Source organism: Grus americana, chromosome 1, assembly GCF_028858705.1.
Source record: "Grus americana isolate bGruAme1 chromosome 1, bGruAme1.mat, whole genome shotgun sequence".
Lineage (NCBI taxonomy): Eukaryota > Metazoa > Chordata > Aves > Gruiformes > Gruidae > Grus > Grus americana.
Genome location: NC_072852.1, coordinates 119,782,029 through 119,853,955, shown reverse-complemented (window position 1 = coordinate 119,853,955; position 71,927 = coordinate 119,782,029). Strand labels below are relative to the sequence as shown.

At 45.6% G+C, this 71,927-nt stretch overlaps 1 long non-coding RNA gene across 1 annotated transcript; it reads left to right on the top strand.

Annotated features, from left to right (window-relative positions):
* The first annotated feature begins 13,851 nt into the window (after positions 1 to 13,851).
* Positions 13,852 to 70,014, top strand: LOC129213932 (uncharacterized). The gene is made up of 3 exons (XR_008579575.1): positions 13,852 to 13,987; positions 63,619 to 63,842; positions 67,903 to 70,014. It is a non-coding gene; the product is annotated as an uncharacterized LOC129213932 (long non-coding RNA).
* Positions 70,015 to 71,927: the final 1,913 nt, after the last annotated feature.

The window sequence follows — 71,927 nt, the reverse complement described above, 5'->3', positions numbered from 1 at the left end:
CTATTAATTTATGCATTTCATCTGCCTGCTGTAAATATACACAAAGCCCAGAGAATACTTCTGTTTCCCCAGAGGATTATTTTTTATTGAGTTTGGCTGTGCAGAGCTCTCTTTTGCAGATGAGTTATGAACAGCAGACTAATAAAAGCAGGAGGCTCCTCCAAGCCCTGCACAATGGCGCGTTGGGATGAAAGGTGGACCTACGGTCATGTTGCCCCCAGGAAACTGCATCTCGTTGCAAAGCATCAAAATTTAAAAAGTTCTACAGAATTAAGCCCCTTCCACAGCAGAGTTTTATAGAAATACTATCTCCCTCAGGAAGAAAGGGGGCTTTTTGAATGGAGTTTGAGGCTCCCATCTGCCTGTTGGGTAGCACCCTTGGGGAGAGTGGGGTACAGAGAGCCTCACGCTGCAAAACAAGGAGGTGAGAAATCCTGCTCCCACCACGCACGGTCCCTCGTGGTTCCACGAGGGCTCATGCTGCGTTGGATGCGAGGGTGAGAAACAAAGGCGAACATGCTTTCTGCTTCAAGCAGCTTTCAGTGTCGTAAATTAAAAGTCAGACATAAAAATGACTCAGGAAATGCCAAGGACGGTCCTAGCATAGCGCATAACAACAATTTGTTATGTGGCATTTTAGTGTCTTCTGCACAGACAGACAGGAGGATTTCTGAGCTTTGCAGGAAAAGTGGATGCTGTAAGAAGGATGAAACTACAAAAAGGGCCAGAAATTATCACAGCAGGCAAGCAGGCAGCAGTGGCAGGGCGCAGAACTGAGGCAGGATTTACTGACTGCTAAGTTCAATAATGATGTTGCAATAGGACATGCCAGGTCAGAACACTTATTCCAGCACCTTCCTCTGATAAGTGATCTCAGATGCTTTCAAGGACAGAGCGAGAAATCCCATAGTAAAATGGAGTGAAACTGGGGGAGAGGTGAATGTGTTCAGGAAGAGCTGGAACAGGGTAAGCAGCTTCAGGTGGCTACACAGGACAGAGGAAAACTGCATGTGCTGGGTAGGATGCAACTGTCTCCTCTCTCACCCCGTGCAGCCAGGCGGGCAGGCGACTCTGGGGGCAGAGGGCTCTTGCACCAAGGGTTGCACAATTAACCCGAGCCAGTGAGAGCTGGGCCGTATCAGTAACGCGCGTACTGCAAGGACCTAAGGAGATGGGCTGTTCACGTCTGCAGACAAGCAGGAGATACTCCTGCCGCGGTTGCTGAGGGAAGCTGACACCTGCGGCTGTTAGGAGAGCTGTGCCTATGCTCTCTGGCTACGTGTCAAGGGTATTGAGCAAGAAGAGCTGGGACAAGGATGTTCAGCTCTGCATCGCCGTGGCAGGTGGAGTTCATCAAGTGGCATAAAAGTGATGCTGCAAAAAAAACTGTACACGCAAATAAAGGCATTTGTGTAACCAGGATCTGTGCGACAAGTCAGGCTGCTTGGGCTTGGTCTAAGAGTGTTTTGGGGGCCTTTTGGGTCTTTCTGCACATCTCTCATTGGCATCCTGACTGCTCTGAATGCCGTCTGTGCTGCTGAAGGAAATTGGGTCTCATCACATTGATGCTCCATAACAAACTGCTCACTGATCTGTTGGCTTTTGAGATTTAAAGAGATTTCTAAGATAAATGGACTTTCCATATATTGTCTACTTAAATTACTGTGCAGCTATAATTAATTATTAAGCAGCCTATTACACAAACACCTATTATCATAAATTGGTGAAAAATGCAAGAAAAATCTTTCAACTAAAATTCTTCTAAAAAGAAACAAGGAATACAGTCCCTCAGTACAAAAGGGGAGCAAACGCCTAGAAATCATGGCACAAACAAGATGTAGCAAAAAAGCATGCAGGAGCCTCTCCTTTGAAAGGGCTATAGTGAGTGTCTGACACTTGGTACAATAAACCCTGAAGGCTAGACACTTCAGAAAAGATGAACCTGCTGCTTTCCACCTTTGCAAAAAAAAAAAAAAAGGGAAAAATCAAGCAGGAAAAATTACAGCGTTCAGCAGCGGAGTGCTGTTTGTCTTTTACACATGCTGCAGAAAAATATTGAGTATCCACTTGAAATTACTGAATTCAGTGGGGAAAAGAAGCCCTTGGTCTGCTCCTGTTTTCTGAAGCACCCACCCATGGAGTTCAGACGCGTGAGCTCTGTTGACTCCACCAAGTGATTATGGGAGCTGAGGGTTTGGGGCATGATTTAGATGTAAAAGTTCTTCCAGAGTAACTACCTTGGCCAGCCCTCTGGCTGCAGGCAGCGCACACAGGCAAACCTGCTTTGCCAATATATACTGCGGGCATGGTGAGCAATACAAGATATGCAAAAGCCAATCTTCTGTATGCTTGAAGCGTTGATTCTATATTAAGGCTTTTGCTGTCACAAAAATGTTGTAACAACAATAGCAACAAAATCACAGCAGCTATAACTGACCACAATTATTAGGCAAAAGTTTTATGTGACCGTTTAGCTGAAAAAAAACATGCCTCAGCCTCAGCATCAGTTTTTTGGGATGTGTTAACGAAAGAGTAGTGGCAGGTGAGTTGCAAGTCAGTAGAGCTCAAGGGTTAGGTGTGAGAAACATGAAAAAGAAGAAAGGCTGGAATGATGCCTTTTTAGTCAAATACTACTTTCACCACTGCTAGGCTTTAGGAGTGATTAATAGACACCTTACCTGCTAGCTTTCTTTAGGAGCTTGTTCCATTCGTTGTTTGGCATATCTTGTACGGAATCGGGAGGACACAGGCATGAGGAGCCCCTCTCCACCTCTGACTCAGCTGGGCTGGAATTGTTGGGGCATAATAGCAACTCCTGAAACTGCTCTTTCCATCAGCTTTCCTCTTCATCGGTAGCAGCCTTGAACAGTTGTTGACGTACTGCTACAGAGGAAGAAATGCTTTCGACCTGAGAGGCAGTTTAATCGGACATGGGGCACCTCTCTAATCAGTGCTGTTTGATCAGTGTTTGCAGAGAAAGGGAGAAGCACTGTAGCTTGTAAATTCTTTCAAAGATCAGGTGAAGTGTCTCCCAAGCAGCATGAAGAAGTGGCTCCAGCCTCAAAGAGATCGCCTGAGGAGAAGAAAAATAATTCCAGGGCTACTACAGAATACACCTTTAAATATTTTAAAGTAGATGTCAAAGTGAAAATATTTCAAAATGGATCTAAAGTCTGTTGCAGTCCTGTTCAGCTTCCACTAGGTTTTGGCCAAGCTTTTACTGCAGACCACAGCACCCAGCAGGCAGCTCTGAGGAACTCTTACAAGCAAGACGAAAGGTCGTGAACATTTGTTTCAGGGAAGAAGAAAGTCCAGCTAGAATACTGATGAAGCAAAATAGTCGCATGTAAATAGGACACCCCAGGGTATCACAAGCAATTAAACTTCTGCAATCTTGATTGTAAGCCATTTGCCAAAGGTAGTAAAAGAGAGAGCAGAATTATCCTTCCATGTGCACAGTGTCACTGATAATGCCCAGCTGGAGGAAGAACACCACGATGGAGCTGGGATGCCAAAGAGAAACCACAGCTCCATCCGTCTGACCCAGTAATTAGTGCAGGATTTGCCCTTCTCTAATGCCTGAGAAGTGTCAGCACAAGCTGAACCTGAAGCCTGAGTGATGTTTTTCTTGCCAACCGGTGTTAGCGTCTCCTTCAAGACGAGTTTAATCATGTTCCCAGGAAGGGTCGTGCAGAGACAGCGCTGAAAGCCTGAGGGAGATTTCTGTTGGAAGCTACCCTGGAACTGGGACTGTCCTTGTGATAAGGAACCAGGACTTTCTCAGAAGCTGATTTGAGGTGGGAGACCCTCACCTGCTCGCCCAGAGACCTTCAGAAAGCTAGAGCTAAGCCCCACCACAGTCTCAGTGTTCCCCTTATGACTTTCCTGGTTATTGCTGATTTGTTGCAAGAGTATTTGCATGTAAAGGCTCAGCTTGTTGTGCTGTGGCCAGCCCCCTCCTCTTACCAGCAGCTTTTGTGATGAAGTATCTTGATGGAGCAGATTGTGTAGCTTCTCTGAAAGAACTGAGCAGAGGGATAAATTTGGTTAAGAAAAGAGAGAATTTTTGTTTCCACACATATCCTTTGGGAAGCAGAGATGATGGATGGAAAAAACCATCAGTGGAACTTTAGGAAAATATGTATTTCAAAGTTTGCCAGTGTGTGGCAGTGGTCCTTTAGTAATGGCAGTCACATGAAGTGAAACGCAGTTAAGTTGCACGCTTTGCTGTGGAGGCCAACTTGGAAGAGGACCCAGACAGCCACTTACAGGGCACACACAGGATTCAAAACAATCTTTGAGACACCAATTAAATAAAAACATGTTTTTTAAAAAAATCACTGCAAGATCTACAGTAGCGTGACCTGAGGTGTGACAGGAACAAATTGCTAATAAAACCTGCCAAGGAGGAGCAGTTTAAAGGATGCCTTTAACAATTTTCAGAATAAAATAGTTTTCATAAACAGCTCATATATCTCCCAGGCTCCCTTGGATGTGTTGGTGCTGAGTGATTCTACAGTCATTAATGGATTGCAAACTCCCCCCACGCCCTGCAACCAATGTCACATAATTAACAAGTTAGTACCTTTCGAGGACAATAGCCTTCTTTGAAATATGCTTTGAAATGCACCACTTTTGAGTAATGGGCAGAGCTGAAAGCCGCCGAGGGTTGGGTATCTCACCGATTTTTGGACCTCTGGGAAACTCCCTTGGAAAATCTGCCTTGTTTGCAACTTGAGCTCTCAACTGCAGGGGTATTGCTTCGGCAGCAGCCTGTAAAGCTGAGAAACAAGTACGAGGACAAAGCACAGATCCATTTAAGGACTAAGTCTGAAGCTGTGGTCTTGAAAATGTCTGTTCAGCTTCTGCCTCAGCCTGGAGGCACCTGGTGTGCACCATTCATGGGGCCCAAGGACCAGGGCAGTGCCCTGCATGGGAGACACTGTGGCTTCTGCTGGCACATGGTCTGACCCCATATTTCCTCTCTATTTTATCCAGAGCCTGTTGCATGTAAAACAGAGACTCTGCTGAGCACTGGGTGTAGGTCTCCCTTTGTCTACGTGACCGTCCTAACCACTGCGAAATGGAGAAGGAAGGAGAAGTAGTGATATCAAGCTGTTTGCAAAAGTGGCTGGGAATCAAAGCGAGGTTTTGGCAGGAGAGTGAGACAGGAGAGTGGAGGGTGACTGATTCAGTTGTCCCTTATCTGCTCTTCTGAGAGGTGCCTGTGTTGGATGCCAACTGGTGAAGAGGCTGCATTGTAACAGTAAGCATGCTGAAGCTAATTTGGTTTACATTTTGTTATCCTTTTTGTTACTATTCTCCAAAAGGCAGTAGTGTCACTGCGAGGTGGTAGGGAGGGGGATGTGACTTCCATGGTCATAAGCAAGAGCTCCGTGCGCAGTCCTGAGAGGTGCTGTCACTGTGCGGGGGGTGCGCGAGGCGAAGGGTTGAGCGCTGAAGGCACAGCATCAGAGGCAAAGCAAAAGAATTGCTCAATTCAGAGCCGGGTTCACACTCAGCCTGCTAATTTGAAGGCAAAATGGTAGCTATGTGCGTGCCCGGTGCTTACAAGCACTTCTGGGTGTTTGCAGAACCCTTTGCTTGCCTGAGACAACGAGCTATTCTGCTGAGTGCAAATGCAGCAACTGTATTTGCCAATGGTTACCTTGGCATTTGGGTGGTATACGCCTGTAAGAGACTCTGTGCATGTTTAAAATGAGGCATTGACAGGTAGCATGACCTGAATTGCCTCTTGTTTAGAGTGAAAACACAGTGGAAAGCTTTCCGAAGAAGGAAATACCCAAATTGCTTCAGCTGAAACCCTTTTCCCCCTCCCCAGTCATCTGGTTGGAAGGACAGCATATACCTCTGCTGACAGCAGTGCTGTGGCCGTGATTCCTTTATCCTTGACACAGCTTTATTACAGTGATATTAGTTCATCTGTGAAGAGGCCAGTGCAGAGGGGGCAATAAGGAAAAGTGGACTTCTGAAATAATAGGGACACCTGACCGTGCAAAGACTAGCACTTCAGAAAAGGGAAAATGAAACCACACTACTTTAAAAAGCAAGTGGTGAGAAGGGTAGTGGGTTTGAGAAAAAAACACATTTGGACGGCTCTTGTTTTTGAGGAATGACTAGCTGAGCCTCCTGCCACCTACAGCCAGAGCTCCCTCGGTCTTTTATCATGAGCTTTACCTTCACTGACCGAGCTGTGCTGTTTCTCTCTTGCAGATGGCCGGCAGCAGAGCCTCAGGACCTTCCCTGATGTTGGTCCTGGCAACTGGAATGGAAATCACAGCGTCAATGAGACTCACCAGTTTGCCGACCCAAATGCGAACATGCTCGAAGCGCAGGGAAGGTGCCCCTCATGGGTGTCACCCCCCTCCCCGTGCTGCAGGGATGTGCTCGGTGCAGGGATGCCCATGGCCGAGAACTTGAACTGTGGTGGGAGGTGTCTCGCTGTGCCCTTTCAGGCATGACTGAGCACATTATTAACAGGGGACTTGTTTAAACATAGATGGCGCAACAGTTTAACTAATCATTAAACTGTTAATTGTAAAGCTGTGGCTCTATAGCTCTACAGGCTGCTCTCCTTAAACTCCGTGTCTGCATAGGCACAACCACCACGGTTTGAAAATAGTGGCAAGCAGCTGGGGGATAAGGTCACCTCTAAATCCACGGCAGCTCCAACCAAAACAGCGTGTCTGACCGTGCCCTGGAACAGGAGGCTCTGCCTGACCGCAAGCCTGTTGGTCTAACCTGCGCCTGCAGATGCAGTAGCGAAATCAGTGTTTAAAATCCAGCCAGAGGTTGCCAGAGCACTTAAAACTTCTCATTCCTTACAGTGATTAAGGGATTTTACCTTCATAATCACCCTCTGATAGGGAAAGCATGCATTCTCCTTCTACCAACTGTAAACAGATCTACAGGATTAATTAAGTGACTAGAGTAAGGTCATGCAGGAAGCTGTGGTTGAACTGGAAATTTCGGCGTGGGTCTGTGAGCCCTGGCCTGGCTCCCTGGTCGTCAGGGCTGACTGCCTGCCTGGAGGAGTAAAAGCCAAATTTGCATCTTCTCAGTGCCTATCATATTACTGAGATTGGGGATTTGCATTGCTGTCTCAAGTTCCTGATTTCTATTATTAGGTCTATTATATATTTCTCTGGGCTGAGTTTGCCATAATAAGAGATAATAAAAGATATAAAGAGATAATATTGTATCCCCAGACACCATTTCAACGTGACTGTGACAGTAGGGGTATGAAAACTGTGCTTAAACCAGACTATTATTTTAATACATTTACTTCACCAAGCTCTAAAATCCAGAAAGGAGCTGTAACTGGACCTGGTTACAGTGTATATATATGCATTGAGTTTCACTGTAGATGAATTGGTAGAAAACTGGGTAGGAGCATGGCTGAATGAACAGGGTGATAAATACTGTCGGGTAATTTAATTTTTATTTCCTTCCATTTGGTAGATGCGTGTTCCTTCAGCTGTGCGTCAACAATGAGTATTTCACAATGCCATTTTTTACTGGTGTGCGTGCAGATCTTTCTCCTTTGATAGCGCGACACCAGAGGTCTGCTTGCCTCAAAAAGTTTATTTTGAGTATGTCTCATTTGAATGAAGAAGGGTATGCCACAAGCTCTCACTTGTTGTATAGGCAGAAAATGTAATTCTGCTGAGGTGGGGCATGCCAGGAAGAAACGGCAGTGCACGTTGATAGCTCATCGCACTGGCGTTTATCTGAAGGGCATTCATTCTGCAAGTCACACCTCTTCCCCTAAGAAAAACAGACATTTCCTCTACAGTAATGTTTAACTCTTGAGATTCCCCTCCACATTTTTTTCTTGAAAATATCCAGGAAAACTTACCCATCTTATCTTTACAATTGTTCCCTGTGAGAAGGTCAAAACGATGACAGGTGTGGACACATCAGGCGAGCAGCTACTAGGCATCAAAAGAGCGGCATGACTGCTGCTGCTCCGCTGAGGGCAGACGTGGAGCCCCTCGCAAAGAGCCAGCCAGACTGTGCGGAGGTTAACCGGGCGGCAGCGCGGGTCATTTGGTCACACACCAGACATCCCTTCCTTCTGCCCTGCAAAAGCACTCTGGACAGTGTCCATTTGGTTTGCTGGGTTACTTATAATAACAGTTTTCTTCCTTAATTTCCATAAAATCTCTGATTTTAGTAATATGGCTGCTGTCTTATTTTAGAGAGAATTTTTTGTCCGAGGTCTTTCACAACTAGTTAAAATGTTTCGCTAAAAAGGTTGCAAAACGAATCCCAAGGGAAAAGCAAGACCCATCCCAAACAAACTTTGCCAAAGAGAAGATTAGATTGCAAGTAATAACAGAGTATATAATAGAGAAGATTTGCTTAAAGGGTGGCCAAGAATAAGTTGTTTCAGGAAGGAGAAAGGACCACTAGGTAGTGGAATGACCAGAGAAGGAGATCTTATGAATATGGGAAGAGAAGGAAATGGCCACGAAATGAAGCTGAAGAAAGAAAGAGAACGCAAATACAGGAAAACAGGCCAACAGTTGTAATGGAGATCTGGGTAAACAGTATTAAAACAAAAATCCACTCGTATTTGTGCATATAATCAAGGAAATTTGCTTAACTGTTCTTGCCATCCATTTGCATACCCCTGTCATGACCGTTAGGTCAACTGAACCATACTATATCATGGTGGTTCAAAGAATGATTATTTCAAAGCTGCAGGTACAAGTATTTGCAAAAGCAAACGGAAAAATCATGCTGTGTTAATATTAGCACTGAAATGACTTGCCTTGTCCTCCAGTCAGGAAATGGAAACAATGGCACACAACTTTATGTGACCAACAAAACTTAATTGCCAATAACAAATAGTCCTAGGGAACCGTTTGAGAACAATTGATGGATGCTAACTGGGAGATTGCATCACTTTGAATCATGAAAGTGTGTGTGGAAATAGACATGTTGTTGGTTATTCCAAAGATAGAAAATCATGGTGTCACTGGATAAGCTGTTTGATGTAAATATGCAAGCATCTTGAGTTAGGGGGAAGTGACCTTAATGGTGATGTGGAGGGAAGAAGATCCAGCATCTGAAGCACAGTGTGAAGGCAAAATGATTGATGGGGGAGGAAACAAAGGAATTCAGAAATCTGATAAGAAAACTGGCAGCAGAGTTTTGGCTGTGCTCTTTATGACCTTAGAGGTGCTCAGAAATTGAATAGCTTGTTATTTCGCCAATACTAGTGTCAAGCTAGCTGGCCTGCCCCTTCCTCCCCGATGGGTGAACTTTTTATGATGTTTACTCTTTTCCAGCTCTGCTGCATCGCTGCATCATTTTCTCTGCCTCCTCAGACGATGGGTAACTAAAGATAGCAACTCTTTCTTACGCAGTTCCTTGACAGCTGGCAATAAATGACCCGTGTCCCTGCAGATATATTTTTGGTTCAGTTATTCTGTCATTTGTGTTTTACTAATCCTAACTCTTATTATCTAGCAGGTGCATTTGTCTCCTGGGCTCCTACTCCTTTCACCTGCGCAGCAACTGTAGCTGCCCGGGGTTTCCCTCGTTCCCATAATTTACCAGGACCCAAACTCTTACAGGGGTCTTGTGCTTTTTTCTCTGCCCTCACTCCATTTCTTTCACTTCTGTGTATTTGTGTTGGTTTTCTAAGGCCTTTTAAAAACTCCTCTTTGTGATCTGCCCTGCAGCACTCCTTGCCAGCCCTGCTTTGGAGGCAATGGAGAGAAACACCACTCCTGGGGTGATTTTTTGGATTGGTTCTGCATGAAACCTTCAAGAACACCTGGTAAATGTAGCCAAAATGGTGCTGTTTATTGGCGGTGAGTGCATACCATCAAAACATGTGTGATACCTCCTGCTGGTGGCAGAAAAAAAGGAAAGCCACTTTGATGAAGGATTAAAAGATTGTTTTACTTTTACAGATTCCACAGAAAATTCAGTACAGCCAGAAACTAAAATGCGGCTCTGTATACAATGGCAGTATTGACGCTGTTTTACTTCAGGCATGTAACATAGGCACTTTGCTTCACACCCCCGTCTTTCTTGGTCTCTTTCTTGGCTATATAGGGAATTTGGTCAGCTAACTTTGGTCTTGAATCACACCCACAGCAGATGACTAATGCTGCCCTCAACAGAGATTTGTAGTATAAACCCTCATCATTTCCACTGAATGGATCTGGCGCTTTTCTCTTGGCGGACGTGGTGCCGGCGGTACCCGGAGGCATAACGCAGGTGACCTCGGCCAGGCGGGTGGCTCCCACCCATCCCTACCACTGCAGGAGAACGGCCGGATGAGGAAAGCTCTCCTGTCCTGCGACAGCACGGCTGGCCAGGCAGCCGCAATGCCAACTGCTCCTCTCCGTGGATGATTTACTGGTACCCTCCCTGCTCAGTGGCTCCCCAGGCAGCCAGTGCTTGTGGGAGCTGGCTACAGCTTGGCTTCCTCCCTCTGCCCCCAGGCTTTTTTTGGCTACCAAATGGTGCGGAGCAGGAGTGTCTCCCTGCTAGAGAGACTGGTAAGAGGGAGGGGAAGGGATGATGGGGCTCACCGGGGCTCCCCACGAGCTGCACACAGCCTATGGGCAACAGCTACTGCACAGCTCCTGCTGCTGGGGGAGGCCGATGCCCTTCCCCTCTGCCACCCAAGTTTTTTCAGCATCCACCTCGTAGTTTCAATTGTTCTTGCATCCAGATCTTTGTCTTTTGCTTATTTGTCCAGTTTTCCATAGCAAGCTCAATGCTTGCGGATTGACATCCTCGGTAGAAGAAGCCCCTCTCTTCAGCCTCCCCAGGATGGGCAGAGCCCTGCCCAAGCACTCACCACCTCTTTTCAAGCCCCAAGCACACTTCCTATAGAGGAACCAGGTGCAAAAAGAGTTTCTGCGTGGACAGCACAATCGATGTGCCCGTTCAGTGCTGAGGCTGCCCAGCTGCTGGCGGTACCAGTGGGGAGGTATTTGGGGGGGCTGCTGGGAGTGTGAGGTGCCCCTTCAGCAAAGATCTCCGAGCAGCTCTCCAACGAGGGTGTCTCCCAGCCGCTTCTGGCCCACTTCCCTGGCTGATCACTTTTCCAGCAGTGTTGTCACACCTTCCCATGCGCCTTTCGCCCAGCCGGCTAGGTTTTCAACCTCTTTGTGGCAAGGATGTAATTATTTAAATTGCTCGCTGTAGTTACAAGCAGGCTATAAAACTAATAACTTGAAACAGTGCCCTAGCCTAGATAATATGCCCTGGAATCTGAAACGCTAAACTCCAGTGCAGGTAAATTTGTAGCTGCAGTAGATATGCTACCAAATTTCTGCTGAACCACCAAAATGTCTGAAATGCTCCTGAAAAACTTTCTAATGGACTCGGGTCCATCCCCCTCTTTCTCCTGTTTTGTTTTAATGGACAGGGCTGTGGCAATGCTGCAGCGACACATCCCAAACTTGGGTCTGGCCCAGGGGTGAGTGCTGCAGTGGGGTGGTGTGAGGAAGGGCGCGATTGTTGCTCATTAAGCACTTTAAAATAAAAAAAAGTCCCTTGAACATACATCCAAACCAAGCTTTTGAATTGAAAATTAACTCAGTGTAAGTTAGTTTGTTGAGTCAAAACTCACGTGAAGAGAAAAAAACCCTAGAAAGTCATTGAAGTGCGGCCTATTCAAACTTTCCAGCTGTAAACCGCGTGGAGTTCAGAGCCTGACGGGACTCGAAAACCTTGGCAGTGCTGCTGTCGGAGCCGCCGGATGGCACACCCTGAGCCAGCCGGGCTCTGCTCACCTGCACCAGCCCAGCGGCAAGGGGCTTTGCCAGAAATAGAAGCCTGAGTCTTTTGTGAGCTTGTGTAAATGCTGACCTCGACAGAAAAAGAATAAAGTTGTGCTTTTCCCCCCCACCTGCGAGCCATTAGGGAAAGTCAGAGGCACTCCTTTTACAGCTGTTGAAGCCGTGCTTCCCTTTGATGGCTACCTTCCTTATCAGCACAGCTCTGCAAAGTGGCTGGCGATACCCAGTGTTTAGTGCTTGAGGCTCCGGCATTGAGATCACAGAGCTCAGAAATAAATGCAAACACGTAAGAATAGGCGGGACAGCAACTGCGGCTTTCTTCTTGTTTCATTGAGTCACCTGGTACCTGATCCTTATGGCAATAAGCATTAAAGATTTAAATGGGCGGGCAACTCAACGTGCAAAACCCCATCTATTCTGTGTAATAGCAATCAAAGACCTGGCTTTTTGGACTAGATCCACCTAATGCTTTGAAGGAGGGCTGGAGGGGCACAGGACTGGAGATGAGGAGGTTGTAAATCCCCTCTCCCACCCCCGTTGCTCAGCCTCCCTGTCTGCGCCTGCATGGCAGCTAAACCACCCACGAACTCTGGAAAGTGCTCTCACATTTTTCGCACTCGCTTTTTTAAAAAGCTGAGCTCCAGCACTTGCAGCCTGGCCAGCAGAGAAGGTCGGGGCTGCTCTCAAGAGCTGGGTGTTTCCACATCGTGCATCGTGGATATGAAAAAAAGCAGCCCTAACCCAAGTCCCCAGCAGGAAACGTTTCTTACTCATGCTCCGTTCACATGATGCTCTGCCCTGGCAGCCAAGCTCACGGAGAGCAAACACCTCTGCCAGCCATAGGGATGGGCTCCAGGTGTGAGAAAGTCCGTGGGCTGCGTGTAAACGCTGCGCTCTCGCAAAGGGAAAGGAGTCTCGGGAGCTACCTGGTATGTCTGGGAAGGCTTAGCCATGTCGTCTGAGACTAGCCGCTTTCACTTTGTTTCAGTCTTCCCACCCGAGAAAAGAGAATAATATTTGCTCGTCGACCTCGCAGGGGTGTTGGGAGATGGCAATGAATGTCTGCACAGTACTGCAAACATAGAAGGTGTTACAAAAATGTGAAGCTTCTAGGTGCCAAACAGTATATTTGAACATTGCAGGAAAGGGAAATATGGCGCTCAGACAGTTGTGGGGCAAGCAAGACAGGTTTATTGCAGACAGGAATGTTTAAACTCGCAAATTCAGGGATGCCAAAATGCGTTTATTAGGAGGTGATGGACTGCAGGCACTCCATAAAGTACGCCCCTGCTGACCAGTGGCACCGGGCGGCAGACCCCAGGAGGTGAATGGTTAACCTGTGCCGGCTGCCACCTCCGTAACCTGGCTGGCACGGTGAGCTGGGGCACCAAATGTTTGGGAGGGTGCAGGGCAGAGATGAAGGAGCACGGAAAGGAGGCTGATGTTTTCTGCAAGTCAGCTATGAATAGAGCCAGAGCGGTAAAAGCGGGTGCAGCAAGCCCTTGCCTGCAGGTACTTGTCACCGCTGTTATCAGGCATGCACGAGAAGCATTTGTGTTCCCGCAAGGCTGATGAGCGATGGAAGTGCCACCACTTCGTCACCGAAAGCCGTGCCCTATGGGGCGGGCATGTGGCTGCTCCCGCAGGCGTGCTGGCCACCGTGCTGCACCTCCAGCCTGCCCCGAGGGGTGCGGGGGGACAGGCGCCATTCCCCAGCCTTGCTTTGCCCTGGCAGAGCCGGCTCTGCGGGGTCGCAGTGTGATCACAGCCCAAAGCAGCAGAATTTGGCCAAGGGTTTTTTCCAGGGTGTGAGGTCGGTCATGGCCATGGGCATGTTCTCCTCCCATGGAGGGTAATGTGGTGTCGACAGCGACTTCGTGGGGTGGATGGTACTCGTTGCAGGGATGTTGTGTCCCTGCCTCCTCCCCAATCATCGCAGCTCTTTTAAAAGGGCATAAAATACTTTGTAAGGAGGGGAGATGCGGTGATGCTTTATTGCATCAATATACGCTAAGTCAGATGTTCAAATGGAGAGGGAGAAGGTCTGAATTAATGTTGTGACAGAGCCATTAGCCCTGGGTCGGTTCGTTAGCGGAACGGCTTTTCCCCAGCAGGGCTTGGCAGCGCCGCCTCCCCATAGCAACGGACATAAACAAACCCAGGGGCTGCAGGGAAGTGATGACTGAAAGGAAAGGGTAAGGGAACAGCCAAACTATTTTTATATTTCCGAACTACACGGCAGCTATTTTTTTACTTTTGTATGCTAAATTCCTATTGTGGTGCATTTGCTTGGTGGGTGATATCCCTTCGCTTTCCTCTGCTTTTTTTCTGAGCTGAAATCCCACCGATTTGACCGAGAGCTTCACACTTTTTGAGTGAATGCCTCTGTGCACACATGTAATGTTCGTTTCCCTACTGTGCATATTAATTAATAGTTTAATTGTGTACTATTGGTCCCTTAACTCAGCATCTGCCAGGTCCCTCCCAGCAGAGCTGGGATACGTGTTGGGTGAGAGTGGGCACCTTCCCTGGGCACAGCCTGCCGGCCCCCAGGCTGCAGGGGATCCCGCATGGCTCTGTGCCACCAGGTGCCATCTCGGACATCTCTGGTCCTTCTGCCTCTTGGAGGCCTTCTCCTCACCACCAAGCTTGGGCACAGGCAGTGGGGGTGGTGGAGGGGAGGAAGGAAGGCCATCTCCCTCCAAGCCATCTGGGCCAGAGGATGCTCAGCATCTGTGCCAGCTTATCTGGGGTACAAGGGTTGCTGTTAAGCATGATAGTGGTTGCAATAGCAATTAGGTGTAATAACTGATCAGTGAGACATTGACACTGAAAGCTGAGATGACCAAGGCCACGGACTCATGCGAGGGTACCAAACTGTCCATGGCTGAGTTGGAGAGTGTGCAGCCATGAGCACCCAAAATCCTGGTGGCAAGATCAGTGCGCCAGGGACCCAGAGCCTCATGCCAGCATGCAGGCACCGGAGAGCACCTTAGCAAACCCCCTGGTGAAATGGGTCTTCTTCAGTGATGAAAGATGATGGTGGCCTTGGTGTAGCAAGAGCTGGGTAGGAAACATCTCTCCTCTCCACGCAACTCCTGGAGGTGATGGAAATGTTCTCTTTGAGAAACAAAGACCCTCTGGCTGCTTTTTATGAAAAGTGAGAAGGGGAGAGATCGGTCTCCTCTTCACACCCAGCTCAGGGACAGCAGTTGGAGCAGGCACCTAAGGGCTTCCGTGCAGGGGTGGGATTTGACTCACCTACCTTTACACGTCTATGTGTGTCTGTCTCCATTGGCCCATCACCTAGGGCTCCCTTTACTGTCAGCGGGAGAAATGGGTGTGTTTGGGGCATGAGTCAAATGGCCTATTTTTACTTTCTGTCCTAGGGTATGGTGAATTGCTCTGGATTTTCCTCTTCCTTTCCATTGGCTGTAAAGAGACAATTAGCTAAGATGGCCCCAGTACAGGAGAGACATCGTGCTGTTGGAGAGAGTCCAGAGGAGGGCCACAAAGCTGATCGGAGGGATGGAGCACCTCTCCTATGAGGACAGGCTGAGAGAGTTGGGGTTGTTCAGCCTGGAGAAGAGAAGGCTCTGGGGAGGTCTAATTGTGGCCTTCCAGTACCTGAATGGGCCTACAGGAAAGCTGGAGAGGGACTGTTTATCAGGGAGTGTAGTGACAGGACAAGGGGTAATGGGTTCAAGCTGAAGGAGGGTCGATTTAGATTAGATGTCAGAAAGAAATTCTTTACTGTGAGGGTGGTGAGGCACTGGAACAGGTTGCCCAGAGAAGCTGTGGATGCCCCCTCCCTGGAAGTGTTCAAGGCCAGGCTGGATGGGGCTTTGGGCAACCTGGTCTAGTGGAGGGTGTCCCTGCCCATGGCAGGGGGGGTTGGAACTAGATGATCTTTGAGGTCCCTTCCAACCCTAACCATTCTATGATTCTATGATTCTATGAACTTGATGCCTCCAGTGGGTCAGATGAATTGCTGTCCTGAGTTAGATACTGAGCACTGGATGCCAATGTTCCCTCCCCTAGCCTTGGCAAACATAAGGTAATTTCAGTTAGCTTTACTTATAGTGCAAGAAAGCATGTAGGGATCCCTGAGTTATGGTAACTTCTTTTTTATTTCAGTATGAAGAGAGGAGAAATTCAATGGCTCAGAAACCAAAGGCCAGCTGTGAGGAAAATAGTACTGCTATTCTTTCTCCTGTTACTCTGATTTTTCTGCAGAAGATCCTTCAAGCAATTTGGTGGAAAGTGTTTCACAGTAAATTGCAAGAACACAAAACAAAGTGAAGGAGTTTACTTAAGAGGTAGCTCTCTCTTTTCGGCTTTCAATTGCTTTTACTTTTCCACTAGCTTTAAACATCAGGATGAAAGTCACAGCCGTAGTACAAAGAAATGAGGGTGGTAGCCACGCTTACTTGTGCTGCAGCTGTAGTTTCCAATCCAGTAAGCTTGAGTTAGGACACCACTATGTCAGGCAGCATGCAGATGGTTCCTATTCCAATTCATCGCAAAAGTAGTAGCAGTTGCTGGTGGTCATCATATGTTTGATATTTTTCTTCTGGAAACTCCTAGAGGATCAACAACTTTCCTCAGTAAGCAGCCATCAAGGCCAGATGTGAAGCCCTGACCTGGAAAGCAGCCTTCACTGGGTAGTGATTTACAGCCAAATGTGTACCGCCGTCGCTGGTGTGACGGACATCATACCAGCTCCTGCTGCAATCATCTTGCAGAAATTTCTCTTCTTACTGGAAAATTTTTGTTTATGGAGATGCTAATCAAACCAGTACTTCTCTCTGGGCTTATAATATGCTCAGAGGTCAAGTTTCGGCATGCAGTATGTTACATGCTTACTAGGTAACTGAACGAATGAATCAACAGAAAAATTAATGAGATTTCAAAGGTGGAGACAAGTTAGAGCCACTTCTTTACACCTACATGCAAATTTGGCTTAAAAAAACCCCCAGCACCCTAGGTACTTGCCAGGGGTTATAGCTGCTTGCTCAGTACTTGTTAAGCAATCCGGTAAAGTACTTTGTGTTCCTGCCTGCTGTGGCAGAGACATGTCAGCTGAGACATCCACAGAGTGTCTGCAGCCTGGTGTTGTTTGGAGGAAGGGCTCATTTCTGTTTGGGTGGGTATGTGTAGGAAATAAAAGAACAATAACACCATTCTTCACACATGTGATCAATTGGACCTTTGTTCTCTCCTCCTTGATGTGCTGGAGGAAAGTCACTGCAAGTGCCATTGTTTTCCCAGAGTGTTTTTGAAGGGCTGTAGCGTGTTTCTTTCCTCTGCTTAATTCAATGGATTTACTTGTTTTCAGAGTATTTCAGATGGAAATATCCAAGGAGAAAGCTAAGATACTAATTCTGTTTTGCTGCTTGCATTAGGAACCACCTCTGGAATCTTCCTAGGCTCATTTGTTTGCATAGTAAGACATATCTGAAAATGATTTGTTAATGATTTCAACCTAGCAGTCGGATGAGGCAAACCATCCCTTTATGCCTATTAGCCTTTGCTCCGTAGGCCAGGCTGGGGCAGTCGGCCTGCCCGCTTTCACCTTGGTTCAGATGACCAGCACCATTCAAACAGGCTATAATTAAGCAGTTCCTAATTTCAACAGAAGAGTGCCACAGATGTGAAAAGGGTGGTCCTGCTGGAAAGCTCGCATTCGTGCTAATATTGTTGAAGTGAGTTTGGTTGGGGTTTTTTTTTTGCCTTACGTGTGCTGTACATCCGTTACACATCCTAAAGCAATTATAGGAGAAAGAAGCCTTAAAAAGGGCTGTGTGCCCAAAACCTCACCTGTGTTTTCCAGCTATGTTAGGGAACCTAAGAAAAGCCATTTCCTCTTTCCACAAACCAGCTTTCTTTGAAGGAAGCTATGTGTGGAATAAAAGTTGTTTTTTCAGTGCCACTGCATAGTATTTAAGGAAAGTATTAATAAGTCGGGTCTCCTTCATGGGCGAGCTGAAGAAAAGTTCAGGAAAAGTCTGCTCTCCGCCCTTCCCATACCACGGTATTTCAGGGAAAGGCGAGGTGCTGTTTGCCTGGCACAAAAGCCATCTGTGCAGAGGATCACAAAGGATGAGACGACTTTACGCCTCTGGCAATGTTCCTGTTGGCGCTGTCACTGCAGTGCACTCTGGCTTTCCTAGCTGGTCTCACCTGGGGCAAATTTCTCTTCACTTCAGTGGCAGAAAGACAGAGGTGTATTTCAGAGGGAGAAAAGCAGCGAGGACATAGTTACTGCTCTGTGGAGCACTGGAACGAGTAGGAAAAACTAATTTATTATCTGGAAGGTGATGGATCCCTCTGTCTGTCTATTCACATCAGCCCTGGCTCTCAGGATAACATAGAAATATTTTTTTCGTATAAAATCAACAGGATCAGCAAAGTGGTGGTTGTATGCAATGTTGAGGGGGTACAGCAAAAAAGAAAAGGATCTGAACTAGATCTTTTGGGAAAGTGTGGAGCCTGGAACTTGGAGTCATGAACGTGTGTAGGCATGCTGGGATGTGATGTAAGGTGTGATGCGAAAATACACCTAAGTAAGGTATTCCCCAGGAGTTTGTTAATTGTTTATTGTTCTCGGCTATGATCTCAAGCAACAAGATGTTTGGAGATAAGGAAGGGCTTCCTTCCAAGACAGCTGAGTGAGGAGCATGAATAAGAATGTGTTTCAAGAAGTCATTGACGTATCCATTCAAAAGCTGCGGCTCTTGGAGTGCCAAAAGGTTGGCAAGCTGCTAGCTGAAGGAGAGCGGGCCTGGAGGCTATTGTATGGGTGCAGGAAAGTCTTCTGAGATAACGTGTCAGAACTGGACTCAGACAGCCTGGGGTGAAAGAGAGGATGTCTTGGGGGAGGGAAGGAAAAAAGAGACCCATGACTAGAGATGACTAGAAGATGGCTGGCATGGGAGCAGTACGTAGGTAACAGGAGGCGTATTTCCAGGGTAGGTCTGTGAATGGGACTTGAGTGGATACGAGAGTGGTGCGGCTGAACTGGTTGTGCAGAAACAGCCCTTGGCCAGGGTCAGCGCAAAGCCGACCGGCTGGCCTCTCGCTGCTTAACTTACTTACACAAGGCTCCGGAGGGGCAGGGGCAGGGTGCGCCGTGACGCGGGGAAGCAGAACCCTATGCAGAAAATATGATAGAAAAGAGGAGCCCGTGAGGTGGGCAGTGCTTGGATGGAGATGCTCTGGCAAGTTCTCATTCCTGCTTTACTTGGACAGTGGGGAAAATATGAGCACGAAGGCATTAGTCATACCCTTCCAAGTAGTCCCCAAATACATTGGGTTACTGGAAAATCCACTAATAGAGAGATGGGTGATGACTTATAAACAAAGAGCTTTTAGGGCAGGAAGTCCCAATTGTGTTAAATGATAATAATTCATGGGTTTTATGATTATATGTTTTAAATAAAATCATGTGAAAGACAGACATGTGCCCTGAAAAGCTGTGGGTTCCCTCATGTCAGACAGTGCTATAGGCATCAAAAAATGAATGCTGCGCAAGGAAAAATGTCTTCCCTGGAAGGCATTTCTGCCAGTCCAGGAACCTCAGCTTTTGTGGGTCCAGTGGGGAAAAATTTGTAAAAATCAAATGGTTTATATATTTATTATCACCACTGCACACATGTAGGGCTCTGTGGAATCTCAGTGACCAGACAGATGGGAAATGCCTGTCCTTTCTGAGCCTCTTGCAGGTCTCTCAATGGGGAATGGGAAACAGGGAAAATCTGTTGTACTTAAAATTTGCTGTGGAAAAAGACAAAGGATAACATGCAAAATAGAAGTATTTGAAGTCTTTACTAGTTCCAGTTCTTTCAGTGAGGTTTTTAAAAGACCTTGATGTAGTCAGATTTTTTTTTTTTTTCTTCAGAATAAGTGGTTTGGACGTGTCTTTGAAATCTCACTTTCATATTCTGTGTGCTACTTTATACTTAGAAACCCGAGTCCGCACTCTCTGACTGGAATCCTTTGCAGGCAGAGCATAGAGCATAGGCTTGCAAACGCCTTCAATTATCTTTTGAAACCTGAGAAAAAGTTGGACCTTCAAAGCTACCCATACATCTCTATGTTATACCACTTATGTTATTGATGGATAGCACTGAGGAAGCGTGGTAGGATAAGACAAGTGGTTAGAAAGGACTTGTTGAGTCACCCGATCCAGGTATATGCTCCCTTTTCTAACTCATCAAACTTCACATTAGCAATAGGTGGATTATTTGATTCGATAATCCCATAGGAATCCTTTTCCAGAATCTGATTATCCCTATGATTTAAACATTTCATCTAATTTTCAGTCTAAATATATTGATGGCTAGTGTGTATCCATATGTTCTTATGATGAAATTGTCCTGGTGCTTAAACAGGTCTTCTCAAGTGTTTGTGCCCAGCACACTTGTACACAACAGCTGACTTTCTTCTGGGCTCTTGTTCTGCTAGTTTTCCAAGCCAAAGGTTTTAGCAAACGTATTCTGGTAATACAGCCTTTTTTCTTCTGATTATCCTGGTAATTCTTCTCCATCCCTATTTCATGTTCCTTGGGAACTCATGTGGTGAGGCCCCCTCCCTGGAAGTGTTCAAGGCCAGGTTGGATGGGGCTTTGGGCAACCTGGTCTAGTGGAGGGTGTCCCTGCCCGTGGCAGGGGGGGTGGAACTAGATGGGCTTTGAGGTCCCTTCCAACCCAAATCATTCTATGATTCTATGATTCTATGTTGGGAACTGGAAACAAGAATTGTACCTGCTATTGCGAATGAGACCTAACCAAAAGCTTGTACAGTGGCATTAGTATGACCCTTCCTGGGGTATTGCTACCTCTTTGGAAGCATTTTAAGGCTTAAGTTCCCTCTTCACAGCTGCATCATGTTATCGTTCATAACTGCCCTTTGCTCATGGGAAAAAGTTCTGTTGCTGCTGGCTGAGGAGTTCCTTGCTCACAGCAAAAGATAAGTGGTTCCCAAATGTATGACCATGGTTTTTGTGCTACTGAATTTCCTCCGTTTTCTCTGACTTTGGTTCATGAGGTCCTCCTGTAACATTTTCTAACTCTCTGAATTGATGTTACTTCCCAGTTTTGTGTCATCAGCAGATTTTATTAGCACATGTTGATGTTCTGAGCCAAGGTTATGAGAAAAAATAATGAGTAAGATCAGACTTGGAAACAGTTCTGGGGAAGGAGCCTCTGTTGCTCTGAGTCTTCTTCCCACTGCCTGGGGCCCTACCCCCTTAGCCAGAGTTTTGCCCATCTTAACCTCCTGCTTCACCAGGTAAACTCATACCTTGCCCTGCAGCCTTTTTGAAGCCCAGAGAGGAAAGGCTTATCCCAGATCTGATATCTAGAAAATCAGATATCAGATTTGACAAGAGTAATCTACCCCATGGTGAACCTGTCTTGCATCGTACCGCATCCACCTCCATGCCCTCAGCTGCGTGTTTGTTTTCCTCCTTTAAGACACATGCAGAGGACTCGCTTGCGAGAAGATAAGGCCAGCAGGCTCACAGCTGGACGCATGTGTATTTTTACCTGGGAGAGAGGATGAGGAACAGCCCAGGCGTCGACTTCCCACCACCTGCATGGCTCTGCTCTGGGTTGTGACTGTGGTCATGCAGCTGTGGGCCCTGCGGAGGTCCGTCCTGCAGCTGCACACATCGCCTTTCCCTTGTCCTTCACAAAGGACTTCAGTTGCTCCTGTTTAATCATATGTCTCCATCCCGGGCTAGATGGGCATACTCGAAATGCGTACTGAACCACTCAGAACCAGAGTTTAAGCAATGCTTGTATGAAACTGTGCTTCGCTGGTGCCTGTAACGCCACAAACATCAGGGTTTTCCCTTCATTGCTGAGAGTCTTCTAGGAAAACTTCAGGTAAGAGATGACTTTTTAGCAGAAATGAGACAATTAAGATGAGTAACTGCTGGTTATTTTTCCTAGAAGACCCAGAAAACAGAGAACCATGGCTTTTTCAGGTAGCATCCAGCACAGTGATTTATTTCTGTATCAATTTGCATCACAAGCAATCCATCAAGCAGAGAATCTGAAGAAATTTACTTTCAGAATTCTTTTGATTAAAAAAAGAAAAAAGCCAAACCTAACCCCCAGCCCCACCCTTCACTGTAACACAAAATAGAGACAAACAAGCACATTGCAAGTCTCCTTCCGACACGTGATTTGACATTGCAGCATCTTTTACCACAACAGGGGCACCAATCTCTGTCCAGCAGCAGCACACCCATCTTAATGTTGACTCCCATTTGTTTCGTGCTGCCGCAAAGACAGATTTAACTTTTCTCGAATGTATTTTCCAGCGTGCAGGCACACACAAATGGTTTGCCATTTCCTAAATTACCGGCATCACCCTGTTGCTCAGTGACAGCCTCAGGTTGCTTGTCTGTCAGAGCAGATGTGGAATAGGGGCACAGACCCCTGAGCACACAGGTACACGAGTGTCCCCGTGGCCAGCCTGGCTGCCCCAGCAAACTCCCCGGCACACAGCAGGCTGGCAGAGGTCGAAGCGGGGTTTGGAGCTGGTGGGCCCTGCGCTTTCCCTCCTATTCCTGTAGCACTACACCAGATTGCAGGAGGTCCTGGTCAGACAGCATGGTTGCAGCTCTCCTACTGAGCAGGGATGTCATCTGGATGGTGGCTTTGCAGGCTTTGTGTTGGACTAAGCCCAGGAAAAACAGCCCGTGGGCATCCCTGGGGGGCTGGCATGGGGATTCTAGTGCTGTAGGTCATTCTGCTGCATGAGCAGCATCTGCTTTATCTGGGTGCTTGCCCATCCCATCCTGCCCAGATGGTGAAGCTGTGAATGGCTTTACCCTTTACAAAGAATGAATACTGTTAAGTTATGGTTAGTGAATAAAAGTTGCATTGGCATAGCTATCAGGAGCATGGAGAAAAGTCACTCTCTTGCTTAATGAAGTGGTAGCCATGAAAGGCCACTTGAGATGCAAATTTAGCCACAGTAGCTATATATGATATAACTAGCTATCTAAGGCATAACCTGCCTTGTTTGAGGACCCATACTTGGCTATGTTGACAAAGACTTTCTGATGCAGACAAGCGCTAGTTGTGTCAAGAAGTCCTATGGTGGCCCAGGGCAAACACCAACAACCACTGGGTCCCCAGGCGCACCTCCTCCTCTTCTCCCACCACCATCACCCTGATGTGGCACCAGCCAAGCCTTGTGCCTGGGAGCTTGCAGCCCCTGCACAGCTGCGGGGGCAGTTGCCTTCCCAACCCCAAACTGACTAGCAGTAAAAGAGTGAGGAGATGTGTTTTGCCATTTTCCAAGTAATCGGCGTCTTCTTGATGCTGGGCGGCAACAGTGTGCCACTGGTCTGCCAGTCCAGACACGGCACGCCGTGCACACCACTTTCCCTGGAGTTAGGCGCTCATCCCCATCGCCACCCTTCACCTCTCCGCTCACAAACCTAGCACCGCGCCGAGCTGCCGCCGCTCGAGCTAGTCCCCACAGAGAACTTCCAGCAATGCAGCTGGCTTGGTTGGTGCTGAGTTGTCCTCTGCACACGTGTGCATGTGTGTGTCAGTGCGTGTGTGCTGCCTGCTGCTCTCTGCAAGGGGAGAGGGAGCTGCCGGGCAGCCTGGGCAGCCTCACAGTGCCAGGCTGGGGTGGCCGGGGCTGCGAGCGGGCACAGCTCTGCCGACGGCTGGCTGGCTGAGGAGCAGCAGGGTAACCCACACAGTGAGTGGTCGCTCGCCCGTCCTTCGCTTGTAGACCTATGCCGGAGCAGCACGGGGAACTCTAATGCTCGCCGAATCACACTCCCCATGTCCTTTTCCTATAATCAGTGTTTACTGAGAGATAAATACATCCCCAGTCAAAGGAACTGAAGCAAAACCATTCGTTTCAGCACTGCTTACCCCTGATTGCTCAGTATTAGTGGCAGGTAAGAGGGACGTAACTTGTTTAAACCTTCACATCAGGGTAAATAGGGGGACTTCACCCAGAGGGAGTGTTGTGTGATGTCTGGTTAGGAAAAAGGTCAGGGAAGTACTTATGATAAAATCATCAGGCCTAGCTGGCACTACGATATGAGTCCAAAATAATTTCCAAAGACTCATATCAGTCAGGAATGAAGAGAAATAGGAAAAGCTGCTTTTGTCAATGAATCAGAAGTGTCAACAGTTATGTTTTTGGAGAGGCAGAAAATAAAAACTCTGTTCCTGTCACTTCTAATTTGCTGATTTTTTATAAACCTGTCATAAACAAAAAATTTAGTACATATACAGTCCTTTTATTACCACTTTTGGGCTACATAAAGTAGCATTTACCTCATGTGTAAGGATGTAGTACCCTTTCCAAAGGAATACATCTATGTTTGTGCTTGGCATCTCCCTCTCCTTGTGTCTCCATTACCAGGTTATTTATGAGTATGTGGTGTATAGTCTAATTAGGTGCATGTTCTGGTAGCTGAAAGGAGTGAGAACGGCTTTATTTTGTAGATGGTAATTAAAAGTGAGTCTTTCCTTGAGGAGAAAGAGGCTTCCCTTGAGCACCATTGCTTATTTTTAAAGATGCAACTAGGAAAGGTTCAGTGAGACGAGGCCGTAGTTCTTGCTAACACCAGCAATAACGTTTTTAGGGCGCACCAAAATTTAGAAGTGCAAGCCAGCGAATGGAAACCAGAGTGACTCCAAAAGCCAGGGTAAGCTACCTGTTGTGCTGAAGCCCACTGGGCACACATCCCCAGGAGGAGCACCAGGCACCTTTGCTCACAGGCATGGGGGGGTATAACCCCCTGGCACCTCAGCCTGCTCCGCGCATGGGCTCAGCTCTGCCAAGGCAGCGTATTGCTGTCATTTGAATGATGATATGTTGATGACGATGATATTTGCCAAAGTAAGATGACAATCTGAGAGAGGAGGCTTGAAAGACGTGGCCCCCAAAACACAAAGTCCTGAAAGCAAGTAGTCTTTATCACTGCTCCCTATAGCAAGAATAACTCCCAACTGCCTGCTGTAGCTGTCACTCATTAACCTACTATTCCCAAATCTCTGAAATGAAATCCAGTGCAAGAGATCAGGAATACAGACTTTCCATGCTCGACCCCGGCCCCCGTGACTTCCAGTCCTTGGATGGCGAGTGAGGATGGAGTGAGATGTAACAGGAACTATTTCCCATCCTGTCTTAGGACTGTTGACCAAGTCAGCATGAAAGGAAGTTTATAGCTATTCATTTGCGACACGGGCAAGAAGCGAAGCTTTGATTGTACACCGAGGCACGTGTAGTAAGAGAGATAAGCAGTATACACAGCAACTTCTTTTAAAAGTGGCTCACTTCTTATTCCTGGTAACATCCTAAATGCAGGGAAAGGGGCAACTTCCTGCAAAATAAATCGTGGGATTTACAGCAGTGTTTAGAGGCATCTTTTATCTAGTGATGTTCCTGAGTGCAGGTTTGAATCAAAAAGTAAAGTGCAAGTCTGTTCCTAAAAACCTGTCTTCCATAGTATGGGAGAACACAGAGACTTAATTTGGTTAGCATACACATAGGTAGCCTGTACTTCAGTCAATGCTTAAGTTAAGCATTGAGAAAACATCATAAAAGAAGATGTCATATAGCAGTAACATTAGCATGCTTACTAGTCAGAGATTATATGACATAATTTGAAGACATTGTATAAACTGTAAAACAAGAAATAGCACCTAGACAGCCATGAGAGGCAGCCAAAAGTCTACTAAGAAATGATAATGCATTCAGTCTTCAAAGCTTGCTAACTCTATCAATTTTACCCACACCTAGTACAAATTTAGTGTCTGTTCCTTACTCACCTGCTCCCTTGTTGAAGAGGAGAAGAAAAAAAAATATCCTACTGCACTTTCTAGCAGTGTTTGCTGGGAGCTCAGCACAGCAGTAATGAGTTGAATTAATGCCTAAATGAAGCTCTTATTGAGGTACTGCAGATGTTACCATTCCAGTCTCAAATGAAAGGGGTTCTTGGGAGTTTGCCTTTTGGTAAAGTTAAATTAGAGCTGGTGTTTCTGAAATTTGTGTCCAGTTGTGGAGTACTTGGCAATATTACACCAAATAAGTAATTTAAGCACTTATTCACTGATGGGGGGGTGGAGGGTGGATATCTCTGTTTTTCTTCTGACCCATTGCAAATTTCTTGGTTTTGTAATTTTTTTTTTCAAGTCTGAGCATAGATCTTTTTACTGAGCCCACTGTACACGAGCCTGTTGAATAGTGCTGCTCCACTCGTGTCACTGAGAAACAAACCATTTGTTTTGTTATTTCATTCTGCAGCTGAATCCCAGCACTTACCTTGCATCGCTGCTGAGGAATATTCACAGGACAACTTCTTCTTTGGAAAAGCTTAATGTATTTATATGATTGATAGCTGGAAATAATAAATTGAGTATATTTATGAGTTTTCAGAACTTGGATAGTTATTCTACTGTGAAGTAGTGACCTTAGTAGGTTTCATTATCTGGCTGAGAAGTCCTAAAAAAAAAAAAATACTGCAGAAAACAAGTTTAACTTGAACATCTGGAGGATGAGGAGTAGGAAAACAAATGAAAGGGCTTGCTGTATTCTGTGCCAGTAGGATTTGCAATCCAGAAAGAGATGCAAATGACTAAGGCTGACTGATCTACTTTCTGTAAGCAATCAGCTTGACAGACTTAACCCCTTTTCTTGTTTGGAAATTATCCTGAAGTGCTGCTGCTTACAGATGTGTTTGCTATTTGCATACACTTTGTGAATAAACTTCTACTTGTGGGTTAGTCATGCGCTATTCAGCATGACTATTGCTTGAGTGTTGTTGTTTGTAGGGTGTGATTCATCAGACCTGCAAGAGAGCTGTAAGGAGGGCTGCATGAGCATTACTAGAAATATGTGTATGAATGCATATTCACAAATTGTGAGCATGTTTGTGATGCTTTTCATCTCTCTGCAAACAATCTTATTTCGAAAGAAAATTTTGTTTGTACCAAAAAGTACTCTGTAATTAGCAACTTTTGAAATGGAAATGGTCATGGAATGCTTCTTGAAACCAATTACAACTGTCTGTATATCTCAAGTAATCTGTCTTATATTGAGCAAAGCGGCAAGTGGCCAGCCAAGGGCAGGAAGGTGTATATGACCATGGGTGCAACCTACTAATATGCTTATACGGTTCTCTGTGTGGGCCCCTTGAAACAAGTTCTTGAGCCTCAGTCACAAGGTGCTTCCCCATGGGATGCATTATTTTTTCTTATTGCTGCAGACATGCCTTTAGCCTGAGCAAAGCACTGTCCTGACAAGGTCTTGGTCTCCTGAGGGATCTCTGCCCTGGGGGTAGGTGCAGCAGGATGTGCTGCCCAGCTGTGCTCCTGGCGTGGAGGGCAGAGGCTGTAGCACTGTGGGTTTGCAGACCTGTGGGGCTGGGTGGCCTTGGTGCAGGCTGCAAGAGTGGTGTAGATGTGGAAAGTTTTGGGCCATATGGTATCAGGTCTGGTTGCAGGACATGTAGGAGCTTCAATATCAGTGTACTGGATAGCCTAATTGCTTCAGGTCAAGTTATAATTCGGTTTGCACTGGGAAAAGGCCCAGTGTCCACATATTGTGTCCTCAGAAAACATCCCCACCCCCTAAAAAACCCCAACCACAAGGTGAAATGAGAGCCACTTGGCTGTCCCAGACTGGCAAAATGGCCCAGACCAAATTACTGGTGAGTACAGAGCAGGAGACCTCTGGCCTGGCAAAGCAGCAGTCGGGGAAGCTGTGGGGTGCGGGTGCCCCGTGTGTCAGCTGTCCCTGTCCAGAGGGAGGGGAAATGTGTGCAGGGCTGATTTCCCCAGCACGGGGGGCGGTTTGCACAGATGGTGCCGTGCAAAATGTGCAAAACGGTTCTGCTGTTTTGGGTGAGAGGTACCAGTGCCAAAGGTGACTCCTGGGCTGGAGCAGCACCAAGCAGCCACCCCGGTCAGGACCAGGTGCCCGCTGCACCTCGCAAGTGTGAAGGTAGATCTGGTTCCTGACCCTTGGGAATTTTCAGCCTGGTTGGAGACGTGATGTAACCAGGGCTCCCAGGCCATTTACAGGTTTAATGATAACTTAAAAATATATACTTTATATCAAATGCAAACTGTCTGTGGTCCCCCGGTGCCTCCCTTCCCTTAGCCTAATTTTCATTAAGAAAATATAGTCAGTTCTGCTTGAGGCTGTCTTTTTGGGGGAAAGGGAGAAGGGAAAAAGAAGGTGAGGAAGATCCTTTCTTCTTCAGTTTTAAAGCACAAGAAGGCAAGAGAACAAAACACATGGTAAGGGATTTGTCCTAGCCCCAGCAGTTCCCTTATCTTCTTTTTTCTGCTGACTTCCCGCTCTGAATGCTTTGGCAGCTCGTAGGACAGCATCTAAACTTTGCAAACATGAAGGAATTCAAATGGAACCCTGGACGTCATCACATTTTCCAAGTTGGCCATAAATCATGGTTTGTTATGGTTATTCTCTTGTGAGGCAGAACATGTGCAAGGAGATAAGAGCCTGGAGGAAGGAGAGTCAGAGGGTATCTCAGAAGAAAAGAAACACCAGTAGGAAAGTCCTAATAGGAAATATTTTGACAGTCTCAGTTGAGCTGAATAGCCATTGAGGAACTGGTGTGAGTTCTCGTTGTTGCGGGGACATCGCCCCACCTAATTTTAAATAAGTTTGCTTTGGAGCTGGAAGAGAGCTCTTTCCCTTGCCATTCAGATTTTGTGTCACTGAAAGTGGGATTTTCCTGGTGAGGCAGTATTTTCCAACCACAGCAATACAGTGATTCATCAGCCAGATCCTCAGGTGATAAAAATAGACATAGCCTCCACCAGCTTCAATGGTCTTGCACTGACTTACATCAGCACAAGGAACTGGTGATGGAAAGTTCCCATGAGTTGCCCAATCTCTACCCCAGCCGCTGCCAGCTGATCTCTTACCGTACACCAGCGCTGGGCAGAGTTAGGAACAGTTAGAGAGCTATCCCAGGCGAACTGGAAAACTCACTTTCTCTTAGCGAACAGAAGGCATAGGTTAGTTTCCTTTCAGAAAGCTTTCTCTCATATCCGTCATGTATTTTCCCTTGCTGAGCTCTTGGTTTGACCCCATTTTTCTTGGTCGTTGGTGCTGTTTGGATGTTTGGGGTGTGGGATGTTCTGCTGTTCCTCCACAACAAAAGTGGGCATGCAAGGGGCCCACTGGGGAGTTGTTCCAGAGATCCGAACCCTGGATTTAGCCATGGATTTAATGCTTTCAAATACTAATCTTTTTAACTGGGGAGGTGGCTGCTTGGCTGGTGGGAGGTTAACCTGAGGAACACCTCTAGACAGGAGGTAATTATATTTATTCCTTGGCTGCATTGTGCGGAATGCAGATGAGGGTTACGTGACTGTAATTACCTATGCAGTGCGCAACGTGTCACTCCTATTTTACAACAACAGGAGCAAGGTCGGTCGAGCCTGGACCTGTTGCTTTGTCTGTCTTTGGATTTCCAAGCAGCTTCCACCCTGCCACTTTTCTCCTCCTGGCCAGCATATTTCATAAGAATAACACCCAATCACTGTGTTAAATGGTGTTCAGAGGTGGTTTTACTTCTCCTGGTATGCTATTATTTACTCCGTTATGATGCCACATAATGGACAAGGGTGAATGACTGGTTAGGGGATGTTTCTTATTTTTGGACATATTCAGTGAGGCATTTTTTGTATCATCTCTGTTATACTTGGGCCTCTCAGGAGAGAAGGGATACTTACAATTTGGCTGAACTAATTTCTTCCCAGCGAATGATGGCTTCAATAATTTCCCTGACTTCCAGAAATAAAATACAGTGAGACCTGTTCTCTTTATGTTGGGTTTGGAAAAAAAAGTAAAAAGAAAAATTGGGCGATCCTTAGACCACCAGCAGGAATTTGGATTTGGGGAGAGTGGGCAACCACCATCTACTCCAAGTATAGCCAGCCTGTGGTTAGTGTCAAGAATCCATATCAAGAATGCAGTGGTTACATTAGATGGGGGCCTCGTCAAGCAGCTCGCATCCCTTTGTGTGCTCAGAGCTAGGAGCCTGCAGCCTGGCTGCTCACCGCCTGGACTGAGTGCGCCCACGTACTGCCTCCTTACTTCGGGCTTTCTGGGCTTGACAGAGAAGCCAATGCCAAGGATGAGGCAGTCCCAAGGTGTGGCCACGCTAGAGGAGCAATCTCAGCAGGGACCTTCATGAGTGATGCACCAGAGTCTTCAGTCCTGCATGGTCTCTGCTCTGCACTGGGGTTGCTTCTGTTGAACACCGTCCATCAAACATTTTCAGATTGCCCCACACCAGTGGCGCTCCTCTGCTACTTTTTCTCACTCGCTTCGGTAATCTTATTTCTACCTGCCAAAACCCTGCTATGAAGATTGAATCAACAGGGATGCCACTTTAAAGGGGTTCAATTGCTCTTCTGTGTGTGCTTTCTTGGCTTTTGTCCTGGGCCAACCTTTCTCGGTGAGGTCGCCTGCTCTCTGCGATGGAGCTAGAGCAGTGCTCTGGGCAAGCTGAGCCAAAATGAGCATCGCAGAGCTGTGAGCAGCTCCCAGGCGAGCAGCAGTGACTCCTTGCAGCCATACAAGCCTGGAAGTTGGCTCATGAGCAGGAAACTTTGGGAGCTGCTGCCAGAGCAGTAACAGTCATGGGGAGATAGTACGGCTGCCATCGGTCCTCCAGCAGCAGGACAGGGCTGTGGGAAGCTTGGGGTGCTGTGGGGAGGAGGAGGAGGAGGAAGAGCGGTTCACTAGGTGGCAGTCTGCCCTCCGCCTGGCGATGGGAACGTGGGCGAGCGGGGTTGTAAAGGGACCAGGAGTGGCTTTGCACAAGAGTCCTAGAGCCAGAGAGCCAGCACTCATGGTCATCCTGGGAACCATGGCGTAGCTGGTCTTGTTTGCTGGGAGCATTAGTCCTTGCCTCAGTCCAGCTGGTCCTATTGTTGTTCCCAAACTTTCTGTTTGCCTAAATCCCTGTTACTTCAGTTGGACAGCCTTCTCCTCTGGTTCTGCACAGCTGTGCGGGGCGGCTGTGCTGTTTAAAGGCTGTCAGGCCTGATTCTCATTTACGCTTTGGCAGCACAAACCTTCACACCCACTTGAAGGTCCTTTTCCTCTGCCAGAGCATTGGAAGGAGGATTTGTCTCTGCAAAGCATGGGTCCAGGAGGCAGCCATCCCCATCGTATGGGGCTGTATGTTATGGGATTTCTCTGGTCAGCTTGCAGAGCGCTTTGTGATCTTGCTGGATGAAAAGCTAGGTACAAAATTCCAGCTGGGATTTATTTTTGCAGTCGCTAAAGCCTTAGGTCCACCAACTGCTCCCGTCTGCTGTGGGACTCCCACTGATGCGAAAAGTGCTCATGTGCTCTGGCTGAGGGTAACGCCTGCTCGCAGGTTCACAGCAGATTCTGCATTGGTTAAAGAGCTGCTAGAAAACTTTCATGTGTGCTTTCTCTCCAGCTTTGAGTAACAGTCTAATAGCATGCTAAGGGTCTGCCCCTGAGAGCGCCAAGGAAATGTGTGATTGATTAATCAAGTTGTGTTGTGTGCAATGCTAGTGTTTCCAATGTTTGTCACGTGCCTGTGGTTCATGATGTATGCCTGCATCCAACGTAAAATTAGTAGGTGTGTCTTATAAACAAAAAATAATAATCCCATGAGTCAGAGTTTAAAATTTTCCCTTCTGTGTGAAGTGCTCATTAATCTGGAATTTTAAGTGAGGGGAAGGGCGGCCTGGAGATGGTTTGTGCTCACTTGCTGCTTCTTCCGGCAGCCGGTGACGTGGCTGGTGATGGCACTTCTGATGCACCACCTTCTGCACATGTGTGTGCCGGAGCCACGGGCCGGGCTCCACAGCTCCTTCAGTGCCAGCTGCCCAAGGGTGCTCTGGTAGGGTCACTTGTCATCTTATCAACAGCAACGATAATGAATAATAGATAATTTTTTAAGGGCTGCTGCTGTTTTGTTAAGGTGATAATTTCACTTCCTGAATGTGGGGCTTAGGGTGGATGGTTTTGTTGGGTTTTTTGATTGGTTTTGCTCATCTTGGGTTTTAAATGGATCTGAAAAAAAATCCCGTAATTTCATAGTAGACATATTTGCCTAGAGATGTTGTCATTACATTTAGGCATAAGCCATATGATGGGCTTCAAATACCTCTCTGCTTCTGGAAATGCTCTACTCTCCAGCCCAGATTGGCATATATACATTTAACCCTTAGTTCTGTGATTCTCTTGAGGGAAGGTGCTATGTGTTTGTTATGCACAGGTAAATAGGTACAGCAGGTCAGTAGTAAGTCAGAGGAGAACCCCATTTTGACCAGAAGACCCATGGAGCTGTTTGGTAGGGTTCCTGATGTGTTAAAACTTGAAATGCTGGAACATTCACTGTGTGCTTTTAGGCTTTTTGCCAGCTGGAAGCCTCCGCCAGATCTCCAGTGTGGCAAGGAGGCTGCTTCTCATCTCCTCACATCTGGACCCCATGAAATTCATGGCAAAAGCAACTTTCTCTTGCAACTCTATCCAAAACCTGCAAGCATCAGCCCTCAGCATCTCCTAATGAGGACTGAACTGGGGGAGCATGTTTCTCTTACAGTGCCCCGTGACAAGTCGGCTGCATGCCTCTTGATCCATTTAATGATACTCCTCGTGGAGACTTCACATAGGCAAAAGTAAAGAGATCTGAAAATAGTATTACCGTTGCTTATTTATCTTGCAGTAAATTCAATGTATTAAATCATTGCCCTGCTAAAAGCCTGTCTTTCTCCAAGATCACTTCATATGAGGTCAACTGCAGCAATTAAAATGGCTACTAAATCTTTGGTTGTCATTACAACACTTTTTTTAAAAAATTAAAAAAAACCCCAAACCACAAAACACGCCAGTGTTCATTTTAGTGCCATAAACATGTTAAGTAATTGAGTATTTATCTGAACAGAATGAGAAATGTGGAATTTATTTTTAGAACTTGAGCTTTAAATAAACAGGACACTTTTAAACATAACTCCATTTTGGATAATGAGATGTTTTCATGGACATAATGGCTATTTTCAGTATGTTCTCCCAAGGCCCTTCTTTTAAAATGTGACATTTTACATCTAAATTGCAGTAGTACAGAATATTTGTGTATTAAGAGAGGTCAGCTCTTCTTAAGAATAAATATTTGTATATATGTGGGTGTGTGTGATATGTCTCATGCAAGAACTGTGTGTAACAGTAGGAGTTAATTTGGTTTAATAATCAAGCTGTAAAAATCTAACAGATTGATCAAACTCATAGATTGGTTTCCTAGTATAAAAGGCGTTACTTGAGTATATTTCCCTATTACTATTAAATGTTCTTTACATAAATATGTATATACACCTAAGGAAACATTAGCTGTCATGTATATGTCACCAAACTGCTGTTGTCCCCTTTCTTAGCCGTAGAAAAAATTGATGCTGTTGAATGAAAGTAATACAACATACACAGACATCAGTATTTTCATGCTGTCGTGTGGTACTTTCTGCTTCATACACACCGCATGATTGACCCTCTGCACCAGCAGAAGGAGCAGCTCGTTACAGCAATGAGCAGAACCGTGTTATGTGTTAATGTAAGCACAAAAAAGGAGATTTCTGTAACCTGGCTAGAAAGGGGTATACAACATTCGTGTTTTCCCTAGGCATGGTATATTTTCAGCAATGCATGTTCCTCTGCTGAATCATCCCTGACACACCTACACAGAGCTGTGATTTGTCTCAAATAAGTACTGATGCCTGAAATAGATCTGAGCAGACATGTGCAGCAGTGTTTGTCAAAAGAAAGAAACACATTTTATGTTTCGTTTTATATATAGCGTGAACCACCAAGCTAGTCCATGTTGGAAAAGAAAAGTTTTGATTCTTCTTTTCCAAGAACTGATGTTTTTTTTCTCCATGTGTTTGTCCCTTGCAAGTGACCTGCAGAGAGGTCATGGCAGTGCTTCCCCATCCTATATGCTCTGATGCATGCAACGGGATGCAGTTGAATGAGAAGAAATAAAAGGGGAGGAAAAAACAGATGTGATGGGGTGGGGGAAGTACATTAAAGTATGGGATGGAGGTAAATGGGGTGACTTTATTCACATCATACATAAATCAAACAAAGCTGAGCCCTAGCATTTGCCATTGCACGTTCCTGTTTGGTGGGTGTTCCTGCTCCTGCTCCGTGGTGTAAAGGTCTTCCCATGCTGCAGGATGCCCAACAGCACCGTGCCTGGGCAGCAGATCCTCACTGGAGACGAGTGGCCTGGTCCACTTCCCCACATTAAATAAATATATGTTACGTTGGGCTTTACCTCTTGCATACTATGAGTGACCTTGCCCAGTTACAACTGCTGGGTAAGTGAATTTTTGTTTTTGTAAGGGCCTGTCTCCTCCCCGCCCTCTAGCTAACCCACTTACGGACAAAGCTTCCCGCTTGGAAATCGGCCCGTCCTATTAACCTTTCCAAGTGAGGTGATGATTTCAAATGGTGGAGCACTTGGGAGCTGCTTCCAGGTGGTAGCAATGCCTGCTACTTAGGAGAACATCTCTCTTGGTCTGTTTACACCAGCTCAAAGCAGGCAAGGAGGGGAAAAAACAACCTGAACACAAAGAGGGTCTAATGCCACCTGCTCTGCCCTCCTGCAGCAGTAGAAACCTGGTTTTACTCCCAGCCACATATCCTGGTCTCCAGCATGGAGAACGTGGTGGGAGCAGAGGACACTGCATCTATTCCACGTGTGGCACTGGTGGCAGACTCCCTGATTATCGATTTTGCTCATGATGCGTGCTCTCTGTTTTGAGCCAATATTGCCACACATGTTCAGGTCCAAGTTATTTACACTTCTTACCTTCTGGTTTAGTGATGCAGTCATACAAGTAATTCCCTTGCAAGCTCTCTCCATTGCAGATTCACCCCTTGAAGCAAGTAAGTGCCATTTGGTCACAAAGGTCACTCTGCAGGCTCAGTAAACATATGCCAAAACACGTGCCAGATCCACAGAGGTCAGGAACATCCCCGCTTGAATGGGAGCAGGGGAGGCTGGTGGTGATGGGATCATGTGGGCGCGGTGGAGGTTGAGCAGGGTTTTTTCCCACTTCTCTCTCCTTGAAGATGAAGGAGAAGCATCAGAAGTGGATTGAATCCATTATATTACTTGTAGATGTGTGTATCTGGTATTTGTTTACATGCTGGTGCCTATATACAACTCGGTAGATAAAATGAAAGAATTTAGGACATATTTGACATGACCACACACTTACAGAACACAAGATAAACAATAGATGATTGCATGTTTAAAGTATTTTCCTTGATAACAAATTGAATAATTTACCAGTAATGACAGGGAATGATAGAGCAGTCAACAAACTGCATTGCACTACAATTGAACTGCATGAACTGCATCCATGCTGTTTCGGCTATTTTGTTTGTTTGTTTTGGGGTTTTTTTTTGGCAGCAATCTGTTGCCTTTACAACAGGAGAGATCCAGTGGAAAATGCCCCTGGGGAAACATGGAATGGAGTGTGTGTGTAAAAGTGGCGTGGGGGAATATGTCAGAATTTATTTTGTGTTTGCTTGAAGGAGGTGCACTGAATGTGAACAGGCACCACTGGCAGGAATGGACCTAGGAGAAGGATTATCCTACCTGATCCCAGCAACACGTTTGTTGGCCAGGAAGCAGAGGAAGAGCTCTGAACTCACTAGTTTCTTGCCTTTCAGGTATGCATGTAGCTTATTTTGCACCCATCTGCTAGTTCTCTCATTGCATTCTCCTGCTCCCTCTCCTTTGCTGTATTTCAGCAACTCAGTCTTCCTCGTGACTTCATATCTGCCTTGATCGTAGTGCACAATGGTCCAAAACTTAACCATCACTGCAGCGAGATGGTGGGAGCAAAACCTTGATTGCAGGTGCTCTTTGAGGGAAAGGCACTTACTGCTCTGCAACCAAAAGAAGCAGAAGATAGGAATGCTTCTTCATCTGCCTACATGTGCTCCCATTGGAGTATGGCCATGCTCAGGACCTCTGCCTTGACCTCATTCCCTGAAAGGACAGTACTGCTGTGCTATTGCTTCAGCTTTTTTTTTTTTTTTTTTTTTTCCATAACTGACTCATAGGGCACCATGAATTCACTGATTTGGTACTGTCAGTTTAGATGACGCCAAGCCGTGTGAGCTCATGGGTTCAACACCTTCAGCTTGCTGGAGCTGATAGAAAATCACTAGCTTCGTCTAAATTACAGCTTGGCCCTCAGTTAGGTGTCAGGGACTCAGGTCACTGCGTGGGCGCCGCTGCATGACCCGGGTCAGTGGCTGCCTGCACACTGCAAAGCTCAGTGAAGTGCTTTTGGGTTCTTTCCTCGTGGCCAGGCTCCAGGCTCAAACCTCAGTGACCTAGTTATCAAGGGGTTTCCTCTTGATGGACACCATGTGAGCAAGCCTGGCCTCTAGATCTTACTGGGGAAAGCTCTCCATGGGCAGGCCAGACTTGCAAAATACCCACTCCTCACTGAAGAACAGGATTTATAGCATATCAGATGTGCGTAGGGCTATTTTTGTTCATGTTCGGTTTGGTTTCACTTGATTCTTAATTTGCTTCTTTCTGGTTTCTCTGTCTTTGGGAGCATCCTGTTCCACCCCCAAGTTGTCTCAGCAGGGAAATCAGGATTTCCCAGCTCTTCTCAGCTGTCCCAGCTGGGCTTTTGAAATGCTGCCCAGAGACACCTTCCCACCATCCCTGGTTGAAAGATGGAGGCAGCAGCCCGTCAGCCGAGTGGATGGGACAGCAGGCAGGGCCAGGTTTTGTCCAGACCCCCTCTCGCCATTGCGGGGCGCAGCGCCGTGCACAGGGCAAGCATGACGCCATTTTCCCACCCCATAGCAATGCAGAGGTCCTCCTGTTGCCTGCCCTGTTCCCTTTTGGTCCGGGTTGTCACCCATCACCATGTGCGCTCGCCCCGAGCCCCTGTGCCGTGCAAGAGACGTAGGCTGGCTGAGCACAAACCATGCCCACCGCGCAAAGATGGGCGGTAGGCTTTGGCTGTGCCGCAGACAGGTAATTTTACTGTACATGGCCTCATACAAACTTATTTTACCATCTGTTTGCAGAGACCATGTGTGGGATGGAGAATTTAAATGATGGGGAATTTTAAGAGGGAAAATTTTCTGTGGCTTTTAAAGGTGAGATCGCAGATAAAAGAAGGGAAGGGCAACCTGAGGCTGCAGAACATGAGCAAGTGCATTGAGAAATACATGCATGTGAGAGCAGGAAGGTGCATGAAGAGGTCTGAGATCTTTTATTCTTTTCTCACTTCTCTTCAGAGACAGGAAGATGGTTTTGAGTTACACCATGCCCTCGATCCATCTCACATGGGATTTCAGCGTGAGTGTGCATTTCCTTACTGGTACGCTTAAAACGTGCAGGGCTCCATTCAGTCTAGCTGCAGTAGTCTGAAAAGTTGTTTGCTCCTCCACCAAAAGTTACTATTCCTGTAGCAGGAAAGCATGCAGGCTTATGACTCATCCATTCAAGCTTTTGTATTAAATAATAAGCTGGACTTTAACTTGCGGCAGCCGAGAGGCAGCGCGTGTTTGCCAGCTCTGTTACAGGGGTGCTAACCTGGGGTGGGTGTGGAGAGACCACTGCGTGCCAGTCAGAGCTCTGTGCGTGGAAGCTGGCCACAGACACAGTCACTGGTGGACTGAGAAGAAGGCCTCACCTTCAGAAGGAGCTGGGGAAAGTAGTTTAAGCTTATTATGCAAAATCGTTGTGTTAGCATTTAAAAAGAGCAGTCAGAAACTGGGAGATTTGAAGGCTTCTGACAGTGTTTATGCTGACCTGTGATTCATTTTGCATGTGAGAGAGAAAGAGAAATCCATGATGAAACTAGATGGACAAAATGTCAATTGCAGAGCAAGTGTGGTGAGGACCGCTGCTCCACAGTCCTGGTCTAGATTTAATTAATTGATATTCCTGAAGAGGATAGCTACATCTTGTTTAGACCTTTTATGGCTTCTGTTGGCTAGGTCATGGTCATGCAGGCATATTTGTTTCTGGCAGATTGAACTGTTTCACTGTGGTTTACAAAGCATGGCTTTTTCAAGCTTAAATTTCTATTTTTTTTGTGGACCTTTTGTTGTGGCTTGGACTTTTCCTGTAGGCATGTTGTATGCAGGTGGTGCAGCAACAATAATCTTCATCGCTGTGGACCTGTTGATGGTTTAGGGTTAATTTGTACTGGAAAGCAATTACAAAATCAATGAGGGCATGAATTTGTAATACAATAGTGCTTTTGCTTCAGTGTAGCACGTGGGCATGCCAGACTACCGTTACAGTTATGATGCAGACAGATTCAATTTGAAGTAAAGATAAAATGGCAGAGAAGGCGAAGGAGCTTGGAATTTAACAGTTTCAGATAAAGGGATTGAACTTACTAACCAGTGTTTTTTTATCTTCCTTTCTACTCCAATCCAAATAAATTCTGGCTATCCATCTGCGTTATGAGCATGCTTATTCTCTCTGCAAAGAAACACTGAGTCTCATGAAGTACTGTTTTTCCATGAAGCACACATGCAGTGGTGGGGTTTGCTGTTGTCTTCTTGAAATTAGACTGGCAAGATGGGGGGGGAAGTTAGTGTCCTGAGGTCCCTGTTTGGTCGCCTCTTTGTCCTTTATAAGCAAGAAAAAAAAGTGTGCTACAACTGCTGAAGTTGATGGTGTTCAGTGACTTGATGCGATGTGATGCATTTTGAGCAAGTATTTGCTGCTGCCTGGCAGCTGTGGCTCAATTGTTCAGGATGGGGCTTTCTTTCTCACTTATGTCTGAGACAGATGTTGGTTAAGGATGGTTCCTTGTACACACATCTGTGCTGCTGTGTGTCAGTCACGAGATCTGCTGGGCTTGTGTAATCATGTGGTGAGCTCTTCTGGCATCGGATTTTCTATGTACAGATCATTGCCAAGTATTTCAGCAAGCATGAGGACTCTACACTTTGACAGACTGTTCCCCACTGCTCACACATATGGTTCCAAAATCATCTGCGCAGATTATTTTTCTCCTTTGACAAAGCCAAGAGTCATTATACCATGATACTGGTACATTTTCAGTGGAAGATTGTTTTAAAAATAAATCTCAATATTCTTTACTAACTAGTCAGTTTTGAAAAGAAACTTAAATTTCTTTCTGAGTTTTATTTAGCTAGAATTTGCTCAATAACACAGCAGCGGAGGGGAGAAGTATTATCATAAAATCATGTTTATTAGTGAACTCGGTGACCTGCATTGGCAAAACTCCCATACCAAAATTCCACCCTGTTACTCGGCAGTAGGTGCAACCAGCGAGTGACGTTAGTTTTGCAGTTTGAGGCTTAAAAAAACCCCAAAACAAAACCAACACGTAATAATTTGCAGATGTTGGCAACCAGCAATGATGCCTGAGTTGAAGCTCTCTTTGGGTGCCAAACCACAAATATATATCATTTTTTATAGTCTCCCATTCCTGGAACTGAAAGAGGCTTCAAAACAATCAATATGTAAACACGAATACAGAGCACTCCCTTCTGAGCATCACCAGTGCTGCTACTGCTATGAGCTGTCAGCTAGATACAGAGGGCTTTTTCTTATTAACTATGTCCTTCTTCAAAACATGTTTGCTTTTTGTCCTTTATTTAGAGGTATAGATGAGCAGGGCTAGTACAACTCCTATGAGAGGAAGGGAAGCATTCACACTTCCCGAAATTTTTAGGTTACTAACCGATGCAGACTGTTTCAAACTGAAACCAGAAGAGGGTTATATATGATATACTGCTATATTTCCTTATGTGTTTTCTACTTGACAGTACCATGTCCAGTGGCGTTGAAAAATGAAGTTTTCTCTTTTTTTTCCTTGAACAAGAGTGCCCATTCCCCTCCACAGATATTTTACTTCTAAACCAAAAGGACCACCTTAAAAAAAGAGCTTTCCTTTCACTTCAGGGTCATGCAGCAAATGCCATGAAACTTGCTTTGAGAGTTACTGTCAGTGTGTTTTTAACAGATTTGCTCACTGGGAAATGACTGATATCACCGCTGTGCTACCCTAGGGAGAGCCAAGTTGTGGTCAAATGCAAGCAACTTGCAGCCACTTGCTATCAAGGTTAAATTTCCAGTATGGTCTCCCACGACTCTTAGGGGTATTTGTTGTTAGATTGTGTCTAGGACACCTGTCACAAAATGGGGCACCACTGGACTAGGTCTTGCACAAGTACATATTGGAGAGACAGGGTCCTTCCCCAAAAACCATGTGATAGAAGTGCAGGACGGCAGCCAGTGGGTGAAGAAGAGAGGTGAGGGGGCGATGAAGAAGCAAGAGGACACTGCCAGTCAGGAGGGTGTTTGGTGTCCTCAGCACACCGAGCATTTATTGTTGTATCCATTTCTGCATTTATTTATTGCAGCCTTCCTGTCAAAGGAGAAGGTTTAAAGAAGAGTTTGAAGAGGGTAATGAATTTCCTGGGAGTTTCTTTGTTGTTTCTGTAAATCTGCCCTGAAGCATAGGGGGACCTGAGGAGAAAACCCAGAAGTGCTTGTTTGTAATGTGGCAAGCTGAAGATGGAAGGGACATTGCTGGCTAAACATAGTGTAGGCTGGAAGCTCAGCAGCAAACGAAGGATGACGTGCGAAGTGGCGACAAGCTGCTGATGGTTTGATGTGGCAGAGAAGGTGAGGGGAACTCACCAGGGACAGGGTGTACCAAGGTGAGAATGCTGGTAAAGAAAACCATCTCTCTGGCAGTATTTGGGATGTGTGAAAATAGAATAAGTTTTTTATTTATTAAGGCTAAAGAAGAAGATGCAGTCTAAACAAAGACATGAGGTATTGAAAGCCCACACAGGAGATTTTTAGCTGCCTGGATGGGTGGGAGACCAAATAATTTAGAGAGATTAGAAAGAGAGTCTGTGTAAGATGGACATAGCAAGAGGTCTCGGTGAGCTACAGGGACCTGTGATCATACTGGTTAAATCTCAAATGATACAAAGGTGTCAGAGAAACCAGGTGAAAAATGGGACACTAGTCAACAAGGTCTACTGTAAAGTACTAGACTTAGCTGAGAATAAAGCAGGCATGTAACTATCGCTGCTCTCCGGCATTTCTTCAGAAAATGGCTCTGCAAGTTAAAGTGGAAGAAAGTGAGGCAATATCATGCTGTTCTGGAAAAGGCAAGCATCATACTGGGCTATGTGGATCAAAAGATAGTCTGCAGGACATTTCAACTAATCCATTTGCTTTAGTAAGCACTAGTAAAGCTGTGTCTGAATTGTGATTCCAGAAAGATATGCTGCTTGAATGGAGACCAGAAGAGAGCAATATGGGTGAACAGGAATTAGATAAACATTGTCAGGTATGAACTGGGGTTGCTTAGTCTAGAGAATAGAAGGATGACAGAGAATATTGTAACATAAAAGGGTGCTGCAAAGAATAATCCATTCTCCTTGCCTGTGGTGGTTAGAGCAAGAAGTCCCAGGCTTAAATTGTGGCAAGAATAAGTCAAGTCAGACATCAGGAAGAAACTTTCTACCAGTCTGAATAGCAAAATTGGGCATACGTTGGCTGGAGAACCTCTGCAGTCTGTTGTTGGAGATATTGTTTAGACTTAGGTAGTCAAAAAGCTTTCATAAATAATAGCTGGGCCTGCCCTGTTACCAGGGACGGGCTAAACATCTGCCTGAGGTCTCTTCCAGCCCTTGAGGTTCTGCTTCCTGAAGATGAGGTTGCCCACAAGAATTAAGATGAAGGATTAAAGACAAGACCACATATTGGATGAGTCCTCCTTTCATATGCTAAAAGAAATTTAAAATCTAGGGAGTGAACCAACAGAGGACTACAGCTCAAGGTAATGGGATGTTATCAGAAAAAAACAGTGGCTGGATGAAGACTTGGAAGAGTTCATTTAAGGAGCTCATTTAATGAGACTGAGAAGCATATCCAGTGAGTTACCATGGCAGGAAATTGTTAGAAGAGGGTCTAGGATGAGACTGGAAGAAAGGAACCATTGAAAATGATGGATTCAACGGACTTGGAGATGGAAGAAAAAAGAAAGACCAGTCAACAGTTGGAGAGGGAGCAAGATTTAAAAAAAATAGTAGTAGTGGAATGACTGAAGTGCATTTATAATGTGAAAAGAAAAATGTTGGAAGAGGCACAACTGTTTTCAAAGGAAATCAGCAGATAATGTAAGAGAGGGGTCCCAAAGCAGATAAGCCACCAACGAAACTCATCTCCCTTGTACTCCATCTCATGGTGCAGTCACAGAAGAAGTGGAACCAACAGTGGCAGAAGGGTACGTGGGCTTCTTGTTCATCTTCTGTCGTGGGAAACTGGTGCACTTCTCTGTAGAGAGAAAGAGAATTGGAGACAGATGGAAGAGTGTAGTGATGAGTCAGAGGTGATGAGAAGAAAGCTGGGCTTTCTGGTGTGGGATCTGGAGTTAGAGATGATGTATTCTCCTAGGTAGGAAGCTGTTGGGCCAGCTGGAGGGTAGGACAGGCTAATAATGGAGGGAAGTCAGTGGAGTCATGGGACCTACCAAAGCCATCAGTAATATGAGAAAGGGAACAGAGAAGAGAGGTGTCGGATGTGAGTAAGGGCTGATAGTGGGCAGGGTAGATCTCATGCTGGGAAGGACAAGCCAGCAAGAGTATGGTTTGGAGGCATGTGTGAAATAGTCATAGTCGTGCCATTGAATTAAAGGGAGGAAGGAGCTCAGAGCGGGTCCCAGAAAAATAAAAGTAGTCAGTGATGGCAGGTTGGAAACTGTAAAAACACATATGTACAGTGACTGGGTGTGAAGAAAAGGATTGAAAGATGTTGCATAAAGAAACCGGGGAACAGACGGAAAGCTTTTGATCTGGGGAATGGGATGGGAAAGGGCAAAGTGAAGTGACCAGCCTTTGGGCAACTGGGATAATAGAACCAGAGGTAAGGTGTGATGGCAGTGGGAGATGAAGGAAACAGAGGACGGGAATGTAGACGGCGGGCCAGGAGTGGACCAAAGGTGAGGGATGAAGGAATGGGGATGTAGCCTCTGGAATGAGGGTGAAAGCAGGTAAGAAAGGGAGGGCCAGTGTGCAGAGAGATGAAGGTAACCATCGGGGGCCTGTGAGTGAATGTGTTCTGGTCAGAAGTACACCTGGGAGAGCCCTGTAACTCTGCAGCCACCCTTCCCCAATACATATCCCTTCCAGCTCCTTTATCTTCCTCCTCAATTGCTAATCAGACTCTGAAGTCCAGACTGGAAGCTTACTCAGGGGGAGCAGCCAGCCCCCTCCCCAACTGGCAGCAGTGCTAGATGCTGCTGCTGGAGACTAAAAGACACTTTGCCTTTTGAATTGAAACTACAGATACTTGTCCCCAAGTTGGATCAGGAGACTTCTGTATTTTAGAAAGAAAAATTCGAGCCAGCTATTTAAATTATGCACATACCTCAAGAGACCTGTATCTCTCTGTGTATTAACGTGAGCCCAAATAGCGCATGTGTTTGACCAAAAAGGCCATAAAGGCTTTCTGGGTAAATACTGCATACTTTGTAATAAGTTTCAATGGCTGCTGTGTTCCCCTCCAGCTCGTGGGTGAAGGCAGCCCTCTGTACATACCGGGTTCATTGCCTGGAATCTGCTGGCACCTGAGGCAACCTTTATTTGGCTGTGCCCAGGAGCTGAGCTCCGGCCCCGAGGTGGAGAGAGCTGGCTGGGACGCCCAGAGGGTGACACTTCCTTGGCAGGTCTTCTGCACAGCCTGTGCCAACCGGGTGTGGGGAGCTTGAGGGAGCTGCAGATCTTCTCCTCTGGCTGCACCACAGCCCTGCCTCCAGGGAAGCAGTGCCACCTCATTGCCAGGGGTCAATGTCCGTGCCATCACCTCTCCCCCTTCCCCCAGCTTACTCTGGAGAGAAGATGTTCACTCAAACAAAAAGAAGGTAGTGCCCTGTCTAAGGGGTAAACCAAAGCATTCCTCTGAAAAATGGGTCCTCTAGGGATGAACATGACCAAAGTTCACAGCACCCGAGAGCACAGAGGTTTAAGTAAGGGCCAGAGGATTCGTATCCAACAGACATTGCCACGCTATGCTTGCCACAGATGCGCTTGAAAGAATGGGAAGTAATCCAAGCCTGAATCCCTTTCTCATGGCCCACTTTTGAGAGAGACTGTGGGATCCCAGACTTTACCAGCAGCGGAGGTCTTTGTAAAAATTCAAGCTAATTTGCTTTTTTTTTTAAACAATATTATTAGGACTTTGCTTCTTGCTCAGGAATTTTATCACATCAGATCAGTGGTATCTGAACTGTGCAACGATGATGCATAATCTTACACAGCGATCTCTTGTTCTGGGACTAAAAACTGTTTGTTTACATAAGATGGCCTTTCAGAAATACAGTGTTGGTTCAGTTTAATGATAATTCTCTGAATTTCGTAAGATCACGATGCAGGAGAGCAGTGACATTGTGCAACCAAGAGCAAAGTTTCCCATGCCTGCTGTGACTGAGAGTGTTACTGGTGTCTTAGAAACAGAAATAAGAGAGCAAGCCATGAAATCCTAGCACTAAGTCAGGGTGTTGTGGTTTGTTTTGTTTTGTTGGGATTTTTGGGTTTGTTTTGGTTTGGTTTGTTTTGTTTTTTAAACTATCTTCTCCCACAGGGCCAACAACCTGCTAATTCTTATGCAGAACGGGAGTGCTATGTTTTTCCATTGAGCAGCACCAGGAGACTTATCGGGTAGGATTCCTCTGAACTAGTCACCCTTAATCCCTTTTACAGGAGAGAAACAAATGCAAATAAGATGCAATTCCTCTCTTCTGGAGTGTCTGCAAGATGCTTTGCCATTAAATTCAATTACAGAGTGGAGCTCAAACCCAGCAGCTTACACTCCCAGCGAGATGCCGTGCCTCACAAAAATAGGACACGGGAGCTCAAAGATCAGCTGCAGTTGTTTGTTTGCTTCTTGGCTATACTGAAGACTGAAATGCAAGGAGTGCTGACTCCTATCTCCGAATACCTTAGCTAACCTGGGAGATCCTCTGGTTCCTCCCCATGCCTTGTGTCTGCGTGTGGAGGGGTGGTGGGGCAGCTCTCCTGAGCTTTGGCTTCTTCCTCCGAGGATGGGCGCTGCTTGAGGCCAGCCTCCTCCCTCGTCCTCTTCAAAGTGTTTCTCCCTCCAGGGCTGCTCCGTTGTGGGGCATGGAGAGATGTGGGACTGGGGTGGAAATGTGGCTTTTCAGAAGAGGACGTTTGTTTCTGCACTGGCCTGCGAAGGAGGGATGTGCTGCCGCTCTGGCTAGCGTGTTTTCAATGCAAATTACGAATAGCTTATTTTAACAAAAAGCAACATTGCCTCATCATGTGTTTTGGCTTATGTTATTGTTTTAATGTCTAAATAACAATACAAAACTCATATGGAGTGCATTTATTGGGTTGTCATTAATCATAAGGATTCTATATTGTTACTAAGTCCGTGTATTTACAGTACCTAGCGTCGCAAGAGGGTCACATGTGGAAAGCACGTGCGAAAAGGTTAAGAGCTAAATAGACGAACATTATTATCACCATTTTAGCAAAGCAAAGCAAGCCTCTGAGATATTGGTTACACAAAAAGTCTGTGTCAGGGACACGAACTGAAAGAAAGAACCCCTCTCCAGTTTTAGTGAAATTCAAGCCATTATATTAATTACGATCATGTGTTAAACACCTATAAAACAAACAAAAAAAAACTTACTCAAAAAGACAGTCAGTTGCCTCTCAGAATTGTGATTAACCTTTGGGTCCTAGACTCAAGTCTTTGCTTGGACTGCTACAGACTTCTCAAGTCTGGAGCTGCCTCTAATTGTCACAGTTTCTTCTCAATTCCACCCACTGCAGGCAGGTATTCGGTTACTGTGTGTCTTCCCAAGGACGCTGGGTGTGGATGTCAAGTCCTTTCATTTTTTTCCTTTTTATTTTTTTTTTGTGAATAAAACTTTATGTATTTCACCAAATAAAATTCACCATGCATAATCACACTGAAAACTGACAAGCTGTTTGAACCAAATAATAATGTAAATAACTAAGTTAATTCTGAGGCAGCCTTCTCAGTGGGTTGGCGTTGATGCTTGAAAATGCATTTCTCTTTTGTTTGTTTTTCCTCATGCCTTCTTTAAAGGATTGTTTCTTTAAAAGCTTCTCCTATACATATATTTGTGTTTTTTTCCAGAGTACAAAAGCTAGAGTTGTATTACAATTTCATCTAGCTGTTCTTTTCAAGTACATGTCTTGGCATTACAAAGCAACTGCACTCCCTGGAGATCCTTTATTGTAATTGTGTAAAATGTTATTAAGTGTGGGAAAAATCTTGATGTCTTCTTGTTGTGTTTCTCTGTGGAGGGGCGTCTTTTTCTCCCCCCCTCCCCCCCCCCCCCCCCACCTCCCACTAAGACAATTAATTTATGGGAGAGGCCTCAGCCAGCCCTTCTCATTAACTCGCTGTTGTTTTACACTTCAGTACAAAATACAATCAGCATTTACAAACCTCTTGTTGGCTCTTTACCCACCGGTACTCCCTGTGCTGGGGGACGTTTGCTCTTCCCTCCTCTTCTTTCCTTGGGATGTTTGCCTCCGGGCTTGCTGCCGGCCGAGGGGTTGCTACTCCGTGGTTTTGGATAAGGCTTTGCTGATGTTGCCGTTCCCTTCCTCATCTTGCTTCCTGCACTTCCTGCTCTCTGGTTGTTTGGTTTCTTATTCGATTTTCCTTCTCTCTTTTTATGCTTCTGAAAATGTATTCCCAACTATTAGAGAGAGTCAAAATGCCGTGCTATCATTTTTCTCACATGCAATTTTTTCTGCCAGAGGTCATGACTTTTTGACTCTATTAATTGAATACAAAAAAGGAAAAATGCCATATGAGAGAAGTTAATATGTTGGGCTGGGCTTAGGGAGATGCATTTCCTCTCTTGATGGGTCATCTGGTGTGAATGCACATATAACGGGGTAGGTACTGCTGAATGTCCAAAGACTATGAAATTCTGTTTAGATATGTTAATGTGGAGGGAAAAATTAGCAAGGGAAGTCTCACCAGCTGATCAGCATACAGTGACAGTGTTCAGTGCTCTTCTCTTCAGAAGACTGTTTTAGAAACTGGGCTTCAAGTGCTCGTTTGAGAGGGGATATATGACCACTCACCCCTCTTAAAAAAAAAGACAATATTGCAGTGATCATAAAATAGTATTTTAAACTGGTGATACTGGAGGTTCCATATGGCCATCTCATGTGCAAGATATAAGGCCAAAGCTGATGTTGGCGCACTACAGCATTGCAAGTTGTCAGAGCTTAAACTGGGTCTGAACTCGGCTCCATGAGACAGAGGGGTATAAAGTATGATAACTTTATTAAAACCTGCGTGGATGCGCAGGGATGGCTAAGCAGAGGAGCTCATGCACAGATTTCAGTTCCCTGAGGACTGGGTCCCTCTCCGTTCCTGGGGGAGGTTGGGCAGAGGATGACTGCAACTGGCAGAGGGGCCGGTGCAGTTTTAAAGCGTGATTCCAGCTGCAAACAGCTGTCAGCTCAGCTGGACTGTGCCACGGCGTTGGGGCAGGCTGACTGGTGCCGATCCTGCAGAATGAGGCAAAAGCGAGGCAGCTTGGGGCCGGCCGACCTGGGAAGTGACAGTGTCTGCCACGTGCTTATGACACAGTGCAAATGCCATCGCAGCCGTCGTGTTGCTGCATGCCAGGGGCACAGCTGATTTAGTCTTGTTCTGGCAGGCATTTGCATTGTGGGAACTATATATTTTCTTTGAATGAGTATCTTCACTTTATCTCTGTCCCTACCCACGTGGGGACACCTGCACCAAAGGGTGGGTAAATCTGTGTGTGGGTAAAAGCCCACTTTTCCCATTTTCCTGATTACAAGGCTGACTGGAAGAGCCTGATTGCCCTTTGAGTGGCGACACTGAGCACAATGATGAGTTTGTCCACCCTGTGAATTTTATCAGCCTATCCCTTTCTTTTTGGCATGCACTTTGTTTCTACCCCAGTTGTGCTTATTATTCTCAATTTTCAAATATGACCACTGGAAGCAGGACAACCAGCTGGCTAAATGCGCCCTATCACTCTCCAGTTGGGTCCCTCTTGTCTTTCTGCTTTCACTGCCGGACACCCACCAGAGCAACCCATCCTTGCAGGGCTGGATGCTTCCAGTTCTGATACCCCAAACAACTTCTGTTTGACTTTAAAACCCAATTAAATACTCATTTAATCTTTTCTTTCCTTCTTCCTTTCCTTTTAATTTCCACAGCTTTTGCAAGTTCGATGTTTGAGTAGCAGGGAATATCCACAGGGAATAAACTTAATAATTCTTTGTACTGAACCTCCAAAGTCCCTTACAGACACTTGATATGATGCTTCTGACAGATAGTAGAATGAATTCACACAGGTTCAAAAAAAAAAAAAAAAGCTACTTTAAAATATGCACTAAATGTCTAAAAGGCCTGGGGAGCTTGACTTTTCATTCCTATAAAAGTTATCTCAGATATTGAAGAAGATGGGGTGATTCAGAATGAAATTCAAAACTAAGTTTAAATTTTCAAGTGTAACCACTGACTTTACAAGCTCCACTTCCATTTGTCTAAGCTCAGCACAGAAGGCCCGGTTCTTTTCTGAACTACTGATGAAAAATGGCAAGCAAGCAGGATTTCCAGTTCATGGGAAATCTTGTGAAAGTTTTGATTTAATTTAGTTTTATTCCTATTTCCCAGAAACTGGAAATTTACTTTCTAAAAGTCCTGAAACACGATGTTTACTACTGAAATAAATAATAGCAGCTGGGAGGCTGAGGACAGTGCCAACTTGACAAGTAGCTGCCAGGACGATGGGGAGCTGTGGCTCCGGAGCAAGCCCACTGCCAGCACTTGAGGGGCGATGGGCTGTTGGGGAGGACGCTAGCTCCAGCTCAGCACAATGCAGTGGTGAGCCTGGGAGCTCTCGAAGCCCTGGATTCACCTTGAAAGTCAAAATTTCCAGCATCTGTAGGAGAAAAAATCAAGCCCTAAGTAAATCCAGATCTCTCTAGGCTTGGGAGTTTGGGGTGTGATGGCAGAGGCTGTGGGGGTCCTGGTGTCTCTGATTGCCCCTGTGCATGGGAGCCGGGGTCCTGGTCCCTGCAGAGCTGCCCAGGTTTAAGGAAGTTGGACACATCTGGCTGTGGGATCACCATCTCCAGCCTTGGCGACCCACGATCCCCAGCCTTGGCCACACCAGGCTCCCAGGGTTGCATTTCTGTAAGGGGAAAGGTCCTGGTGGGACTCAGCACTGGGTGTCTCGAATCCGAGCTACCTCCAGTGAACCTCTTTGGGTCCTCAAGTCCTTGACTTATTGTTGTCTGTTGCCAGTTGTACCCAAGGCAGCTCTGTTTTTAATCACGTGGCAGGTTGCAGGAACAGTCTTTTATCAAAATCAGTGTAGTTCAGCTCGCAATGTTGTACAGCTACAGCTCAGCAAAGCCTATGGCAAAGTTCAATCTCATTTTTGTCTCTTGCCTTGCTTTTATTTTAATTATAACATTTTGAGAGGGGAGGAGGGGTTTCCCCCAAATCAGTGCATTTATTTCAGTTTTGAAAAAGCATTTTGACATCCTAACTGGTTGTGCCCGCCCCCCCCCCCCCTCCCCCGTGGGGACTTGGAACAATCAAGAGCAAATGCCTTTTTATAAAAACCCTGAGCTAAAATGTCATAACACCTTGGCAGAATTGTGTTACCTTCTGTAATCTAACTCTATGGCAAGCTTTTATCCACCCAAATTCAACACTTTTCCCTTTTCGTTGGCTTATTAACATTTTAACAGGCTATTTTCCATGTTATTATGTTATCAAGGTTTTCCTCTGAATCTCTGAGAGATCTTAATAAGGTGCTGATAGTCAAAAAGCACACCCTTAGCATGACCTATATTTCTACGAAAAGGTGCGGTTTGAGTAATATTTCATTATGACTCCTTTCCCCTTGTCTGATGGTTCAAGGTTTAGCAATGATAAGACCAACCTATTTCAAGTCTTGCTCCCTGCTCTGGTCTCTTAGTCCTAATACATGCTAATTTTTAACTGTGTGTCCCTGACTCGTGCTAATGACCCATACAAAGATGAGCCAGATAAACAGAAGTGTCCTCTACAACGATGCCAAATACTGAAAACTGGTTCTGCAGCAATGAAAAAAAGTTTTCGTTTTATAGGGACACTTTCTTAAAGCATTTAAGAGATTAGGCTTTCATTTCAGAGGGCTACAACTACAATATATCACTTCCTGCTAAGGGCTGGTCAACACAGACTGGGTTTCCATTATTTACATGAATTTACGTAATTTACAGACCAAGAATCATTTGATGCAATGATAAATGATTAAAATTAGACAAGCCGAAGCAAAATTGCAATTCAGTTTGTGGCTATTCTTGAGCAGATAGAGGCAAAACGTATTGCTTTTTGAGTATTTGCTTTAAATTATTCCCATAGCTCTCTTCAATGTGTGCTGTGTTTCCTATCTGTCCTTGGTATCCAACACTTCCAGACAGATCCGTTCCAGTGCAGAGAACAACGTTGCTTATGGCCCTTTTTAATTAAGCGAATGGTGCGAGCATGTGTTGGTAAATTTTCGCTTTAAAGGTACTGTGGCAAGGTTTGACTTGTGGAGGAGGAATGCAGTCCTGCTTTGCTTCTGTCCCACTCGGAGCAGGTTAATGCTCCGGAGGCCTCTCCGCTTAGATCTCCCTTCGTTACCAAAGCCCTGCCTCTGGTGTGAAGTGATGGATGCCTGGAAATGAACTGTGCGGGGATTTATTCCGGGAGAGGAGATAAAAATAATTCGGCATGTTTCTCTTTGTTGTGAAACATTGAACATTTACGTGAATTATGAGCAGCCAATATGTCTTGTTCTCAAGAGAGTCAGGTAGGAAAAGAGTTTATAGCTGGTGAGATAAGCCTTCCCCAGAAGTTGTTGTTGACTTACGCATCTAGAAATAACCCAGAGTTTTTAAAGGCTAGGGGGCTGTCCAGTGACTTAGGAAAAAAAAAATAAATGCTAAGACATTAAATCCAAGCAAGAAAAGCTGGCACTTTTTCAGCACAGCTAGATTGAGAAGCAAAGAGAAAGAAACAGGAAGGGCCATTATAAAATAGTGCCATTGGAATTAAATAGATAACTTGTGAGGCGGGGAATTTCCCCAGATAGGAGTTGGCTGCGTGCCTGCTCCAGTTAAGCACTTTCTGACGGTAAGGCAGAGAGAAACTGGGACTTTCAAAGAAAATTTATCTCTAGTTGTTCCAGTCTTATTCTCTAATTGGCCTGGACTCTGGACCATTAAAAGAGCTGACAGATGCTACAGGACTAAGAGTATTAGTAACTAATGCAGTTAATGATCTTGAATAGGCTTATTACATGAGGGATGAATTCTCCTTTATTTCACAGGAATGTAAAGGAACCTTGCCATAGGCATTAATTGCATTTAGTTCCATGTTAGGGCCCATTCATCCTATCAACATCTTGGATAACAGCCCAAGAGTAAATGTGATTCTCTCTGGAAGTATTTCTTCTGATGAAGTACTTTAGATACACAAAACTGAAAACGCTTTTGCAACATTTCTTTAAGGATTTATTTTTTTTTAAATGTGATATTAAAATAATCTGCTTTCGTGAGTGTAGACATTGGCTAGCAAAACCATGTAGGAGTACAGATGGGTGCAATATTTTTATTTTGTGCTTCAGATGATACCATATGCCAAGCCTTAGGAGGCGCTCAGTTGCCAGTAAGGCACAAATAGAGATTTACAAAAGGTGAAACAAGGCTGTCTCCTTGCCATGTTTTCATGCAGCATGCCCCGGTGAAATTTCAGCCTGAAAGAGCAACTTCTTAGTTCAGAAATTCTAGTTTCACTTTTGGTCACAGCGTTTTCTCTTGAATTACCTTCTCCATGATCCCTGGAGATAACTGTGACCAAGGTGCTCAGTTCTGACTAAGGGAGGAAGCGGGCGATATTTTTGACGGTGGGTAATGTCACTCATTGCTGATGTATGAGGAGAGAGCAGGAGGCTGAGGATTCAGAAGGAGCTTAAGGACCTTCGTGGTCTTTTCAGAGCACATCTCCTATCAATTAGTAGTCATGCAATTAGCTATCATAAGCTAATCACCTCTGATATCAAGCCTGTAGGCAGCATATTTTGTGCCATATCCCCAAGCAGCCTCTGAGCTGTTAGTATGGAAACACTGTACAGAAAACAGAGAGGGTCAGACGATCTCTTTTGGGGCCAGCATGCTTATTCAGCTCTCCCATAAGAGAAGCTACAGGCAGCTGAGCTATTTCCATAACACTTACCTCCCTCTCACCAGCAGTCACCTTGTTGTTTCACGGGGTTTGTTTGTAGCTCTTTCCCACGGCTGTGATGATGATGATGGCAGGGCTTGGGAAGGCAGCTAGCTTACAATTTAGTGCACCTTCACCAGCTGCATGTGTCCTTTAAATATAAAATCAAACTTGTGAACTGCTTCAGCCTCCCCACTCCCTCTGCATTTTTTTGCAATGATTTCACTGCCTTGAACTGGGTCCTCAGTCGGTGTAAACCAGTGTGGCTCCACCGGCACCAGTTGAGCTGCACTGACTTACTCGAGCTGTGGATCTGCTGGGCTTTGACAGCAATACTGGAGTGCTGCAGAAATTGTGCACCCAACAGAGTGATTTAAAAGGCTGTTACATCACTGAGAACTTTTCACTATTGATCCCAAACTTCGGGTATGTGGATCCTAATTTCTGCTCCTACTTGCTTCAGGGTGTCACTTAAATACTAAGCCCCTTTGCCATCAGGAGAGGCTGCCAATGCCTGTTGTAGTTGAATTTCTGACATGGCAAGCTACTGCTCTGTGGATAAGGCTGCCAAGGAGCAAGACTTCCATTTTGGGAAGAATTGTGAGGGTTTAATACTTGTTTCCGTTTGTTTTTTTTGTGAAAATACGACTCGCCTCCAGAAAATAAAGCCCTAAAAATCTGTGCTGCAAGCCCCCGGTGATGGCTCCCTAAGTCAGGCAGGGAGTCAGACGCTTCCAGTGAGGATGCCCTGTGCCCCGCGCGAGTGCTGCAACTGCTGCTAGTGCAGGGCAGGGAGCGGAGCTGTGGCTGGGCTGAAAAGCATTTTCTAATAGTGATGACACATTTTTGGTTAGGCATTTCTTGGGTGTTTTGAAATTTTTTGGCCAAATTAGTTTACTTCAGTTTGCTTTTTTATAGGCTTTTTAAAATAAATTGACCTAACCAAAGAAACCAAACACATTCTAATTTCCAACTTCCCAGGACAGGGTAAGTTCCAAAATACCAAAAATGTATGGCAAGGCTCATATAGTTTATTAAACATGAAGCAATCTCATCCTAGGCTCTGTTTTATAACATTAAACTTCTATGTTTCTTCCTCGAATTGACAAGTCTCATTTTCAAATAGGTTTGGGCTACATTAAATCATTAATTAATCTCAGCAAATAATTAGTTTTTGTGGCAAAGTGGTTTTCCCCTCCCTCTTCAATACTCACTCAGTTCACTAAAATTCTAATATTATGCCTCTGCAATTTAGTGACATGTTATCTTTGGATAGACCTAGAATGGAAATAGAATAAAGAAGTTAGACTTACAAGTTAAAGAACTTTAGCCTAAGTTATTCCAGAAAGCATTGAGAAGTGCAAAGGATGTAGTGCTATTTGCTAAAATATGAATTATGAAAACTTGGGAAAAACGTCAGGCTGACTAGATGATTAGAGGGACCAAAGCTTTCATAACTTTCTTGGCAATATTGCAATTATTAATTAGGAAGGATATGCTATTCACAGTGATATAATTCTGCAACTGGAGATAAAGTATTTCCATGGTTTGTGATTTGAAAGCCGCGTGCAGGAAACCACATGAGGTGGTTGGACCGGCGCCACCGGGACACGGCAATGCGGCGTTTTAGGGCTGTCGAGTGCCAGTGACCAGAAGGACGCTGATGCTGAGCCCTCCGGGATGCAAGTTGGGAGATAAATGTCAGCGCCGTCGCGATGAGCCAGCTGCCATGCTGAGCCCCATCGCCCACCGGGAGGGCGAGCCACGTGCTGGCCTCCTCTGGGTAACTCGCACCGGCTGAAGTCGTAAGGTGACGCAGAGTCTCCCTGAAGCTCGGTGCTGCACCGGGCAGTCGCAGTAGGTAGAGGAAAGGAATATCCCCTGTGAATTGTTCTGTGGTATTTTGGTGCTACCCTCAGAACAAACCCGTCTGTAGCTGTGTGGCTTTGCTGGACAATTTGTTTCCAGAAAAGATGGAAGAATAATTGTGGTCACCCACAGAATCATTAGATGGTACACTTAATGCTCTTTGCTGCTCGTTGTGGGTGTTTTCCTTGTTCAGCTCACCATAATTTAACAATTATTCATTCCAGCCATTTAAATGCTGCCCAGACAACGGGCTTTCTGGTGGTATGAACAATTACTGCATCTTTCCAGGCTCCACCACGGGCAGTGACTGGGGACCTCCCCAGGGGCTTCTGGCAGTAACTGGGCTGATTTGAGGCGAAATGGCCGTTCTCCGGGCTGATGTTGCTGCTTAACCTCTGCAGTCTGTGGTACAAGTGACCGGCTCCTCTCCTGTTACCTATTTATAACCTGCATTACCCCTGAGCTTAAAAAGGCAAACTCAGGCAGAGAGACAAAGGCTGGGACCCCGCAGGTCCCTGCCTGGAGCTGGGATGAGATGCCGTAGGGAGCACAGGGAGACCGAAAGGCTTGCTGCAGGGCAGCAAAACGCTGGAAAACGCCTTTTCCCCTGAAGCTGTGCGAGCACACAGCTGAAGCGCATCTTTCCGCTGCCGGCTGCCAGCATAGTCCCCTTGGCTGCTGCTCCCAGCAAATCCAGCAGGTCCTCTCTGTAGCGATGGGAGCAGAGACAGGCATGGACGGTTCAGGTCTTCATTGCAGTCATCAGAGCTTTATGAATACATGTTATTTGTTCCTCAAACTTACAGTATCTCTCATGTTAAAGTGCGCCAAAATGCTTCCCAGCCTCTTTTAGAAAATAAAAGGAGAAAAAAAAATAAAAACCAAAACGTCCTGCTCCAGCTGCTGTTGAGGGTGCTGGTGTTTTGGCACAGCAGCGTAAGAGGAAATGTTAATAATGCCTGAAGGTGGTACCCAAATGAGTAGCGCTGGGAGGTGCATAGGCAGAATAGACTAGACACACAGCAAGACTTGAGCTAAGTACTGCTGGAGGTTACATCTGCAGCAGCAAACAAAAACGGACCGGTGATTGTTTTCCAGTGCTGAGGGCAAGACTTCTGCTTGCGCAGCTTAACTCTCTTCCCTGCACCCTTGCAAAACAGGGTTGGCTTGTTTCTGCTGCGTCCTGGGAGAGTCCCTGGCTGGTGCCCTTCCCATCAGCAGGGGCTGGCTCAGCCCACGGCTGGCAGGGGCACGAGCAACCAACAGTGAACGCCAGGAGAGAGCCCCGTGGGTAGTGCCAGGGGCCGGGTCTTCTCGGCAGGAGCAGCCTCCGATTCCCGGTTCACTTGTCACTGCTGACGGTGCCCAAGCAAAATGCCCTCGTCGGTGCTCCCTGTGTCACCTGTGTTTGACTTTAAAGTCCTGGAAATGAGTGAACAACCCTGTGGACTGGTTAAGGCTCTCACTCAGGTTTGTTTCTTGCATACCTGAGCAAGTTGCTGCTTTACATTACGTGCTTTTTAAACTAAGTAGAATAATTTTGGACTCCCTCTTGGAGGTGGTGGCCCTCACGCTGGCCACAGGCTGTTGTGCTCGCCCCACGCCCTCTCTTCCATCTGCCTGGCCCTGGTTTCTTGTGTGCAAGGCAACAGGCTTGGCGTTCAGAAGTACCTCACCGCAGCAATATAATTCAGTTAACAGCGGTGGCTGTAAAATGCACTGATAAAGCAGAGCAGATGTTAAAGTGCAAACACTGTTTCTGGACTTGCGTGCACAGCTTTCCCCTAAATGGCCTGGCAGGGCAGAACTGCTATTGATTCAGTGATGTTGTGCTGACTGGAGAAACTCTCCTGTAATCAGATAGCTGAGAAATGCCACCAGGTCTTTTTTACTTGAATGCTTTTCATCAGCATCTCCTGCTGGATATTCCCTTTTATTTGTATTTAAATTACTTCCAAAAATAATCTGACATGAACATGATGCTTTTTCCAGTCTCCAAACTTCTCTTCAAGAAAAAGCAAACCTATTCTGGAGCACAACGACGTGTTGTGCACAGATTTGTATAATACATATTCTCAGCTTGGCACAAGGAGCGACCTTCCTCCATGGGGTTAAGGCACAGCAAACAGAATGTGTGATGAATGGCTGGGGGATGTTGTTAGCACGTGTGCCTGGCACATGGGAAAGAAAAGATGAAATATCTGACTTGTATTTTCCAGTCATTTTCATCCTACATCAAAACAAACTTTTCCTTATGTAAACTGAGATAATTAGCTAATCCATACATCGCCAGTATCTACTTTGCTACAAAATCAAACACTGCCCTGCATTCAGGATATTTTTCCTGCAACAGAAACAACAACAGAAGTGATATATTCAAGTCTCGTGAAATGGACTGTAACATTTGGCGATGTGTGCAGGTCTTGGAATATGTTTTACTAAGACTAAGCTGTGCTGAATATCATCCTTTGAATTCCTCATCTCACACACACTCAAAAAAAAATAAACAGCAGAGTGTTTATTGAGCAACTGTCTTTGCCCCTCAACTCAAAGGAGGCATTGTGCTGTCCACCTGCAGATCTTCTTAACTTTCCTCCTGCTTTCTCCTCTTTTGTAATGATGAAAGCTTTCCCACTTGAAAGGACAGAAAGGCATTTATTGTTTTTACACTTAATTGCAGACCTTCGTATGTGGATTTTCCAGGCAATATAGTTAAAATACAGAAGGCCTTCAATTTCAGAAATAAATAGGAGCCCCCTTTCTTTAACACAGCAGAGTAACCTCAGAAAAGCTGAAGGAGGAAATCAGTCAGTGCCTCTGCCCTACGGTGTCTAGTTCCTATGCAAATACATGATACTGCATGGTGACACCAGGGTGTAACACTTCTTGCCCACATTACGTGGTTGTGTGCACCTCCTGCCACTGCAACGCGTTGCTCGCACACAGACCTTATTATCCGTACGCTCATCAAGTCTGAGATGCAGCAATGATGTATGGTACCCATATGGTTCTTGCCGCTTCGATAAAGTAACTGGGGAATTACTCAGCTGTACTTTAATAGCTGTGATGGTTTAATATAACTCTTTCATTTAAACTCTCCGTCTTTTGTTGCTCTGTTTGTAGTAGAAATAGTGACTACTTTGAAAGGCTTAGAATTAGTCTGTTAAAGGAATTTCTTGCAGAAATGCAGGGCACAAGCGAGCTTGTTGCTGTTCCCACTTGATCTCAGGTTACCACCGGCACTGAGGGACGCTGAGGGTTTGCTGCTGGCCCGTGGGTGGTATGCATGCTTAGCCTGGCAATCGCTGGGGTAATGCAAAATTCAGTGAGTCATATAGGCTACTTCTTAAGAAGATCTGAAGTCTTTCAAGCATCTCCGGCTCATTAAAATCCAAACTGATTGGGAAGGACCCAGACCTGACAGCTCTATGAGTCGTATGAACTCTTACGACATTTATTTTGATATCGTAAAAACTATGTCCAAAAAGTGACACTGAATCTCAATCTAGAGCTTTTAGGGGATATTTATCCTAATTTCATCTTGGTAACCACTAAGAAAAAATATAAATGAAACTTGTCCTCCTGCCGTAGTACCACCTGCATGTCCCTCTCTTGGCCAGCAGTCTGGACACAAATCACATATGTTAACTTAAGTCTTATCTACAGGATTGAAAAGTCTGCTGCTTCTATAACTTTTTTTTTTTTTTAATAGGTGTTAATGTTTCTGGATACACTTTAAAGGATACTTTACAGATGTGTATGGATAGTACTCACCAGGCATGCACTGCAAATTGCACAATACATCACTGCTATTACTAAGCCCTGATAAAATGACTACTTCTGTGATAAATGTGTTCTAGCCCTTTCATATGTTACTTGAGTAAATGATAAAAGCTGCAGTTAAATTTTAATAGGGTATGTTTACAAAGGCATTTTTTAACTAATGCCAAAATATACAATCTGTAGTCTGTATTTTTATACACCCCAAGGTGGAGTCTAGGTTATTTTTATGGTAAACATATGGAAACTTATTTTACTTACTATTTTTTTCCAAATAAATTTTTTTTTCATTAGACTGGGCCTTTTTGTTGATGTGTTCAGGCTGTTGGAAGAATTGGGAATGATGGATGTATCATGACTAAGTTTCTCCCCCTTTTTGGGGAGGATAAAGGGCTGGCATGCATTCACAGCTTTGCTTCAGTTAAAAACAAACAAAGTGCACAAGAAAAAAAAAAGAAAATTTGGACATATGGCTAATGATCTGAATCTGACAAGCTTTTTCATGGAAAAGCCATTGTTTCCTGCTGGAGAACTTTTGAATCTTTGTCCCAAAAAAAAAATGTCTAGGAGCATTGTAATGGGGGAATATTGTCTGTGGTGTGCTATTCCTGTAGCTCTTTTTTTTTTTGTTTTTTTTTGGGGGGGGTCTTTGTACAAAAGGATTCACAAAAACAGTCCACAAAAATACCTTCTCATGAGGTTTGATCCAATGCTTATTTCAGCCGAGGGAGATCTTTCTTTGACTTCAACAGACCGGATCAGGACTGAACTCCTGCAAAAGCAAAAAACTTTGAAACCCTTTGTAGCTGTAGAAATGGGAAGAGAGAGCCATTCTATGGAAAAGGGAAGAAATGTTCACTGAGAAGTGAACGGTTTTACGAGATGTTTTGGATCTCCCCCAAGTCTCACTCAGCTGTCTCAGACCTCAGTGAGTCAGCAGCACCTGACGTAGACACCTACATTAAGCAGTTTCTAACCCCGTCTCAGGATCATGACAGCCCTTATATAGTGCATGCAAACCTTTTGTTCTGTGTCTTAAACCCACTATATGCACAGTTTATCGTAATAGTAACAGTAACAGTAATAGTAATAGTAATAGTAATAGTAATAGTAATAGTAGTAGTAATAGTAATAGTTTGTAGATGAGTGAATTAGTTCACAGGAGATACCGTTAAGTCAGAAGAAAATGTGTCTGTCCTAAATGCCATAAAATGTTACAGCTCAGTCCTGGTTAATAACTGTGGTGATGGATGAATGTTAATATGCAGGTACAAGCACTGGGGTTTATTTATAGCTGTATCCCATGCCTCGTGTGGTCTACTTCTTTTGCACCAGGATGAGACTGGGAGTCATCTGGCTGCTGGGTTTTACAGCTGTGCTCTCCGTTCCTTTCTCATTTTGAGGGTCAGTCCCCTGACCCAGGCCTATACTGAGGCGTTGCAGAGACAGCCACAAGACCCTACATATTTTCCAGGTTTTCCTTTTTGTGACAGCAGAGCCCGCTGTGGGATGCAGCAGACCTCCAGAGCCAACTGCAGTCTGAAGGAGTGTAACCAGCCCCTTCCCTTTCTGTGGCTGTGAGCCTCTGGGCTTGTGGGCACGTGCTTTCCTTCACACATGGGCATAGTCCCAGTGCAGGTAGCACCACAACTCATGCATACAATTAAACAAGTATGCGCGTGCTTGTAGGGTTGAGGCCAAAAATCAGATCATACTGGCTTAGCAAGGGGCAAATTTGACCAGTGGTTTTACCAACCCTGTGACATCACGGTTGCTTGACCTACCGTGAGTAACGTAATTACAACCTGGGATGAGCAAGAGATGAAAAGTAGGATACGACAAGAAAGAAATTACAAGGTAATGACAAGACAGAAAAGTTAGCTTTGGAGGCAGGTCCAGCGTGAGTGAAGTCCAGAGATCTGGGGAGATGACTACAAGCATCGAGAGTTGAGAACTGAGTGACCTGGGTGGGTTTCATTTCCCTTAACACCAGCAGTCACTGAGCGAGCTGCCCATAACAAGTTCCTCCTTGCCAAGATGTGGGGTGAAGTGGATACCTCTGGGGGCCTGGGCATCCTACCAGTCCTAGATGACTATCTATTGATTTTAGGGAGGGTCTGGGGAGCCTAGATGAGACTAGACCCTTCTTAGATGATGAAATAATTTAGAGGAGATCAATTCCATACAAAATCACATAACAGGAGGGAGGCAGTGGCTGGGACTAAGAGCTGAATCTAAAGTTGCTGGAGCTCCATAGGGCCCTCGAACCAAAGTTGCTTTGGACTGGCCTACAGAGGTGCAGAGGGAGAAGTGAAGGGAGAATGAAAAAGGCCATATTTGTGATAGACAGCAGGTAGGTATGTTATGCTTGGGGTTGCTTTTGTGCAGGGAGGAGGATGGTGGTCATCTGCCTGTGTGGGAGCTGGTCTGGAGAAGGAGGTTGCGACAACAGCAACGAGAGGTGGTGACCTGGAAGGAAAAGGTTTTTGGACAAGGAGAGGTGGAGTGGAGGAAGCACCTTGCCTGGCTAAACTGTAAGGATAAGCAGGGAGACAGATGTGTATCTCTGGGGAAGGATAATCCAAACTCCAGGCTTGGGGTCAGTGGTGGTGATGGAGAGGCATCACCCACAGAGAGTATGGGAGAACTTGAGTGAGAGGGAGGATGGAACAAAGTCCTGGCTGTGTGCTGGGGTGAGAGGAGTTGTTGAGCTGGAGGGAGACTGCTGGGGAGGGCATATTCCTTCCCCAGGCAGGACAAGGGTGACTAAAGGTGTCGCATAATAAAGGTCCAGGAGCTGGTGGTCTGGCAGTTCACGCTCACTATCTACATCCCAGAAACCACCTGGTTCCTGAGGGTGCATGAGAGGAATCCACTGAGAGGATTCACAAAGGTTTCCAGGGGGTTGAAAATTTATCAGTTAGGGACCAAGAGTCTGACATTGTTTGTTCTGCCCACAAGTGAAATATAGCTGACCAAACACCCTCCTTCCTCATCATCGAGGGGAGTGGGCTGATGTACACTTGCATCCTCCCTTCACCCGTGCCAACATCACTTCAGCTAACTTCATGCTTGCTGGGGCTGGGCTAGGACTCCCCAGAGCTCCCTTTTGGGATGGATATCAGCGGTGGAAGTGGGACCATTGGAGCCATTGGCATAAAGGCAGGTCCCAAAAGGCAAGGGAAGCATGGCCAATTACAGTCACTTTATGTGGGGATGGGATGGACCTGGCTAGAGAAGAGTTCTGCAATTGTGAGGACAGTGGGGAAAGTGTGTAAAAGAAGATGAGGATTCAGGCACAAATCACTCTTATTATTGCGTCTGTTGAATATGTGGCAGTATTTCGGAATATTCATTACACTGACAAAACCCACAGGTTTATTATATGCACTTGCGAATTAACCTTTTTTGTAAATGTGTAAGTAACGCTCTGGTAACCAAGGACAGGTCTGAAGTTGTGGAAACCACAACTGAACCCATGTCACTTGCCCTGACAACTGCAGCATTGAGTCCTGGAAGAACTGAGCAGAGGAGAGTTACCTGTCTGGCTATCTTGGTGAATGTATAAACAAAGCAATCTTGTCCTACAGAGACTGAAAGCCACAGGCTGAGAGTCGTTGCGAGTGAGCTCAGCATAACTCCTGGATGCCTCCCTTTGCAAAGATGATATCATGCGAGTGGGATGGTTTGGTGCAACTCCCACTGGTTAGTTCTTCATTAGCAACCATTACACACCTGATAAAAACATCTTATACTGCCTGTAGCAGGATGTGGCCTTAAGTGTCGCTGAATGAGGCAGGTTAGATGGACGCCCCTGTGTAGTGGAAGTTTTGTAGGCACATGCTCTGGAAAAATGTTGCAATCTCTGTCCACCCATTACTCGTAGGCAGCACTGATGGGATGTCAAATGTGATGAAGCCACAGTACCGCTCAGTATGTTGAAAGGGATGTTGTGATGAGCAACGCAGTCTTTAGTTTGTGATGTAAATGTAAGCATAGTTGTTGGATCTGGGGTGTGGGGGGGTATGTCCAAACTGAAGGTATGTGCATGGTGTTGGGAAGATGCTTGCCCTGGAAATAAGAGTAATCTGGAATTCAAGCAGCTACAGGGGATGGTCCCTTCTTGGGATTGTGTCAGCCTCGAGGGGCCCAAGTGAAGGCTCAGGGCATCGTTGTGCTAGTGGCAGGGCAAGTGTGGATGAGGATGTTCTCAGCCAGTGTGAAAGGTATTTGTACCTGATGGCTGGTACCTGAACTCAGATGACCTGGTCAGAAAGGAACAACCTAAAGCAAAAGAATTTTTGTTAAATGGTATCTATACTTTTGTTTCTGAGTTAGGAAATGGGTCTTGTGTTATTTTGAAGATTACTGCAGTGACGCTGAATGATGAAGATCCATCACTGTAACCTGTAAAATGTAACTGTCACACACCAGGCTCCTAGACACTGGTTAGGTCCCCAAAGCACAAACTGTGTTAAACGTTGTGGCAGAGTCCTAGGAGGTGTCGGTCTTTCAGTGGACAGATTGTGCATCAGCACAGTGCAGTGAAGATACCAGATCAAGCCACTTCAGTACGGTACTTCCAGAAGTAGATGCTACTGTTTGTTGAAGCAGCAGTCCATGGGATGTGACCTTCTGAAATTACAGAGTGGCCATTGACTTAGTCAAGCCCAGGACTGGACTTTGCATATTCCTGCATTCCCATGGGCTGTGGTATGTGTGTCGCAGCTCCAGTTAAAAGTTGTTTCCACAGGTGGGTGCCAGCCAGTCATGACTTTTGCTGTGGAGGGTTTCAGGTTAGTCTTTGGCATGTTGGCTGGGATGCCAGGTACAACATAAACTATTACATAAACTCTTGCAACTTCTCTTGGATCTTGCAAAAATGTATTTCTTTTTTTTTCTTTTTTTTCCCCTGTAATGCTCAGCTCCCAGTTATAAGAAGACATTTCATGCGTGTATGTGCCTGTGGGGAGTGGGTTATATGTACAGTAAAGTTTTTGGTCTTCATGAGATCAGAGAAAAATGGGAATTGCACACCCAGAAGGCCAGGAAAACAGAAGGCAAATAAAAGGAACATTATGTTAACATGAAAATTAAAAGGTTCTTGAAAGAAAAAATGTTTTGATTTTGGAGCTTTCCAGTACATGGTTTTTTTTTGTAAGCTTGCAATTGACCATAATGGTCTTGTCTAATGTAAAATTGAGTGATATAGGCCTTTTCCAGTTGTTTTTCCTTCTGAGTGACGAGAAGCAGTTTCCAGTAAATGAACAGTAATCAACTGCTGAATCATCGCTGTTGAGCAGAGGTTTCAAAACCTGAGCCAGATAATTGTGTGAGTGCTGTTGGCACCGTGTTCCTCCTCTCTGATTGACAGAGCCAACCTTGGGCTCACCTTACCCGTGCACATGGTTTCCTTGGCTTCAGGATTGCTCTGGTGAGTGAAGGCTGCCAGAGCCGGCCCCAGGAGGCGAGGAATGAGGGACCTGTAGGTATTTGTCAGACCATTCGATGAGGCAGTTTAGCTAATGTTCCCCTCACTTGGCAGCCTTTCCTTCCATATGCCGAAAATATTTACTCTAAAAAGAGGAGAACTTCAGGCTGGGTTTGGTGCCTGCTGGCTCTGCAGTCAAAAAACCCCAGACCTTGATTTCAGTCGTGCATTCCTAAAATGTGCAAATATGTGACTAACCGAGAAATAATAATACCTAACACAAAAACATGTGCATTCAAGCCTTTTCCTTTAGGCTCACCTGGTTTTGGACAAAAGGGAGGATTCATCCTGCCTGACCTTAGACATTTACGTTGTAGGTGTCTCCAGCTCAACTACTGTGTGCCCGGCATCATCTGCTCGCCAGCTCTGTCGCTGCACCATGCAGACCCCTTGCTCAGCAGCTGCTCAGTCACGGGTGTGGGCTTTTCCCAGAGGTGTGAGATGGCCTTCTGCTGCCAACGCGTTGTTCGTGCCAGCCCACAGGGATTGATGCCCTGTGCTCAGCGTTGATGGATTGGTCACACAACTTGTACCAGCAGTGGTAAGAAATGCTTGGGAAATGGCATCAAAAAGCATCTACTAATGCTGTCTCGTCAGGCTTAGCTGGGATCTTTTGCTGAATCCAGGATCCACCTCCTTCTGTTAAAAGATTATTTTACTATAGCAACACTGAAATGCATTTTTATGGGGATCCCTTTTCCAGCACCGTCAGCGGGGAGAACACTGTACCTGCTGTCAGAAGACCAGATTTCATGGGTTTTATTTGTCTTCAAAGGCTGTAGTAGGTAGGTCAGAAATGTAACTCAGGAAAGGAATTTTCCCTTAGAAAGTCTCCTTAAGTGGAATACCAAGGTGTTTTTGTTTATTCATTACAATGACTTGGTACCTTTACTCAACCTCATTTAAAAGTTAGTTTTTGTAAGTAAGTTGTTATCCACCCACAGGACTAGCATGATTGGTTTAGATTGAAATTGTAGCATGCTGTACACACCTGTGACTAAGCAGCAGCTGGTTTTCATAACTAATTTTTCTGTGCATCTCCTTTAGAAGACCAAAACAAAAAGGAAGACAATCGATAAAAGTGAGATGGGTGCTTTGCCACTTCCAATACTTGGGGTTCCTTGAAGTTTTGCCAGAAGTAGTGTAGGAACATAATAATAAAGAAGGAAGTCACAATACCCAGGTTTAAAATAGTAAGATAGAACAGGGATTTCCAGTTGTGGTAGCAAGCAAGCAAGAAATAATAATAGTTCCAACACAGCACTATGGATAGATAGACCTAAAAAGGCAGGGAATGTGGAAAAAATACTGACGTGAATTAGGGTGACTACAAAACTTATGGCCTAAGCAGAAATGCTAGGGAGAGAAACACTTATCATACAAAGAGTGAGAGAAGCGCAATAAAGTGGGTTTGGCTACAGGGCAATGGGTCGGTCAGCACGTGAGAGTTGTGCAAGACATGAAATGTCTACGAGATGGCAGTGATACGAGAAACACACCAGTCCAAGAACTTGCTGCTGTGAGTGATGGAGGGAGGAACTCAACTGTGCATGTCCTCTCCTGTCAGAATCTGAGATTTTGATAACTTTTTCCCTGGAAAATGTTTTCATTTTGTGAATCAGGGTGTTTTTCAAGCTAACCTGTTTGACATATGGGAAAAGTGGGCAAACTTCATATTGCCAAATAAGAAACTCCATTTACTCTCCATGGCTTTGTACGGCAGAGGTGGGGCATAGATTAATGAATGAAGACATTTCTTCAGGCTGGCAAAAATTCAGTGATGCTTATGTGCCACAACCACATATCTAGACTTTCTACAGATTGCAGAAAGTTTGAATTCATTTACTATGAAAAAGGCTCCACCAAAAAAACCCAAAACAACAAAAAACCCAGAGGTTGGCAATATTGTGGTAGAGGGTAGAGATAGTGAGATGACAGCTGTACTGATGCTGGTGTCTTTTGTACATGGGAGGTGATGTCATTAGGAAAAGGAGGTGAAGCTATTAGACTACAGGAAGAACAGGTGATGTAGATAAGTGAGGATTTAAAGCATGCGCTGGAGATGACCTCTGCCTTCAGTAATGACTCACAAACTGAACGTGTGTGTTTAGACAGACGTGACACTATGTACATTGAGAGGGAAAAATACATATCTATGAGGGGTGTTGTATGCAATTTCCATGAATTGCAGTAGCAGCCTTACTCACGAACGTCATTCACGTGGATGAATAAAGTAATCTTAATGAGCGAAAAAGCCAGCAGGCAGCTCACCGCGCCCTCGGAAGCATATGGCTGCCTTGTTTCACAGGGGAGGAGCATCCCGGGATTGCAGTTTCCATTTCAGTGGCACGGGATCCATGCTAAGCGGGAAAGAGTTGTGGGTTTGGCATGAAAGAGCATGTGCTAATGTGGCAAGAAAGGCAGCTGGGTGTCTCTGTGTGTGCGTGTGAGGACCTCTCCCTTGCTGCGGCAGAGAGGTGGTGAGCGCCGGGAGGTCTGGCATGCAGGGGTGTGCGATCATGTAGGCTGGAAGGGACCTGTGCGGTCCTCTGGTCAACCTCCCCCCCGCCCCACTCGGAACAGGGCCCTGTGATGTAATAGCAGGGTCAAATAATGTGCAGACATTCCTTATATCAGAATTAGGGATAAACACTGTGATGCCGACTGTATTCGGCTGACCCTTTTGCACTGCCATTTAGGAAACCTGAAATCCAGGTGGGGACCTCCTCCAAGTACCTGTGGGGTACGAGATATCCCCTCCCAAAATGTTCCACCCCATCCCCAGCCAACAGTGGTGGTTATCGCCTCCTGCCACCGCTGGTAGCAGAGTTGGGACCAGCACTTGCCTCTGGCTGGTTCACCCAGGACTGTCCCTGGTGATCACCCTGTTGCCTGCCCTCCTCCATCTGTCCCCTTCATGGCTGTCAGCCTGCGGGAAGGGGCTGGGATCCTCCTACCCATCATCTCAGCCCCACCTAAGGAGCAGGCTGGCAGGGACAGGGTCTCCTTGTGCTGTCTGGTTGCATGATATTACACCGGTGTCTCCGTGTGAGGTTCTCAGCACCCACGGCCACAGCGGTGATACCTGCCACGGGGGCTGGTGCGCACCGTCCTTGTCTGTTGGTGTAAGGCAGTCAGCGCAGACATGCAGAATTCCTGTCACTCAGCCCCAGAACGCTGTGACGGCTTGAAATTCAGGAGCGCTGCAGTTATGTTCACGCATTTTTGTTCCTCGAGCCTTTGGGTTAGCCCAGGCCACATCATCTCTACAGTCACTGGAGAAACAAATTTCTTTTTCTTTTCCCTGTGCTCTCTTTTTGTTTTAAACAAAATCTTGCATTCTTCTGCTTCCCTGTAGTTCTAGGACCCGGGGCTTTATGGTAGGTATTGTGGGTCTGGGAACTCACGATAAGATCAAGCTGTAAAAAATAAAGGCAATTCCAGATAATTTTCCACTCTGAGCACTGCAGAACCCTTTCCAAGTGGTGTTTGTTAAAATACGGCCTCCTCTGTCACCACAGAAATTCAGATATATTTCCCCACTCATCTGGCAAACACTGTTTACATCTTTCAATGTTTTGAAAGGAATGGCAATTAACAAAGCTATTTATGTTCCTAAGTAAATTTAAAAAAAGCTATGTCATAACATATTTGTTGTATCAGCATCATCTGCTTACCCCAGGTTTTTGAATAGCATTTGCTGAGAGTTTATTTTGAAAGATCTCCAAAAGATGTGGTGGTGTCGTCCAGCGGCATGGAAGACCTTTCTTCCCTGGTGCTGTGGCAGCGGGCTGAGGCAATTGTTTTGGCCTCCTCTGCTTTAAATCACCTTTATTTGATCTGCCCACACTTGCAAATGGCTCAAGTGCCTTTTCAGCCCTATCTGGATGGAGATAAACTGCTCCTGGATGGAGCGCTGGTAGGAAGAGAGAACTTCTCTCGCCACCCCGCCCCCGTAGATGGCTGAAATATGTAATCTGTGAAAATTAAAGGCTCTGTTTACTTTGCAGGGATCTGTGCACGCTGGAGCACTCCCTGCCGTGGCGGAGGGGTGGAGGAGAGCCAGTGGTGCCTTGTTGGGGATGTCTCCTCCCCAGGTTGTGGTCTGGGTGCCTGCACGAGGACCAAGACTTAGGGAAAAGGAGGGAACTACAGGGTTTCATAGGAAAACAGTGGAACTCACCTGGAAAAGGCAACACAGTTTCCCTTTGAATTGTTTTCATCATGTTCCCTTGCTAGAAGGCTGTAGGGAAGTGGTGGTTGCAGCGTTCCCACTGCACCATCCAGGCTGAAGGAAACGGTGTAGGTCTTCTGTTTTTCTTCATTTGCTCACGTGAGCTGTGAGCAAAAAAAAAATTCAGCAGCAAATACTGTTGTCTGTCATGGCAAGCCAGCTGGAGAGCTGATGTCCCCACACTTGTTCCCATCTCTGCGGTTTCCTTAATGCCCTACGGGGCAAGGTGGCAGCAGGCCCTGTGCCACCAAGAGGGTCTTGTGGAGGCTTTTCCTCTCAGGTCCCCTCTCATGTGCGTGTGTTTGGGAGGCAATGGAGGTTGTTGTTGGCTTATTTTTAATAGAAACTCTCATTTGTCATTATTTAGGATGTGCTACCAAAGGCGAACAGCACTTGCAAGATGCCCAGGGTGGGCAAACGGTGGTGAGCTTCATGGGAGCCCTGGCAGCCTTTGGACTTCCATTGAACCTGAAGTGCAAACCCACGCTTGGGGAAGGTGGACCCGTGCAGGCTGAGGATGGATACACAAAACAAACAAACAGAGTCCCAACAAACTGCAGCAGCACCCAGACAGCATTAATCCTAGCATGGCTCTTACGCAAAAAAAAAAAAAAAAAAAAAAAAAGAGAGAAAGAAAAAAACCCAGCCCACGCAGGTTATAGCACAATCATGTCTCCAGGGCTTTGGCCAGGACTGCAGGCATGCTGGTATGCTTATTCATTGAGCAGCTATTCCTCAACAGCCGTCCTCCAGCTGACTGGCTCCAGCCCACCCACTTGTCCCACCCTGGACCAGCTCCCCAGCACCCCAGAAATCTTCTGATCCAGCTTTTTACCTTCTCCATCTAAAAAGCACCACTGCCAACGACCCGAAGGCACGGGTTTGCTTTGAGTTCAGCACTTCAGGTGCATGTGCCTGACAAGAAGAAAGGGATTTCCATCTAAAAAAATTACTGGAGGGGGAAAAAAAAAATCACGCCGCAAAGCAAGGCTGAAAGGAAAGCATCACCCATGCAGTGCTGTGGGTTATAACTCACCCCAGCTGCTTGAATGGGCAGGAGCAGCCAGACCCGGGGTGCCCATGCGTGGGTGCTGGGCACGTGCGCACACTGCTCCTGGTAAAGGGAGATCTCCTGGAAACACTAACGTTTCTCCCCGGTTTAGGTGGTGAATTTGAAACTGGCAACAAAAATGAGTGCTGGCTGCCTGGGTCTAGTGCAGGAATCGGCCAGTCAGCACTGCTCAGATGAAAGCTGTTTTGCAGGAAGCTGAAAATGCCAAAAATAGCAGTGTTTGGTTAAATCTTTGTATTTGCTTACATATTTCATGGGTGTTTTTAAAGCCTGAAGGAGATGCATATGGTCATTTTTACCTTAGAGCCAAGTTTACACCAGTCAGGATAAGAACCACCACAAGAAGACCTGTTATTGTATTGTGTTGGACACCTATTTTGCTCCCTCCATCTTTAGCTGAGTCTGTGAAAAATACAAACAAGCACCCAAAACATGAAACTCACTGTGCACAGATATTTTCAACACTCACACTCTTTCCCCTCTTCCTTCCAGGTCTCCTGTTAACCCTTCTGGCAGGTCTTTTCTGATTTCTGGATGGACTGTATTTTCCCCTGGAGTAGCTGAAGCACAAAGGCCACTTGGCATTTTTTTCTTTTAAAGGGATGCAGCATCTGTTCTTAGAGTGCCAAGAGTACTCTTTAAGGCACTTGCTGGTTATGGCTTTCCAAGAAAAAAAAAATCACTTACCAGCTAAAATTAATCCTGGGAAATTTCAAACCAACAGGAACATCCTTGAGAAAGCCAGAGCATAAACAGGGGGTGAGAAAAACAAACATTGCTTTGAACGCTGCTGCTTGTGGTGCTGCTCCGGCAGAAGGAAACAGGCTCAGGCTTCACTGGATCAAAGGAAACAAAGGACTGGCTTGGCTTCGCTCACCATACCCAGCAAGCCGTATATACTCAGTAACAGCTAGAAATAGACTATTTTTTTCCTCCTAAAAGTAAAAAGTATGTCTCAAGCAACTATCATTTGTAAACCATGGTATGTAATAGTTTTTGAGTCAAGAGGCAGGTTCTTTGTTGCAGATTAGGGTTAACGGGTGGTTTCATTGCATGGCAGGTTTAGTAAAATACTGTGGGACTGTAGACTGAAACTAGTGCCACCTCAAACATGCATTTTAACGGGGTACTAGGAACACAGCAAGTGCATTTAAGGTGTATTCTGAAGGAAAAAAAAAAAAAAAGATTTGTGCACGATGAGGGGATTGTATTTGCCCAAAAGGGCATCAAGCTTTGTGGAATGTAGTGCCAGCATGTCTTCCCAATTTGTTTAATTAAATATAAAGACATAAATATATTGTAATAGTATGGCAAGTACTATACAAGAGAAACATATATATCACCTAAGAAAAAACCAATAGTTTAAAAATATTATAGCTCCCCATGTAGCATAAGTTTGAACACCTTTTGTTCTGTAATTAAAAAGCATCATACATTGGGTTTTTTCCATATGTCTTGGTCTAATTCAGTGCACAGCATGGCTGGTGGTCTTAAAAGATTCAAAGCTGATCTGTAAGAGTCAAGTCCAATTGTAATACTACTTTTACAACTAACACAAACAGTGAGAACATCAACTGCTGCTAAACATGGTTGCACAAGCTCAAATTAAAGCGCACTCTAATTTACCCAGAGCTGTGCTATGTATCATGTTTTATACTGGTTATCATCAACTACCCAGTTTGTCCAACACTTTAGATATTATTACTTCAAGGAGGGGTTGCAGCTGCTCTGTGCCGAAATTGCCAGTTGTACTGGGTTGAGACAACCATTAAACTCCTGCAGACTGAAGCCAATTTCATTATGAATCATGGATTTCATGGATTACCACATGCTTACTTAAAAGGACAAATAGCTTTGCTACTACAGGAATAACAGTCTCAGCGAGATCAAAAGCAAGAAGGAAACAAATGCCTCCAGTCATGAAGAACGCTCAAAGCAAGTGGTGGCACAAGGATTATATATTACCCATGCATGTAGAGCAAAGCCAACTGTCATTAAATGTTCCCGGGAAAGCAGCTGAAGTGCGTTGGCAAACTCTTTTAGGCAGTGGAGATTTGGAGACCGGCATTTTTCTTTTTTTTTTTTTTTTTTTTTTTTATGGATGCTTTTTGTTAAGCTCCTTACAGCAGCTAAAAGAAGATGTCAGGCTTGCCTTGGACTTTTATGACCATACTTGAAAATCAGGGCCAGGGCTGATGATCTGGAGCTTAAGGACTTAGGAACTCAGCATTAGATAGGAACAGAAGGAGGTTTTTGCTCTGGTTGACATTTCTGAAAATCTAGATGCTCACTGGTACTTACTTACCCTAACTTACAGCTACAAGTCCTGTTTAGAACTGCAAGTATTGAAATCCTACATATAGCCCACCCCTGTGTATAAAGAAGAAATTGAAGAAATAGCTATTTTGACCTAATGGCAGTATATCCTGAGTATATAGACTGGGGTGGTGAGGCACTGGAACAGGTTGCCCAGAGAAGCTGTGGAGGCCCCATCCCTGGAAGTGTTCAAGGCCAGGTTGGATGGGGCTTTGGGCAACATGGTCTAGTGGAGGGTGTCCCTGCCCATAGCAGGGGGGGTGGAACTAGATGGTCTTTGAGGTCCTCTTCAACCCAAACCATTCTGTGATTCTATGAAGACCTATCTGATGTCTTTACAGAGCCAGTTTCCTTTAAAAAAACAGTATCTGTGTGTCTCTTATATGCTACACACCTGGCTACAGGGATAACTCTTCCTGTTTGCACAGTCTTCAGGAGCAACACAGGAGACTCAGGCAGCAGCTATTTTTCTTTCCAGGCTCTATTTTTAAAAGTGTAAAAAAAAAATAAATTTCCAAGAGCAAAATTAGAAGCGCGACAATTTAGCCACAGGTTACTTCAAGGCATCACTCAACTGCGGTAGGCTTCCCCTCAGCCTCATGAGCCGCCCCGTGCCCGAGCTGGTGGGCTCATGCCGGCTTCGGCCACAGCCTTCGTGCCAGGGAGGCAGCCAGCACGGCCTGGCTTGTGGCTGCACAGCCACCGCTCTGTCATCAGCACTGCTTTCCCCAGGACCTCTCTTCACATTCATCAGAGCATCAGCACTGCACAAGGACCAAAAGCTACCGCTTAGAAAAAGGATTTTTTTCCTTCTATGCTATGGCACATTTCCCAAGGATTTAAGAATAGAGCAGGATGGAATAAGAGAATGGCAACTTCTCTTTTATTTCTTTCCCAGCTTGAAGGAATGAGGATTTGAGTTGCTTTTGGGGGTCCCCCTCTCAAGTCCAATCTTGAGTGTGGCTGCAAGGATGCGCATGACTACATGTGCTGAAGAACAAAGC